General features: G+C 46.4%; 1 protein-coding gene and 1 long non-coding RNA gene across 19 annotated transcripts; one reads left to right on the top strand and one right to left on the bottom strand.

The window, feature by feature from the left end:
* Positions 1–16,450: 16,450 nt before the first annotated feature.
* TPM1 (tropomyosin 1) lies at positions 16,451–41,856 on the bottom strand. 18 transcript variants are annotated; one of them, XM_040970152.1, is made up of 10 exons: positions 41,645–41,845; positions 40,717–40,842; positions 40,394–40,519; positions 30,189–30,322; positions 28,131–28,248; positions 27,072–27,142; positions 26,208–26,283; positions 25,407–25,469; positions 25,079–25,148; positions 16,451–17,272 (listed from the first exon to the last, which is right to left on the bottom strand). In XM_040970152.1, exons 1-10 carry the CDS (start codon positions 41,756–41,758, stop codon positions 17,190–17,192), a joined length of 981 nt encoding a protein of 326 aa, XP_040826086.1. In that variant the 5' UTR covers positions 41,759–41,845; the 3' UTR covers positions 16,451–17,189. The 18 variants fall into 18 exon arrangements, with proteins under 18 accessions (XP_040826086.1, XP_040826093.1, XP_040826089.1 ...); XM_040970157.1 differs by lacking the exons at positions 16,451–17,272; positions 40,717–40,842 and adding exons at positions 21,310–21,507; positions 23,552–23,630 and having other exon boundaries at positions 41,645–41,854; XM_040970153.1 differs by lacking the exons at positions 16,451–17,272; positions 26,208–26,283; positions 40,717–40,842 and adding exons at positions 21,310–21,507; positions 23,552–23,630; positions 26,738–26,813 and having other exon boundaries at positions 41,645–41,853.
* On the top strand, positions 34,072–34,939 carry LOC121149460. The gene is made up of 2 exons (XR_005882659.1): positions 34,072–34,500; positions 34,731–34,939. It is a non-coding gene; the product is annotated as an uncharacterized LOC121149460 (long non-coding RNA).
* Positions 41,857–60,948: the final 19,092 nt, after the last annotated feature.

Below are 60,948 nucleotides of genomic sequence, written 5' to 3'. Positions count from 1 at the left end.
GACACCATTACAGAACCATACAAGTAAATGTTCCCAGCATAGGTATTCCAGAAAAAAAGAGAAGGGGAAAAAAGGCATAGAAGACCTAGTCAATGAAATAATGGTTAAAAAGCTTTCAAATCTTGTGAAAGATATGGACATTCAGGTCCAGACAGTCCAAGGGAACCTTAACACATTCAACCAAAAAAGATGCTCCCCAATGCCTATTTTAAACAAATCATAAAATACAAAACGAAACAACACAACAGATTTTAAAATAGCAAGAGAAAAGCATCAAATCACTTATAGAATAGTTTCAACCAGATTAACAGTAGGTTCTTGCCCAAAACTTTCCAGATCAGGAAAAAATGAGATGCTAGTTAAGAATGCTATACCCAGAAAAGCCATCTTTCAGAAATGAAGGAGAGATCCTTCATTTTTAGTCCCACAGGAATGACTTCCTATAGCACCAACAGCTCATTCCCACCAGACCAGTTCTACAGCAAACGCTAAGGGAGCCCAGCATTAGGAGTGATGTGATAACTCCATGGTGAGAACACACAACAGTACAAATCTCAGCTGCAAGGCAGATCCACAAAGAGAAAAGAGAAGAAAAATAGAATCATTCATATTGTATACTTAATTTTTCTGGGTTTAGTTTGTTACACATTTAAAGTTTTTTTGTAAACTATGCTAATCAGGATTACAATTCAGTGATTGTTTCCTTTATACTTAACAGGTTTTTTTTTTTTTTTTAAGATTTGTTTATTACAAAGTCAGATATACAGAGAGGAGGAGAGAGAGGAAGATCTTCCGTCCATCTGATGATTCACTCCCCAAGTGACTGCAACGGCCGGTGCTGTGCCTGTCCGAAGCCAGGAGCCAGGAACTTCTTCCAGGTCTCCCACATGGGTGCAGGGTCCCAAAGCATCGGGTCGTCCTCGACTGCTTTCCCAGGCCACAGGCAGGGATCTGGATGGGAAGTGGAGCTGCCGGGATTAGAACTGGTGCCCATATGGGATCCCAGTGTGTTCAAGGCGAGGACTTTAGCCGCTAGGCTACTGTGATGGGTCCCATTTATTAGGCTTTAACATGAAGGCTATGTTGTTCTCCTAAATAGCAGTGAACTCACTTTCTGAACTCACACATTCTTGTGTGAGTATTATTTCTTCTTTTAATTTCTAATGGAATTTACCAGTGAGATTACTTTGGCCCTTAGTTATCTCTGCAGGAAAATTCTATAATGCATTTAAGTTTTTAAGTACATATAAGGCTCTTTATAGCTCTTTCCACGTTAACTTTTTTTAATTCACATTTTTGAAGAATTACATGCATTTTACTTAAGCTGTCAAGAACTATCTAGCATTCTTTAAATATTATAAAAACAGAGCTATTTTATAGTGCCTCAGTCTTCTAACTGTGTATATATATATATATATATATATATATATATATGCAAAGGAAATGAAATCTGTCTTGAAGAGACATCTGCACACCCATGTTTATTCTAGCCCTATTCACAATGGTCAAGATATGGAATCAACCTAAGTGTCCCTAGGCAGAAAACTGGAAAAAGGAAATGCAATATACACATACGTAATAAAATACCTTTTAGCCAGAAGAAGGCTGAAATACTGTCATTTGGGACAATGTAAATGAGTCCGGGGGCCTTTTGTTAGGTGAAACAAGCCAGGCACAGAGTGACAAATAATGCATGAGATCATCTTATGTGGATTCTAAAAAAAGGCTGACCTCATAGAGGCTGGGAGTAGAAGAGTGCTTGCCAGGGGTGGGGGATGGAGAGAGGTGAATCAGTAGGTTCATGCTGTTAGTTAGGAGGATTCAATCCTAGTGTTCGATTTTACTGTAAAGTTACCATACTTAATAACAAGTTTAAAAATAGCTGGGGGGTGGAGAGAATTTTTAATGCTTTCACCACAAGGAAATGAGAAATGTTTAAGGTAATGGGGTATACTAATGACTATAATTTGATCATTGTACAATGTATACATGTATCAAAACATATAACCCGTAAATTCATCTGTATAATTATATATCAATAAAAATTTAGATAACCAAAAAATATTTAGGAAAAATGTATAGGAAATACAACTCTATAGATATATTTTTAAAGATACATTTTACTTTATTTAAGAGAGTTAAAGAGGGGAAGAGAATCATCTACCTGCTGGCTCACTTCCCAAATGGCTGCAACTGCCTGGGCTGGGCTGGGCCAGGTGGAATCCAGGAGTCAGGAATGTGGGTGGCAGCTTGGGCCACCTCCCCCTGCTGGGACTGGAACCAAAGCTCATATGAAACGCTGGCACCTAGGTGGCAGCTTAATCCGTTCCACCTCAGTGCCAGCCTCAGCAGTACGTGTTGCCCTCATTCTTCCTGATTCCATGATTCACTGCCTCCCCTGGGACTCATGTCTTTGCTAAAACCCAGTGAGCTCAGGCCTGCAGCTGCCTCTGCTAAGGGCATTTCAGACACACCGTGGCGCTTTGCTAACGGCTGACTCCAAAAGAAAAAAAAAAGTTGGCATTGACTGTGGACAGTCATGATTTCTGAACAACCTTCTCGCCGGAAAAGTTGCCCCATTCAAAGGTTTGGGACGATGAAGGGGCAGGTGGTTCCTCCTAAGGACACCATGGGATGTTGGGGGCTGGTGGCTCCTGTGCAGGAAGGGGACCTGCTCTGCCTTCCTTCCAGATTAGCCCAGGCATTAAGAAGGGGCACATGTTTCCCAAGCTGCAGGCACATCTTATCTCTTAAACACAAACACAAGGGACAGGCTTTGACAGTGCAAGACACTGAAGCTCAGAGAAGTTGAGGACCTGCCTCCAATGCCCTAGGGGCTAACTGGGAAGAACTTGGCATTGACCAGGGTTGCAGAGTCACCTTAGGGTGGTAAACACAGAATCTGAGGCCTCTCTGGCTGGCTGGTGATGGTGAGGAGAGTAGAGATGACAACAGCTCTGCGGGCACATGTGCACAGAGGTATTGGGTGGCAGGTGAGTCTGGAAAGTCTACAGGCAGCCCAGCTCTTCATGGTTGTAAACTGTGGCATTGATGAGCCATGTGTTCAGCTTAAGATACCTTTGGTACCAAGATAAAAATATCTCTAAACAATAAGTGCCAATAAAACTAAGGAAATTCACATTTTCCCCAAAGATGAGTCTATCAGAACTTGTTTTGGAAATAAACGGGGCTGGCACCATGGCACAATGTGTTAAGCCACTGGCTGTGACACAGGCATCCTGTATCCAAATACCAATTTCAAGTCCTGGCTGCTCTGCTTCCAACCCAGCTCCCTGAAAATGCACTTGGGAAAGTAGCTGAAATGACCCAAATGCTTGGACCCCTTCCACTACATGTACTTGGCTGCTGGGTTTGGGTTTGGTCTGGCTCAGTCCCGATCACTATAATTATTTGGGGTATGATCCAATGGATGGAAGATCTTTTCTCTGTCTCTGCCTTTTTCTCTGTCACTCTTCCAATAATATCTTTAATTAATAAGAAATATAAAATGTCTAGAAAAATACAATAATAGAAAGTTTGTTCATTTTTTGGAGTGCCTTTCTGCAGATGCATTCAGGATAAACTCCTGGAGTGATCCAGCTCTGATGAGGGATGAACTCCTCCTGCCTCTATGAGCATCAGATCTGTTCACCAAGCTGACTGGTGGTCCCTTCCCCACCACCTGGAGGGCCATCCTGGTGCACTGCTGGGCCAGCCAGAAGGCTGGAGCATAGCAAGCCCCATTCCTGGGCTCTCAGTCAAGAATGTCATTGAAGCCCCAGGACAATAGAGTGTGAAAGGAAAGACATTCCTGGGTGTCCAATATCCTGGCCAACCAGACCCCGAAGCACAGAGCAGATGCTTGGCTTCTGTTCCTGCTGCTGGCTGTGTCTCCTGCATCCTGTCCTGCTCTTAGAAATCCAACTCAGAAGCTCTCTTCATCACTGCCTCCCCTGGCACATGCAGACCTGCTCCAGCCAGCAGCATGCTCTGTCCTGCCAACATCCTGGTTTAAAGGCTGCAGGCAGGAAGCAGGAGTGGCAAGCTCCCCAGGCAGAGATGCAACATCTGAGCTGCTAATGATGTCAGCAAAGGAGGGTTCATGAAGGCAACTCTCAAGTGCCTAGGTCACTTCTGAGAGTCTGCTCACCTGAGCCTTTTGGTGCCCATGGGAGACTCAGGACCCCGGCCTCGGGGTGCCACCGCTGGAGGGTCAGTCATTCGGAGCCTTACTTCCACCCACACTGGTTTTTGGTCCTGTCACAGGATGGTGTTTTACTTTCCTCAAAGTGATTCTAGGGCCAAGACCCAACTAGGCAACAAAGCTAAATGCCCCCGCCCCCTACTCCTTTCTATAACTCCATCCTGATGAGTTGAACACCAGAGGCAAAGCTGAAGGAGAAAATACAGTTCAATGTGAGTGGGAAAGAGGCCATAGCAGGCTCCTTTCAGAGGGCAGAATGCAGGCCAAGCTGCATCAGCAGCAGGCAGCAGAGCGGTCCGTGGCAGAGCCGGCTGCGTCTGGCCCTGTACTAAAATGTCACACACAGTGCCCAACTGGATCACAGCCTGAGTTTTGAGATGCATTACTGTTCTCATCCTGCAGATAGGGAAACCACCACAGAGAAGTGAAGTGGCTCACTTCACACAAGCAGGAAGTGTCAGCAGTAGTTTTCAAATTCTGGTATTATTTAAAAGCCTGGAATTTTACCTGTGTCTCAGCTGCCCCCCTCCTCTATTACTGCTTCCAAGAGCTGGCTCTTCTAAGGGTCTTTTCAAAACAGCCCACACAATGATGAGTCACTCCCCAGACAAAGGGCACAGAGAAGAACTGGGGAACACAAATCTTACAATCCAAGTTTGTGTGTTTTTGTTCAGGTGTAGGGGTGTGTGTGTGTGTGTGTGTGTGTGTGGTGGGGGGTTAAAGGGGAAGTTAGGGAGAAGCAAAGATGATAGATTTCTTTTTTTTTTTAAGATGATAGATTTCTAATAATTATTTAAGAGATAGAGTTAATTCTAGTGTGCTGAATGCTCCCTAAATTCCCACAATAGCCCCAGCTGATGCCAGGATTCAATTCAAATGTACTTGAGCCATTACCACTGCCGCCCAAGGTCTGCATTAGCAGGAATCTAGCCAGGAGTCACAGCAGGCTGTGTGGGAAATTCACCATGGTTCAATGTCTGCCCCAGGGTTAGATTTCTGAAATGCCTCTACCTCAGCTGATTTAGGAAGTGTTTGTTTATTTATTTATTTTTAAGAACTCAGAACATGCAAATAAAAATGGTCTTTCCAGCACAGGCCAAATCACTATGTGGTTAAAAAATAGTTGGTTGCAGGTTTTTGTGGCATAGCAGGTAAGGCCACTACCTATATCCACCAAGGCACCAGTTTGTGCCCAAGCTGCTCCACTGTGGATCCCAATCCCTGACAGTGGCATGGGAAAAGCAGCAGCAGATGGCCCTGCCACCCATGCAGGAGACCTGGAAGAAAGCCCTACATTGCCTGGCAGAGCTCTGCCCACTGTGACCACCAGGGAATAAATCAGTGGGTGGAGGATCCCTCTCTCTCTCTCTCTCTGACAAATGAATAAACAAATCTTTTAAAAAGAAAAACAACTACAAAATCTTGGGGATATCTACCCTTAAAAGAAAGAGCTATAAAGAAAAAATACTTCTATTTCCAATGAATCAGAAGATATCTACTTTACAAAGCATCTCCTATCTTAGTCACAAGAACAAAAAATAACCTAAAAATTAAAAAGAATCTACAGCACATTAATCAAATAGAATATCATACAGTATTGGGAAGACTAGGTTAGCAATACAGGAAGGTGTCTGTGAAACATACCTTGAACAAAAAATAATTTTGAATAAAAGTCTTACATAATGGGAACTTTTTTTTTTTTTTTTTGATGGTGGTAAGACTATGGGTGCCCTCTCCTTACAGATTTGTTTTTATATGCTTTGTGACAAATGTGAAACTTACAATGCATGCAATTACATAGCAGTTTTTATTTTCTATACACATTTTGACTTACTTTTGAACCCTCTATTCAACTGTGACAGCTTTTCATAAATTGAACTTGCAAACTGCTACATGTCATTTACCTATTCCATTGAATACATTACACTCCTCTGCTGTTATACAAATTTAACTTTCCACATTGATCAGCAACGCTTCGTCTTAGGTGGGAATGAAAACTAGATAGCAAAAGGGAATGGCCCTAATCCTTGTCCAACGCCCACAGCAGTTCACATTAAATACAGCAGTGACATTCAATTCTCTCACCTTACTTTTTATGTTTCCTACAAGAGTGCATTATTTGGAGATGCCCAAGCATCATAACCCATTAGGGAGGCTCTGAACTTGGCTGAGGCCTCTGACCAGACAGCCTAGGTCACTCTCTTCACTAACAATTACAGGAAGCAGCTTCTCCCTTTCTTTTTCCTTCCAAGGAGGAGCCACTCTTTGGAAGCATTCAATTAAAGTGGTGAGTCTCAGCCATTTGATTTTCCAGAAACCCCAAGCATCTTCCAGATCTTCAGAGTGCTGCCAAAAGCTGGTTTTACAGTTTTGCCAGGCCCTAACCTCTAACAACCTTGTAGGCTTTTTTCAGGCCTCTGGTTTTCTTCCTTAATTTGTCTTCCTCTGTAAACATAAACTCATTAAGGTAGGAGAGTGACAGACACCGGAGGAAAGCCCGCACCAAGACCGAGAATCATAAAGATTGCAAGATCAGTGAGCACCTCAAGGCAAGTGTTTATTCTGAGAACTCTGCAGGAATTCACAGGCCAGGATTAAACAAAGTCGTTTCCAGCCCAGCCTGGGACCCAGACAGCCTGGAGTCCCACCTTTTGTCATATTCCAAAGGAAGCACCCTGGCCACTATCACTGATCACTCAAAAGCACTGCGGACCAAACAGTGGCCCACACAGAAGCTGCTCACCCCATTGGGGGTCTGGGAATTCAATATTAGCTATCTGATTCTGCACATTGCAAATAGACTCCCCACCTCCGCACCCCCAGTCAATAACCAGCTTGTACTGGAATGGGTTAGCAAACCTAGTCTGGGGGCTCTATACCAACTTATTCAATCAGTTTTGGGGGTGTTCTATGGTAATCTCTTAGAGTTTATGCAATTATTTATATATCGCTCTTGGCTCTAAAAATTAAGAAATGCCCTAGGATAAAATCAAAGGTAATGGAAAAACAACAAAAAATTTAAAAAAAATTAAATGGCATAAGCCAAGAAAGTGGGTAAGAGGAAGTTTTCAGCCACACTGAATATAGAAGGCCACAATAATGAACAAAAAACTTAGGTGGCCAGAGTGAATAGAGTAAAAGCAAAGTATGTCAGGCCCAGCGTGGTAGCCTAGTGGCTAAATTCTTGCCTGTACATGTTGGGATCCCACATGGGTGCTGGTTTGTGTCCTGGCTGCTCCACTTCCCATCCAACTCCCTGCTTGTGACCTGGGAAAGCAGGAGAGAATGGTCCAAAGCCTTAGAACCCTGCACCCAGGTGGGAGACCTGGAAGAAGTTCCTGGCTCCTGATCAGCTCAGCTCCAGCTGTTGTAGCCACTTGGGGAGTGAACCAGCAGATGGAAGATCTTTCTACATCTCCTTCTCTCTGTAAATCTAACTTTCCAATAAAAAAAAATCACGAATAGCTAGAACCATCCTGAAAAATAAGAAGTTAGCAGGGGGAATCACAATCCCGGACCTTTGGACATACTATAGAGCAGTGGTTATCAAAACAGCCTGGTACTGGCACAAAGACAGAAAGGAAGATCAATGGAATAGAATAGAAGCACCAAAAGGGAACCCACACAAATACAGCCAATTAATCTTTGACAAAAAGACCAATAACAGTTCAAGCAAGTGGGAAGGCCTCTTTAGTAAATGTTGTTGGGACAACTGGCTGATAGCCTGTAGAAACAAAAAGATAGACCCACATCTATCACCATACACTAAGATCCAATCTACATGGATAAAAGACCTAAACCTACATCCAGAAACCTTCAAACTCTTGCAAGAAAATGTAGGAAATACCCTGCAAGACCTAGGAGTAGGTCCCGACTTTCTAAGAAGGACACCAAAAGCAATAGCAGTTGAGAACAGAATAAACAAATGGGACCTCATCAAACTAAGAAGCTTCTGTACAGCAAGGGAAACAATCAACAAAGTAAAAAAGCAACCCACAGAGTGGGAGAAGATCTTTGCACACGATATAGGCGATAGGGGGCTAATTTCCAGGATATACAAAGAACTTCACAACAACCAAAAAACCAAAACAAACAAGCCACTCAAGAAATGGGCACGGGAAATGGGCAAACATTTCACAAAGGAACAAGTCCAAATGGCAAGCAAACATATGAAAAAATGTTCCAGCTCCCTAGCAATAAGGGAAATCCAAATTAAAACATCGATGAGGTACCACCTAACACCAGTAAGATTGGCCCACATAAACAAGAACACCAACGACGCTTGCTGGCGAGGATGCGGGGAAAAGGGAACCCTACTCCACTGCTGGTGGAGCTGCAAATTGGTACAGCCTTTATGGAAATCAGTCTGGAGAACACTCAAACAACTCAAAATCTGCATACCATATGACCCAGCAATAGCACTCCTACGAATATATCCAAAACACCTGTTTTACGACAAACCAACATGCATCCCTATGTTCATTGCAGCACAATCAGTAATTGCAAAAACATGGAAGCAACCGAAATGCCCATCAGCAGAAGATTGGATAAGAAAGCTTTGGTTCATCTACTCCATGGAATACTACCCAACTATTAAAAAAAACAAAATGCAGTTCTTTGTGGCTAAATGGGCCCAACTGGAAACTATAATGCTAAGGGAAATGAGCGAATCCCAAAAGGTTAGATACATGTTTGCCTTGATTTAACCTGTAATTTTTTTTTTGTTTGGTTGTTTGTTATTTTTTGAACCTGTCATTGATACTGTCTCAACCCAGATGTTTCGAAGAAGGGAACTTGCATTATTTTTAACATATTGTTTACCCAATACTATGTCAATTAATTCCATAATGTTGTATATTGATACTGAGGCCTTGTTGGGGCTTTTAACTGACCGGATCTTTACTCTGTTAGACCTATCTTCAGACCAGAGAAGGTCTCCCCAAGAGGCCACTGAACTTATCTGGACAATAAGATGCTGAACTTTATGCTAGGCATGTGTTTGCAAGGAATGAATTTCAACTGAACTTGAACTATGGTTATGCAACAAGGTGGAGGAATCCACCATGGGGGGAGGGGTATGGGAGGGGAGGGGGGAATCCCCAGCGCCTATAAAACATAATACAATGTAAGCAACAATAAAAAAAAAAAATCGATCTTAAAAAAAAAAAAGCAAAGCATGTCTACACTAGTGGAGTTGTTGTGTCCAAGATGTGAGAGGTAAGGGTAAGATGCAACCTGCCTGTGGCTGGAGAACACTTGAGAAAATTGAAGAGCAGGACCCAGAGAGCCTCCTCTATTGGTTTTTGTGGCTAGAAATCTCCCAGGGAGGAACATGAGATCTGTTCTTTACATACTTCTGTATCATTTCCTCTCAATTTGCCATGTGACCATGTTCCATGATCACTTTTTAATATGGGTACACATATTCAACTGCTGCCTCCAGGGCAAGAGCTCTGTTTTACATGTTTTCTGTATTGCCACACAAACATCTAACCTACAGTCCTAAAAAATAATACTTCTCACTCTCAAAGGGAAACAGAATTTTATTCTTAGGATTGTAGGTCAAATTATGCATCTTCAGTTCCATATATTCTCTAGCTAAGAGAAGCCCTTTCTTTGCCTGCAAGTGGGCAGAAAAGTAATTAGAGTTGTCAAAAATCGTAGGGAAAAAGGAACTGAAGTTTCAGATAGTTATCAAGGTAGGGGAAGAGAGAGGAGCAGTTTTTCCAGGGTTTGAGGAGACAAACAAACGTTTTGCCGTGGCACACTCTTTTGATTTATCACATTTCTATTTTTAGCCAAACTGTCCTGCCTTTGTTCCTGTTTTGTTTCTTGGGAAGGTGCTAGGCAGACAGTCCTGGTGTGTTCTGGAAGAGTGTTTTGTGTAGGGACGCAGCTTGAAAACACATCATGGCAATGGCAGTCTTCAAGCTGAGCTACCCAGTAAGTACTGACTTCTGGTTGGCCACGTGCCCAGAGGGTAGACAGGCTAGCCACGCCCACGAAGCCAGTACAGCCCTTTGGCTTCATCCTTAGGGGAGTGTGAGGGAGGCCTATTTCAGATAATAGTGGTGTTGGTCACAGTGTGATTCAATTAGTTTCATGAAGATTGCTTTATTGGCAACTGTAGTTTTCCCAGAGGCAGCAGATTTGGGATGGGGTAGGGGAGCAGGGGTGCCAGTCCTATATTCTCCCAGGGCAGGTACCTTAGTTAAATACTCAATTTGTGAGTTGAGAGTTCCACTGGAAAGGCTGCATTCCAAATGCTCTTCCAAGTGTATCCTGAGTTGAAAACACACAGGACTCACCATCAAAGTTGTGCTGGCCCCTTTAGCTCATCTTCTATGTTGCACCTGCCAAGGGGAGCCAACTCTTCTGATCCCTTGGCCCATCACATGGCCAGGCAGCATCCTGGGAGACAATCTGAGCTGCTCCTCTTTGACTTAGCCTGTCATTAGCTTTCTCCAGGTGACAGTGGCTTCCACAGCAGTCTTGCCTGTTAACTCCTCTAGAATGAAGGCTGAGGCAGTATTGAGGCACAGCAGGTTAAGCTGCCACTTGGGATGGTCATATCCAATGTTAGAGTGCTTGGGATTGAGTCCTGCCTCTGATTCAGCCTCCTGTTAATGTGCCTGGGATGTAGCAGACAGATGGACCAAGTACTGAGTCCCTATTGCCCACCAGGAGACCCAGATGGAGATCCTAGCTCCTGGCTTTGGCCTGACCCAGCCCTGGCTTTGTGGGTAATAGATGGAAGATCACTCTCAGTCTCTCAGTTGCTCTGTCTTCCAAATTAATACAAATGAAGGAATAAAAATAAAAGGGGGTCCCGCATGATAGGCTAGTGTCTGAAGTCCTCGCCTTGCACGAACTCTGATCCCACATGGGTGCCAGTTTTAAACCTGCAGCTCCGCTTCCCATTCAGCTCCCAGCTTGTGGCTTGGGAAAGCAGTCAAGGATGGCCAAAAGCCTTCGGAAACCTAGAAGAGGCTCTGGATAAGTGTACTCACATAGAAGACCCAGAAAAGGATCTGGATCAGCGCAGCTTTGGCCGTTGCAGCCACTTGGGGAGTGAATCATTGAACAGGAACATCCTTCTGTTTGTCCTTCTCTCTGTATATCTGACTTTCCAATAAAAATAAACCTTTAAAAAAATAAATAAACTTTAAAAAGAATGAGTGAGGGTGGAACTGCCTTTTTAAGAAAAATATTTATTTTTATTACAAAGGCAGATATACAGAGAGGAGGAGACACAGAAAGATCTTCCATCCAATGGTTCACTCCCCAAGTGGTTGCAACGACTGGAGATAAGCCAGTCTGAAGCCAGGAGTCAGGAGCTCCCACATGGGTGCAGGGTCCCAAGGCTTTGGACTGTTCTCGACTTCTTTCTCAGGCCACAAGCAGGGAGAGCTGGATGGGAAGTGGAGCAGCCAGGATTAGAACCGGTGACCATAGGGGATCCTGGTGCATTCAAGGCAAGGACTTCAACCACTACACTATCGTGCCAGGCCCTGGAACTGCCTTTCTTTAAATCAGGAACCAGGCTTAGCACTAGCAGCCTGTGGCATTCATTTTCACAGCAATAAATCCAAGCACAGTTTAAGAATGGAGTAACAGAAGTCGACTTCCGAAGGTCCATATTTTGCTTGAGTGAAATCTGAATCTATTATTTGGAAACACCTTGTACCCTCTGTGCACAGAAGATCAACCAGTGGAGATCTGAAAACTCTCCCTACAGCTTTGCAGAAGCACTGGTCCAATCAACAAACATATTTACCTCGAGTGCCATGGTTACGTAACACCTGACCTTCAGGGTAAAGGAGCCACAGGGCCTCCTTCTTCAATTTCTAGAAGGTCCCAATGCAAGAGAAAGAAAGTCTTAAGGCTGAGCAGCACCCAAGGGGCTGGGATGGGTGGCACGTATCATACGTTATTCATGGGGTTTGAAGCCGTGGGGAGGTGCACCAAGTAAAGAAAATGCATCTCCTTTGAAGAGGAAGAAATTACAGTTCAAATTGTGATGTCACCTCAGGGTCATGCAGGAAGCCTGGAACAGGCTGTAAAGCTCCTTCTTCAGTCTCAGCCTCAGCTTTCAGCGCCTCCTCTGTGGTAGGCAGCTGAACAGCCTTGAGCCAGCCACAGGATGCTTTCAGGTTGCACTGGCCTCTGGTCTCAAAGGCCATAAGCGCCTGCATTTTGTAGAACTGGTGTCTGTATGTAGGGCACCAGCCATGGTGGGGATATGACTTGATGCTTTGTTCCCATGGCCTTAGTAACAAATGAAAACAGAACTCTCACAGGCAGCAGGAACCAGCCTTATCCTCTGGGTCATGCCCATTTGTCAAAAAGCTGGCAAGAGTTACCTTCCTTTTAGTGAACTTTCAACATAGCTTCATTCATTGTTTGACAAACAAAATTTATGACATCTGTGGGAGGAATGTAGCTCTGAAACTTCTCAATGTCAGAAAGTATCATGGAAAGAACATTTCTTGCACTGCTTGACATTTCCAGTTTCTTTCCAAATCTTTGCCTCCAGTTCAGGAAATGATGGCTCCCTCAACACCTCGTGCTTTTTGTTTTGGTTGAAGGCTTTTTTCCTTTCCCTGTGTGCTCATCTGACTGTACCTTTTGTAAAAAGTGGTATCTGCAAGTAACACTGACATAAAAGTGGTTAACACACACTGAAATGTTCAAGATTAAAATGATTTTTTTCTTGGAGAAAATTAGTCCTCAAGTTGTGACCTCTGGAGGATACACACTAGCACACACAAAGAATAGATTTTGGTTTTTTGCTAATGGCATCTCTAGAAGTAGGAAGAATGTTCTCTTCGATGCCAGCTTCAGAGTTCAGAATGTATTCACAAGTGCTTTTTTCCCTCTTAACAGACTGTAGAATTCTTTTCACAAGTGTATTTTTTTTCCTGCAGTATATATTTTTCTATACATGTTCATATTCTTACCATGTCCTGGTCTTTAGGGAGTCCTGCAACATTTTAGATAGGACAACTCTAATGGTTCATTCCACAAAGTGGGTCTGCTAAGTTCCAGCAATGGAATTTGGAATGTGACTCTTGCATTCTCTCTTGTGCTTTTTGGCCTCTAACCTTGGCCTTTCCATGCTGAAGTCCTAATCTCTTTCCTCTGACCTCACAGGGCGGCACGTTCAGAGGTTATCACACTGGGTCAGATGCAAGGCGTGTACCACATGGAGACAGGGTTGCTCTCCCTTTTAATCAGAATGATTCTTTGAATTGGCATGATGCTTCATAATTGATGGACCACTTCTAATCCCTGGAACCCAGCAAGCGAGTTCAGTGCTAGGACTCGTACTGTTGACCCCGTTGGCTGGTGATCCTGCATCTTCTTAGCCTGTTCCTCTCCTAATGCCACCTGTTGCTTCAGCTAGTTCCACCCATGTCAAAGTGTTGCTTTTTTTCTGCTGCAAAATCTCCCAAAACATTGGAAGAATCAAAACAGAGCTTTAGAGTGATATAGGCCAGAGTTCGAAGCTTGAGCCCATTACTTGTAAAATATGGAACTATTTCCTTGGCTTTTCTGAACTTGTTAGTAAACACACGGCTGGAGCCTACACAATACTTCAGGGCACAGTCTTCAGCGAATGTATTTCTCCAGATCAATAACCACTGCCAAAGACAGTTTTATTATCATTTTGAGAGCTCAGATAGGCTGAGGCATCAGAGTATTTAATTTTTATCTGAAAAATTAGACAAGTAACTCCCATCTGCCATCTCACTTCAAGTGTCCACACTAGCTGGGCTAGACCAGGCCAACGTTTGGAGCTGGAAACTCAATCCAGGTTTCCCAGATGGGTATCAGGGATTAATTACTCGAGCCATCATTGTTGCCTCCCAAGAGTGTACATCGGCAGGAAGCTGCAGTCAGAAGTAGAGGTGGGGTTCAGGCAATTCTGACATGTGGGCATCTCACGTGGTACACAGAATATGTATTAAAAACTTCCAGGCTTGGAAGCACACGGGAACAGACTGGAGATGGCAGCAGGTAATGATGAAGATGCCCTATATGCTGGGTGGGCACCATGCTAGACTTCATATGGGTTCCTCATCGATGACCGTAACCAGCTATGAGCCAGGTGTGGACCTCAGCTCCAGTCTATAGATGGAGCAACTCAGGCTGAGGGATTTGACAGATTAGGCAGCTAGTAGTGGAGCTGTGGCATGAAGGCCAGAACAGGCTGCCAGAGTAAAAGTCCCCTGGATCACAGGAGTGCTGAGAGCTTTCTTCCCAGCTGCTGGCCAGCAGGGCTGGTAGATTTGTGGGGAAGGTACGACCAAGCACACAGGTGTCCTGAGCAAAAACACAGCTTTCTTACAACCTAGAATCCAGGCCTGCAATTTTCTTTGTGGAGATTACAGTGTCGTGGCACCGTGAGTTAAGCCACTAATTGAGATACCAGCACCACATATTGGAGTACAGCTTTGGATCTCAGCTGCTTTGCATCTGATCCAGCTTCCCACTAACGTGACGGAGAAAGAAGATGGTGTAAGTACCTGGGCCCCTGCCATCCCTGTAGGAGACACTGGTGGAATTTCAGTCTTCAGCCTTTGTATTGATCTAAAGAACAAATATCTCAGTTTTTCTCTCTCCCTACCACTCAGCCTTTGAAATAAATAAATCTTTTTAAAAAGGAGATGCTGGGACAGTAACATTATTTTAAATTTGAAAGTCAGAGGGGGGTAAAGACAGAATAGTGCAACCAATGGTTCACTCCCCACAAGGCTGTGATGGCCAGGGCTCCCATGTAGGTGGCAGCAGCTCAAGCACCTGGGTCACCTTCGGTTTCTTTCCCACAAACATTAGCAGGGAGCTGGATCAGAAGCGGAGTGGCTGGGACACTAACTGGCACTCGTTTGTGATGCTGGTGTTAAACAGGTGGCAGCTTAACCTTTCCTATGCCACAATGCCATTTAATACTTTTGAATGAAATTATTGTCCCTGAATCCAAAGGAGTTTACCTTGATTTCCATTTTACTTTTTACTATTTACTTTAAGAAAAGATTTATCCTTACTGGAAAGGGAGATATACAGAGAGGAGGAGACAGAGAGGAACATCTTCTGTCCAATGGTTCACTCCCCGGGTGGCCGCAATGGCTGGAGCTGAGCCTATCAGAAGCCAGGAGCCTCTCCCAGGTCTCCCACATGGGTGCAGGGTCCCAAAGCTTCGGGCCATCCTCGACTGCTTTCCCAGGCCACAAACAGGGAGCTGGATGGGAAGCAGGGCCGCCGGGATTCGAACCGGCGCCCATATGGGATCCCGGTGTGCTCAAGGCAAGGACTTTAACCACTACACTATCGTGCCGGGCCCGATTTATTTATTTTTATTGGAAAGTCAGATATACAAAGAGAAGGCGAGGCAGAGAGGAAGATCTTCTGTCCATTGATTCACTCCCCAAGTGATTCCAACTGCTGAAGCCGAGTCAATCCAAAGCCAAGAGCTCGGAGCTTCTTCCGAGTCTCCCACGTGGGTGCAGGATCCTACAGCTTTGGGCAGTCTTCAACTGCTTTTCCAGGCCACAAGCAGGGAACTGAATGGAAAGTGGGGCTGCTGGGATTAGAATCAGTGCCCATGTGGGATCCTAGCGTGTACAAGGCAAGGAGTTTAGCCACTAGGTTAGTGTGCTGAGCCCCTCACTATTTACTTTCAATGAGAACATATCCTTCCCGCCCCCACCCACTTACTTGGTTAAGTTAAGGTTAACCAAGGAACAACTGTGATCTCTGTGCCTGCTTAAAATCCTCAAAATCTAGAATGGTACTTGTTTTTTCTGTTTCCAAAGTCTAAGAAAACAAAAGATGTATTGGAATTTTGAACTCATACGAGTTAGAAAACAGAAAATCAATGAAGACTCCTTAAAACAGAATTCCCTGTTGGTAGCAACAGATTTGGTACATTAATTCCCCATCTAGTGGCATGTGGATGTGACTCTGCTACAGACCTGGCTAATGTTTGAGAGGAAAATATGTCCCCAAGCTAATAAAACACTGCAAAATGTATACAAGGATGTTCGGAATATACTAGTAATATTAACAATGGATTTTGGAAAGGGCTGTATTCAGTGTTTCTGAGGTTACAAATGGAAGAGTCTTCCCCTGAACTCTGGGATATGGTTTTAAGAAAGTTTTGTGAGGGAAGTAAGGTCAAGTTCCATGATTTCAAGTTCACAAAGTTTAAAACATACAAATGACAGGACAACCAGCTTTAGAAAATGTCCTTCAATGTGCATTTTATTTCATATCATTATACAATGTTTACATACAGTTACAGCTCTTAAGAAAATGTCTTTTCTTTACCCATTGTATGTAGTGCCTAAATCTTTCACTTTAACATGGAGAACGGCAGGGAGGGAATCCATGCGGAATGCTACCTACAGAGCAGTAGTGGGAGTCATGCAAGTGTGCCGATCAGAAGGGAATGAGGTGCTGAAGAGCAGTGAGGCTCACAGAACCTTGGCTTTGGTGAGTTGAGGCATACGGGTCCATATCTCACTTGGTAGTAAAACTCAAGGGAAAATAAATTAGTGTTGGACAGAATCATGAATTGTACAATAATGAACAAAAGACGGCAGGGGTGTCTTTTGTCTCAAGTAGCACCGGTACACACCTGACTGATCTCCTGTGGATTCTGTCCTTGGCACTTGGAGCGGAACTGCTCTGTTTGGTGAGGAGTCCTATGCTGACTAGACCTACTGTGTCGCTGAACTCTACAGAGTGTGGCAACGTCTACTGGAACATGGCACGTTTAAACCCTTACTGCCCTGCCAGGGGCTCTGCCCGTCTGTGTGTGTTGTTCCCACCCCTGGACCCGGCTGGTAGTCTGCAGATGTCTTTGTGACCGTGGTGAAAGTAAATAAAAATGCATGTAAGGGGTTTTAGGGTAAAGCATGTGTTTAAAAACAGAACAAAATGAAAACAAACGGAAAAGAATGTGGCCGCGGTTAGGGAGGTTTCACATGTTGTTTAACTCCAGTAAAGTCTGATCCAGCATCTGATGCATACTAAGGTTTTCTTCTTTGGCATGAGCCACTTTCTCTGTGGTGGGATTAGAAAATTCAGTCATGAATAGCTGCACTTTGGGCACCATGGTGCTTCGTACATTCAGGCAGGCAAACATCAATCACAAACACAGGCTGAGATGATTAGGACTAGGCATGCTTGGAAGACATCACTCATTTCCAGACAGGGACCTAGGAGGGGAGGGTGTCTCCACCCCAACGGCGCCTTGGGCACAGTAGAATGTCTTAAGAGGGGTAGGTGCACCTTTACCAGCGATCCACACCCAGCACAAAATGCAGGTGGGGTTTGGTGAAGGTTCATCGACTAGGGGTCGTGGGAACAGGGAGAGGTTAAAAAAAAATACAAACTCAGCTTGCAGCACGGTTACACAGATGGCAGAAATTAATGATAGCAGAGCTACAGGCAGTTAAAGGTCTGGAGTTGTGCTAGGGCACAAGCTCACAGAAACTGATGATGACATCTATAGGTTTTTTGATAACTTCTTAAGGAATGCATTTCTTGTAGGAAAACGACCAATATGTTTCATGCACACTTCATTAGGACAGTCTCGGTATTTTCTATGGTGTCCTATTTATTAGCAATGACATTCCCATCAGACTCCAACACCATTAGACTGGATATAGCATACCTTTCATGTAACCAGCTTCTGACATTGAGCTCCTGTTTTCAAAAGCAATTTTGCCCAAGCATAGGTATGTTTAATTGTATTTCAAATATGATACCAGAGGGAGTTATGAATATGAATATGTAATGTCTATAATCACATATTTGTAATAGAAGCATATACTTTAAGCAGGACTCATAGTTGTCTGTGGAAAACATTTTTTTTTTCATCCTCATTATATATCAGTTCAGACAAAAGGACCTGCTATTGTATGGAGAGAGCTGGACTGTTAGACATGTTTACTCATAAACATCATACATGTATTGTATCACAAAAGCTGCTTGGGGATTTAAGAGAACTTAATTATTCCGGACACATACAGGAAATTGCAGGCCAGGTTGGCCTTCAGCCGATTCTTTTCATTTGCATTTCTGCAGAAAGCAACTGTTTAAGCCAATTCGTGGAAAGCAGACTTAAGAGTTCTGCACATGGGTTGCATTCCTAGAATTCAACCCATGTGTTTTCACCCTGAGGGTTCTAATCCTCATTCAGAGCCAGCTTTAGTTCGTTAGTTAGACGGCGGTTTTGTTCAAGTTGCTGGTAGAGTTGATCTGTACAGGTCAGCAAGCAGTTAGCAGGAAGAGAGGAGGCAGAAGAAGAGAGATTAGCCAGATGTGGGAGAGGTAGTTAACAGAGAACATAGAGATACTTCCGGCAGGCAGCCACTGGTTGTGTTCTGAGCCGCTGACCCTAACCCTGCAGTCCTCTGTTCAGGGCCTGGAAGGGGGTGGGGAGAAGCAAAAGGTTTGGCTCACTTAAGAAAGCCAGACTTGCTTTCTGGAGGAGAGTGAATGTTCCTCTAGGATCTCATTGAACTCTCCTGTGAGTGGAGCCACAGCGTGAGAACTGGGGCAATGCTAGAGGGTGGCCCTGCACAGCATGCTCCCCTTGCGAGGGTATAGTGTAGACCCCAATTGAAACCTCTCCTTGCCTCTTTCAGACCCGTTTCCTGCTTGCTCACAAGGTGGGCTTCCTCCTGGGTTCCTGATTCGGTCCCATTCTGAAATGCAGAACTGAGCTCCCTGTCGTTCCCAGTCACCTTGACCCTGGGCAGCTCCTCAACTTTCACCCAACATTGAGTGTGTGCCCTCCTCAAAGCGCAAGAGGGCAGAGCCCTACTCAGAAGGTCTGTTTACTTCTTGAAGGGGGTGGCATTCTTGCTAGGTGCCCATAGATGTGCATGGAAGGGAGCCTCAGTTGTCCCCAGGTAGGCTGGTGTGACAGCAGTGCTGCACATGGGCAGGCAATCTGATTGCCAAGGGCGAGGTGCCCCCCCAGGAAAAGCTGGGGCATGCCTGACTGTTCTCAACGACAGACCTAGGAATTCTACCACTGGATCTTAAAAAAGGCTGCCAGTTCCGCCCCTGTGGGAAATGTGCCACCTACAGCCCCAGGTCTGTTGGGAGACAGACTTGGAAGTTCTCGTGTTAACTTTCTGCCCTATATGGCAGGCAATGGGGCCAGATACTAGCGCGGGATGCTCAGGGATTCCAAACCCTGCTCCATGTCACTTCTTCCAGGCAGTGCCCCCACTTCTCCGTAATTTTCTCTTCCTTGTTGGCAGAACGAAGGAGTTTAGTTTCATTCATCTCCCTTTCTCCCTACAAGATGGCCAAGCCCCTCATGGTCAACATTTCTGGCTCACCTCTTCACCACACCCCTAGAACCTCCCAGGTGGTCCCAGATGCTTGTGGAAGTTGCAGAAAGTAAACCCCTTATAACCATATTCATCTTATGTCACAGGCAACTGCTGCCAGGAGCAGGCAGGATGCCTCAGCTGGCTGAAGCCCAGGTAATAAGGGAAGAACTTTGAGGAAACCTTAGAGAATTGAGGGTGCCAATGTGGCTTCAGCTTAAATGACAGAGGTCTCTAGGCCTGACAGGTCCCTGAGCCTGCTTACGTGGCCCAAGGGCAGGGACCTGATAGGTTCCTATGCTTGCATGTGTTCCTCCTCCTGCTCTACCTAGTTTCCTAGGTGACCAAGGTCTCTAGGCCCAGACTGAGAAAAGCCATGGTTTGGTTTAACAGAGGCTCTCGCAGGGGACTGGCACTCTGAGCCAGAGCCCTGGGCTCCAAGGGCTCCAACAGTGTCATGGTCAGCCCACTGTGCCATCTATCCTGTGCTGCACCCACCTTCTCTGGCTGCTCCAGGCCTGCCTCCCAGCATAGTGTGAGAGTCTCTGGAAAGGCCTCCCCAAACCGCAAGTGCTTCCAGAATTAACTGAATATTCGCCCAGACTTGTTTTTCACTGTCCAGATTCCACAGTTTAAATGATTTGTGACACTAAATTATTTTAATTCATACCCCTCTTTTTTTTTTTTTTCTCTCCGTGAAGTCTCTGTATAGTGGGTACACTATTTTCAGGGTTTATCTCAAATTCTTTGAGCGCAACGATATTATCAGCCCTCTTGGGCTAACACAAGCTGTACACAAAGGAGGATCACCAGCACCCAAAACCCGGGATAAACACAGTTGAGGAAGGGGAAGCGTGGGGGCTGAAGAAACATTAAAACTCCACTATTTTAAAGTTATCATTGTTTGTAAAGTAAAATGCTGAAGCCCAAATACAGAACACAACAATATTCTAAGCAATTTCTATCAGCTTCTTTGGTGGTAGAGGAAATCAATGTTTAATGGCTCTATTTTAAATATATTCAGTAGGGAAAGTACAGCCATTAAACACAAGGATGATGTCTGCCAAACCCCTAAAGAATACATGATGTGCTGAAGAGTACATAAATAAATCACAACTTGAGCAGCATTTAAGAAAGCTCAAGATTGTCATTTTCCCCATAAAGAGGAAGGGGTCAAGTAAAAAACTTATTTTGAGAAAGTCTGAACTCTTTACAGAATGATGGGTAGCAGTGCTCATCCCTTAGCCTGTGTGTGTGTATCTGAGATCTTTCTGGCCTAAGAGCAGTGTGTGGTATTCCTATTATTGCTTAGCCATTCCCTCTCATGCAGGCCACATGAGTGGCAACCCAGCTGGGGTGTCACCGGCACTCCCAGGTGAAGGAAGCCCTGGTGAAACACGGCACTACTCAAGCCAGTTCTTCCGACTCACTAGACACCACCCTCTTTCCAAACCATACTGTGTACCACAGCCACCACTGCGCCCAAGCAACCCACAGGTGTCCAGGCCCCACCCTCATGTTTGCAATCCAAAACTATGGAGAGGCAAGCATAGGCTGCTGTTTTTTTTAACTCCCACAAGAAACTACTGCTTTAGAAATTCCTGACATTAACATACAATGTCCAGAATGAAGAAAAAAAAAAAAAAGCAGGCAAAAATTAACCTTCATATGCGTGAAGCAGATTTGTGGTTTTATTCAGTGTTGAAATGAAAATGTCAATAAATAAGAAGTAAAAGGAAGAGCAAACAGGAACAGGTTCCACAGTGTTTATTTTACACTGAAATGAAGAGCTTCTGTACAATAGAGTGCACAGGGTGTGCCTGGGCCTAGGGCAGGTGCTAGAGAGAAAACCACAGGGGCAGCTGGAGGACAGACAAGCGCAGAGCTCAGAGAGGTGGGACACCCAGCTTGCCGCACGAGTCTCGGGAGGAGTGAAGCTAAGAAACTTATCTGCGTGAAGACAAAAGGTGGGAAAGAAAAAAAACAGTGGCACAATGGAAACATGGGAAATCAAACTGCCAGATGAGAGTAGCACTTGACACACAAGCAAGCAGCAGACATGCACACCTCACTGCCAGCTGCACCCTCGGGAGGATGGCCCACCTCTGTCTACTTACACCCAGACCTACCACAGACCCTCTTAAGGCAAGGGGCCTGGGATGGAATTTCAAAGTAAGCTAAGCGCACTTCTGAGAATATTTAATTATATTTGCTATGAAGACTTTGCCCCACATAATCACCCTGTGTTAGCACTGACATACACCTTAGAGACAGATGCTGGGATTCACCCCCTTCTATAAGTAGGGGAAGAGAGGATGGAGCAGTCTCATTTCCATGATTATGGTCATGTGTCTCAGGGCTTTATTTTTGGGGGAAGTTGGGATAGGGGGTGCAGATTTTATAACCTCTAAGGCAGCAGGTACACATTACACTCTTCAAGCTATCCGTTTTTATAAGGGGAAAAGCAAATGGCATTTCTAGCTTTCATAGGGTTCTGTACAGTATTAGTGTGAGGAACCTTCTGTGACACAGGGTCTACTGGACGGCATAAGTGCATGTTCACACCTGGTTAGTGAGGGTGATCAGCCAATCATGCACAAGGCACTGCTCCTGGGAACAAGGCTACTCCAACTCTTGCTGCTGACAGAACGAAAACTTCAGCCAGACTCCCTCATGCAGACTGTACCATCTGTGTTTTATGATTCTAATTTAAAAGTTGTGATAAATGTTTACGTGTGTGTGGGGGGGGGGGGCTTTACAATAATGGGGGAAAGCTTTCTCATTTCTTGTAGTAAATATAAAGTTTCGGTTCCTTAGCAAAGAGTTCATTTTGCCCTAAAATTCGTCAAAGTGAGGAAGATATGCCCTTTTCCAGCGCCATTCTTTAGGTGGCCTGGATCATGCTAGCATCCCTAGCATCCCTTTCCTGGCACCATCAGTGTGTGATACTGTAGGCTTTCTCTGTATCAACATTTTCTTTTAAATAGTCAAATCCTGTTACAACTTAAAAAGGACTTTCCAAAGTCTTTAGTGGCAGTGGGGATTTGTACTGAACATCACTGAAATAAATGGTCCACTGGGTTGGGTCTTTGGACTTTTTGGTTATATGGCCTCTGCTGTAAGGTGTTTTGCTATAAATGGATTTGATGAAGATCTAAACTTTAAATGTAAAGTGGTTTTTTTTTTGCTAGGTTCTTCATGGCCGTTTGCACTGCTCAACTTACTCTCTTCCTTCTTGTAGGGAGCCTCAAGCATGGCTTCAATATCATCTGCCATTTTCTCTAAACAGCTGTTTGGGTTTTCGGGCGCCTGTGCTGCTCCTATGTGAGAAGGGGCTATGGATGCTAAGGCTGCTTCCGATGCTGCCGCCGCTGCCACTACTAGTTAAGCCCCTAGGCCCAGGCCGCGGTACCACCCAGCCCGAATATCTGGCTTCGAGGGCAGCTAGGCCTGAGCGAATCTAGAAGAAACAACGGGATTAGAGGGGCCTGTGCAGGAGAGCAGGATAGCGGCCTCCGCAGCTCAGGATCCACCCCTGCGGCAGCGTTGACAAGCTCCCTGAAATGGCGGCTATTACTTATTTAAGAAAGAAAAGAAATATGGTACGTCACTGAATCTCAGGAGGCCAACTTTTGAGATTTCAAGAGCTTCCTGTACAACGACAGAGCCTTCCAGTTGAGCTGGAATCTAGTTTCTAGTTTGATTTCCTAAAAGGATAGTATTCAAGGTCATTCACTCCTGGGGGTGGAGGAGTGACAGCCTACTTCAGTGTTTACAAAATAAAGGGGTTCTGAAAGAAGGGTCTGCACAGATGGATTTGGTGTATTTGGCCTTTGCATTAGAACGTGAAAGTCAAACATGGATTTTTCTAGGTTATGCAAGAGCAAACGGAAGGGTGCAGAGACAGAGGTCATGGGTGAGGAAGCAGTAGCTGTGAGTTGATCACATAAGCATGAGGGCTTGGGGCGAGCAGGCAGGGTGCATGAACATTTACATGGAAGTCATATCGTTGAGAGCGTGGTCCAGCTCCTCGCTGATGGCTTTGTACTTCAGTTTCTGAGCGTACAGCTCGTCTATGACCAGGAAGTGGAAGGCAGAGGTGCAAGGACATGGAGAGTGACCAAGAGATGGAGGGTGAGCGAGGGTGGCGCAGGAGCCATCCCCACACAGCAGCAAGAAAAGGGCAATGCATGGAGGGGTTGGTGCCGCGGCAGGTGGCCAATGCAGGAGGCGTGCGTTTGATTTTTAAATGAATTGGAACAAAAAACAAAGAGAACAAAACCCATTAGAAAATAAAAATGAGAAAGACTGCATATGAAAATCATAACAAATATGGCGGGTACATCAGCAAACTATGCTCAATCCTGAACAAAACCACAGAAGAATGGAACATCTCTCTTTCAGAGCTATATTTTAATCACATCAGAGTAGATAGCCACCTGCAGCTATAAACAATGAAAAAAAAACCACCCACAGCAGTGTTTTGGAAGGAGGATTTGTGATCAGTCTATAACCCTTATCTGGCATCAATGCCAGCCTTGAGGCACTGACTTCCTGGCTGAGCTGGACAACGGGGACATAAATTTCTTAGTGGCGTTTCTGTGAATCCTGTGCCCTCCTAGCATGAGCTGCCTGACAGAGGAGAGCCTGTAACTGAGGCAGTCAGACTGTTGAGCACCTCTCGTCCCCTCTTACCTACTACCTGTTGCTTTTTATCTGTACTAACCCCCAGGTTCTTCCCCAGCTCCTTCTGCCAGCAATGTAGGCACATTTTTTTTTCTCGTGCTTTCTAGCTAATCCTGCACAAACCTCAGAATTCAAAATTCAGGGTTTCTATAAGCCAGAGTGGGCCTTATCAAAATAAAACTTAAGGGTGAGGGGGAAGGACCTTGGAGAAGGGCATGGGCAACCCCAGAATCTATGAAACTATATAATAAAACAAAATGTCAAAAAAGCTTACATTATCACTTAAATAGGCTACAGTCTGAAAAAAAAAAAACAACTAAAAACAAATAACCTTAAAATACAAAGTCCTATTGATTTTTTTCAAGATACAAATGATTTTAAGAAAACAAGTAATCTTTAAAAAAAGCTCAAATCCTTACACTGAGTTCATACTTGAAAAATGATGGGCTGTGAGTAATAAAAACCAATCAAATCCTGTTATTCTATAATGAGGAGCTATCATTAAAGATACAAAACATACTGGAGTCACTTTCACATGCTCCTCATAGTGACAAATAAACCTGTTCCACATCTGACGAGCATGAGGGGAAGCTGGTGGCAGCTGCCATTATAGAAGGGGACATGCCCTGTCCGGTGGCTGAAGAGTCACCTCATGAGCAGTGCGCGCAGGTCTGAGAGTGAAAGAGCCATAGGTGAAAACCCAGAGGACAGACAGGGAGAATGTGCAAGAGCAAAGAAGTATACCAAGGGGGGCACATTTGGACTGCAAAACCGTTCTGTTGGGTCAGTATTCAACTCTAAGGATCAAGGTAAAAGACACCGCTGCACATCTTACCTTCTAAGTCGTCAATGCTCTTCTCCAACTTGGTTACTGACCTCTCTGCAAACTCAGCCCGAGTCTCAGCCTGCAATGATTTAACGTACTGTGGTCAACGCAGGGACATTTTACGTTACCTGTAGCTACAAATATGGGTACAATGAGGGGATGGTCTTCAGGCATCCTCCGCCATACAAGGGGTCTGAAGGTACTCATCACTGTGAGACACAGAGGTCAGCATGGCACAGGAACTCCAAGACTGCCTTGGGTCACTAACTTCAGTCCCCCCACCCCCACTAGCTCCAGGAAAACAAACTCATGGAAATCCCAAACTCTAGAATATTACCTCCTTCAGCTTGTCAGAAAGCACCTTGATCTCTTCTTCATACTTGTCTTCCTTCTGTGAGTACTGTAATTAGAAAGAGCGTTCCAGATGTCAGGCTCTGGATCACTACCTGATCCCTTCGTGTATAGAGGATGTGTCAGTCCCAGCCAACAGATGTTACAGATCTCTCGGGAGGTAACGGAACCTCCGGAATCAAATGGCACGCGACAATACATCCTCTGCCTTCCTGCCTATTGCTTTGCACGGGATAAGACCATGATAACTTATCTGTTTGGCACTTGGTTTAAATTAAATGGAGAGGGGCCAGGATTTTAGCGTAGCAGATTATGCTGCTGCCTGCTATGGGCATGTTAGTTTGAGACTTGGCTACTTCACTCTCAATCCAGCTCTCTGGTAATGCACCTGGGATAGCAGTGGAAGGCAGCTAAATGCTTGGGCCCCTGCACCCACATGTGAGACCTGGAAGAAGCTTCGGGCCCCTGTCTTTGCCCTTGCCCAGCCTTTGCTGTTGTGGCCATTTGAGTAGTAGACCAGCAAACTGAAGATCTAACTCTCTCCCTCCCTCTGCAACTCTGCTTTTCAAATAAATAAGAAAATAAATCTTAAGAAAGAAAAATTAACTGGATGATTCACATTCCCCCATGAAATATACTCTTAAAAACCAAAAGGACTCTTAGCCAGTAAGCATCAGGGGATCACAAAACACTGCCATTTAGAACATGTCCACTTTGATGTCCGTCAGCAGGGCCTCAGGGAGGACAACATCAGAGGCCCAGGCCCCACGGCGTGCTCCTGGCCTACCTTCTCAGCCTGAGCCTCCAGTGACTTCAAGTTGTTGGTCACGGTTTTCAATTCTTCTTCAAGCTCGGCACATTTGCTAATGTTTTCGTTCAGAGGCAGAAAAGGTGGGAGCCAAGCCCAAGGGAGAAGGAGAGAAAAAGGAGAGGGATGGGAAAACATGAAAATGGAGTCCCAGAGATTAAGGGCTGCCTTAAAGTAGCCAAACCATCTGGTACCAAAGCGCTTGGTGCGGCCGTGGACACTGCCCTTTGACCTCATAACAGGGTGTTAAGGCAGGGTGACAAAATCCAAAATCCGAGTGATAAGTGTGATCATTTGGCTGCCCTTTTTTTTGGCTGCCCCAAGGAGCATTTATGAAGGGAAAAACAAAGGAGCATAAAGGACCAAGAGAAAGCACTTAAAGCGAGATATAAACAGCAGAGGGCTGGGTGGAGGCACAGTCGTTACACCCAACAAACCAGTAGGCATGGGAAGCTGAAAGATGTCTGGGTTGCGGTTAAACCTAAAAACCATACATGAGCCATCAGTACCTTATCCTCTGCAGCCATTAATGCTTTCAAGGTCTGATCCATTATTCTTAATTGTTCTTCCAGCTGTCGAACTTGGCTGTTAGTGGACACAGGAAATGCACAAGGCCATTCACAAAATCAGTGTGCAGGTAAGGCATGCAGTGCCACACGCATTCACACACAGACACCCCATGAGAGTCCTCCATGTTCCTTTATCATGGCTCATCCCCATCCGGTGAGCACTGGAGGAGCCCGGAGCCGAAACAGGTCAATGCGCAGCTGCCAGACGGTCATGCTGTTTAGTCACTGCTCTGCAGCACCCCACACACGGCCTCCTGGTGCTGGTCCTGCTTACCCTTCGGAGAGCTCGGCCCGCTCCTCTGCACGTTCCAGGTCACTCTCAATGATGACCAGTTTGCGGGCTACCTGCAGCAGGACAAACACAGCATACATATACACCATGGGGCTGGCACGCTTTGTGGGGTTGGGGATCAGATCGCGGTGGACTAGTTCTCCATCAGGAATGCAGCAGAGGGGCAGCAGAGGTCCCAGAGGGTCAGTTCTCACTGGGTGGTCGTGACAGGATGCCCGACTCAGATGGAGTCTGAGTAATTATATAGCAGTGAGCACTGAACATGGGAAGAGGGAGAAACAGGAAATTCACCATCTCAAAAACAGCAGTAAGAGGAGATGTGATGTATTTTATACTGGAGGCTGCCAAGAAGACACTGAAAATAACCCCAAGAGCTCCATCAATTTAGCGCTCTGTGAATCAGCTTTATTTTCTGTGGGAGTTAAGAAGGCAGGAGAAGACAAGAGGAGATGAGCTGGTGAGACAACCCACAAAGCCCTATCCGTACTCAGGGTAAGAGAGAAGAGAAGGGATCCTCTGAAGCAGTCCACAATCAGTGGGCACAGCACAATCTGGAGATATTAATAGCATCCTGCTTCAGGACAGCTAAGCCGGGACACAATAAGGAAAAATCAAAACCTCGGTGGGCAGGTTGGCTCTGTTCTCACGGGGACAGGACCAGGAGCAGGTTCACCAGTGTGGTTCTACTCTCAGAGGAACAGGGCCCCTGGTCCCTAAGCTGTTTCAACCAAATGGCTTAGGTCAACCAGACCTTCCCTTCCTAACAGGCCCAACTCCTGCTTCTCCTTGCTGAAGATTTTTTGTGTCCTGCTCTCTGGGTGGGCAAGGTGAGGGGAGTTTTGATTCTTCCTAGTGTTCCTGGTTGGCTTCATGATTGAGCCTGGGATCCCCTAGCAGGATCAAAGTAAGAACCATTTACTAGAGGTAACAGAATTTCACTGCTTAAAATTGCCTGATTACGCCTATGCTCGGAATCAGATCACACACTGGCTCCCTCAGGACACACTGGGCATCTGTGTGCCTCAGGCTTCAGGCTCTGACCTCCTCATACTTGCGGTCCGCATCCTCAGCAATGTGCTTGGCCTCTTTCAGTTGGATCTCCTGGATTTCCATCTTCTCCTCATCCTTCTGGGCTCGGCTTTCAATGACTTTCATGCCTCTGAAAAGAAAGGCAAGTGAGAAAACCCAAGATTTGCAGCAGACTTCTCGGTTCACACTGTGGTCTGGGAGGCCTGGTACACATGGCAGTCCAAAACATGAGCACAGAGGCACTTTTATTTCCCAAACACGAAGTAAGACTTTCCAGAGCTAAAAGCAGAAAAAAAGACACATCTCTGTCCATTGTTAAGTGAAATGTCAGCATGATACTAATGAAATTGTCCAGGCATCATCTGACAGTACATGAAAGGTACTGTATGTCAAGATCTTGTTCCCATGTGGGAGGCATGGAAACAGGAAGAGCCAACACTCTTCCCTGCTTAAATGTGTAATGGGGTTTCACCCCCTTATTATGGGAAGCTTAGCCTGAAAGCAGACCAAAGCTAGAACAAAAGTAAATTCACCTTCAGGCACTTCTCATTATAAGGCAAATTCTTACCCCAGCTACTGCAGATGAAAATATTAGACTAGTGCAATTAAACTACTGCTATCCGAATATCTCATATCTATAAAAGTGGCAATTCACATGGTTTTAATGACAAGACCAAGTTAGTCTCTGAGCTCTTGTGTTCTCAGGTGTAAAGTCAGCGGGCTGCAGTCAGTGACCTTCAAGTTCCTTTCACTCTGAAATCTAACATTACCAGACTGCATGTGGAGCTATGGACTGGTCTACTTCAAAATGTTGGAGCTGGTGAATGGCGTACCACACTAATCCTCTGCCTGCAGCACCTTCATCCCATATGGGCGCCAGTTCATGTTCCAGCTGCTCCATTTTTGATCCAGCTCCCTGTTTATGGCCTGGGAAAGAAGTAGAGGATGCCTCAAGTCCTTGGGCCCCTGCATTCATATAGCAGACCTGGAAGAAGTTTCTGGTTCTGGTTTGGGTCAGCCCTGATTGCTTGCAGCCATCTGGGGAATGAATCGTGGATGAAAGATTCCCCTTTTTGCTCGTCCTTTTCTCTATAAATCTGCCTTTCAAGTAAGGCAGACATTAGAAAAGATCATGAGGCAACCTAAAGAACTCTCTTAGTTACCAAACAAATATTAAACAATGGTGAGTAAAGAGCTGGAAACTAGGACAAAATTTCTTAGCCAAAGTCTAAATACACTGTGTTATTCACAGGCCCACTTCAAAGATGGAGAAACGAGCAAGATGACCAAGAACGCCGAGCTGCCCAGGTCACAGCAGAGATGCACCTGCAGCCTTCTGATCCCGACTCCCATGCTAACTCCTCAGACAGTACCATGCAGTCTCACAGGGTCTCTCTATGCAACGTGATAGACACATTAATTGGAAAGGCAGAGTAGATGAGAACATGCCTTCCAGAAGGCACCAGGCATGCTGATCCACGTGTACCCGTGCTCTCCCTTACTACAAGGTTGAAATCTCAGAGAGATAAGTCGGCGGGGGGAGGCGGGCTCACAAATGGCGAGTTTCTGTGTGTGCGCGCGTGTGTGTGTGTATGGATCTTAAATGTTTTGAGTCCATGCCTAAAATAACTAACTTCTGCAGAAATTTGTTTTATCTGTGCTTTTTCTTTGACCTATTTTGCACTGAAATTCCACAGTTCCTTTAACTAGGCCTCCTTGATGAACTTTAAAATACAGTTATACATACTTAAAACCACATGGTACTTAGAGGTTGCTACAAATTAAGAAACCAGCAGCTATCTGTCTTCCTGGATGGGTGGTGAGCTCTCTGAAGTGGTGAATATCTCCCTTTTCTTTGTGACCAGGCCACTGATAACAGCACCCTGTCCACAGTAGAGGTTCCACTAACGTCAAATGAAAAACAAAGTCAACCAAATTCATCTGGGCTCATCTGGGCACAGGACCTGCCAAGTGACTGTACCATCTATAAACCTCAGAAGTCAGAGAAGCCCTGTGGCTCACTCCACCAAGTGAAAGGCTGTGCCACAAGGCTGGCTGTGGCGTCCTCACCTCTCACTCTCATCTGCCGCTTTCTCGGCCTCCTCCAGCTTCTGCAAAGCTGTGGCCAAACGCTCCTGGGCCCGATCCAGCTCCTCCTCAACCAGCTGGATGCGTCTGTTCAGAGATGCTACATCGGCTTCAGCCTAGGCAGAGAAACAAAGGTGGGGAGAAAGTGAGGGCGGTGCCTGCAGGAAGCGGCTAGGACTGAAAAGCTGTTTCACTGTTTCAGACAGGAAGTCTGGCCTGTGGTGAGCTCACTATAAGTGCATGCCTGGCCCTGGTCAATGCTGGAATTCTCAGACACTTTCCTATCTTGGTGCTTGCAGTGAGCATTTATATGTATGCATACATAAATCCACCTGCGTGCGTCTCTGCTAGCCCAGCTCTTCCTTAGATTCCAATACCTTAGTTTTACTTGCCTGTTTACGGAGAGCCTGTTACTCCTACCTCATGCCCCAGATCCTGAACTGGGGCAGAGACAAGGAAATTCTTGGGTCTCAATCATTCAAAGGACACCCACAGTACAATGGCTGTCACAGTCCGGAGTCCTCCTTCTGTCTCCCAGCCACTTTCCTAAAAGGAGACTTATATGGGGACTAAAATATTTTAAAATGCAGTGGGATACACTATCCAGAGATCCCATACAACCCATTAATTCCACTTCTCCCCAGCACCCTTTTCAGTTAACCCTTTTAGAGTAACTGGTCACACTGAGAAAGGACCAAGACACATTTTCCAACATTTTCTGACCCAAGCCTTCTGAACCTTCTGTTAGAAGTCAAGGCTGCTCTAAGAAAGTATCAGCTGCTTCAGAGACAAGCAGACACTAGTGTAACATAATATTTATCTCTGAAATAAAATGTTTCCTTTTTGAGGATGCAATGGCTATCTGCTGTTCCACAGAACACTTCTGGGACTGACCATCCATTTTATCACTTGCCAGCTCCACATTGCCAAGGAAATCATGGTTCTCTGTATTGGATGGGCTCAATAAATATCTGATGAACAAGTGAAACCAACCTAATTTAAACAGAAGCAATGTTCCTTAGTTCATGGACTCATGATACACAGAACTTGAAATACACACGTGATTATGAGAGGCTACACGCCCAGTTTTATCTGGTCAAAGATAGTGAATAGGTCATTATCAGCCACGGTGAAAGGTTCTGAAGACATTTAAATACACTTTTACTGCAACAAAGCAGAGCAAATGGGAGAAGAATCCAGGGAGGCACAGTGACAACCTCAGTGGCTCGCAAACTCAGTCATTACTAGTGTGCAACTAGAATCTGGCCCAGCGAGGGTGGACAGTAGCAACGACACATTTTTTAAGTACAGGAAATTGCTTTTTAAAGAACTTAAAAAAAAAAAAAGGTTTTTTTTGGGAAGGATGGGAACACATAGGAGCATACTTTTATGTTATATTTCCTTACCTTTTGTAGTTTCAATTTCCAGTAAAATTCTACTCTTTTTTATGAACAGGGGAATAAACAAGCAACATAAAAATGAATAGCAAAAATAAATAACAAACAAGAAAAAAACCAACCAGCAAGCCTCACAACAATGACAAAACTTCTGAAGAGCATCTAGGCTGCACACTCCAAATTAGTCTCTTTTTGTCCTTTCTTCTCTTGCTCTTTAATACAAAGATAAATACCCTTAGTATACACGTTGCAGCCTATCAGAAAGGGCAACAAGCCTTTGGACATGTTTTTGTAGCCAGTATGTTCTCAGTTCTCTGATCTGCCTTAGACTTGGCCCAAACCTTGAAGATTTTGTGCTTGTGACAAGAAAATGCTTATGTTCTGAGGCAAGAGCTGACCCTGCGTCCTCAGTGTCCTACCCAGATGGACACCAAAGATGTGCTTATTCCTGCCTCTGAGGGGTCCCCTTACTCTATTCTGTCTCTTCCCTCTTACTGCTACCCTCCCTCTATTCTTTCCCATGCCTCTTGACGCTGTGTTCAGCAGGATGCTGTTTTGAAAACATCACTCCTGCTCACCTCAGGAACATTTTGTAAATTTTGTTTCTGTGACCAGGGGATGAGTCCCATAGGAACAGCAGCCCGCAGGGGCTCATAGAGTACCTGCTGACAGGGAATGGAGACCTGTCTGCAGGAAGCATTCAGAAAGGAGCCCTACTGGCTGGTTGGCCTTCCCTAGGAGCCCCTCTAAGTTAGTAAAATGGAGCCTATACTTCTCAGCTTAGCGGTTCCCTGAACGTGGCCAAGGTCAGCAGTTCCCATAACCCGTGGGGTGTCAGAATCAACTTAGGAGATGTGTATTAAAAACACAAACTTCCAGACCATCTCCCTAGAGATCCTGGTTCAGAAGGCCATAGGGGAGGGGAGGGATCTGCACTGGAAATAAGCATTCCCTTCCTCCACCACCCAAAGCAGCAGGCAAGCCCCACTGGAACTGCTCATCTAGTGCTGTACTAACAGGGAGGAAGCATCCCCGGATGTTTTGGTATACTGGGCAGACACAGCATTAGTGTTGTCCAGACCATCAGGTGAGCCTTGGAACCAGCAATTCTCCCCTGGATTCTCTTCAGGCACCCTACTGCTGCTCTCAACAGTGCATGCACAGAGTCCAGTCAGGATTAGATCAGCTACTGCCATGGGCAGCATCCACTTCATGAAGCATCTCAATTTGCTCTAAAAAATGGCTGGACACAGAATGGAAAACTCCAACACCAGGAATGGGTAACATGCAAATGCTGACAAGCCCACTGCTGCAAGGTGCTGGAGCAGGAGGGCAGAGGCACTTGCTTACGCGAGCAGCTGAGGTGCATCTGTCCTTACACAGCTTCCCCTGAGAAAATCTCAATTCCAACCGGTCCCTCAGGATCTGTTGTACTGGTTCAGCTAAAATTCTGTTTGGGTGCTTGGAATTTTGGATACTGCTCACTCTGTCATTTCTTCCTGGGCAATTCCTTCTTTTGCATCTTGTCTTTCCATGATGTTCTATTTTTTAAAAGCCCACACCTCTCACCAGCTTTTACTTCTTTCTGGTATGTTTTCCATTTCCTAAGGTTCTTTGCATCACAGCACCTGGGCAGTGTCTGGAACCTGTTGCTGCCTTGGTCAAGGCAAGCCCACAAACACATGACTGTCTATTTAAAAGCAGAGAGGAGTAACAAGGAGTTTGGGGAGGGTCAAGAGCTCAGATGCAAATGGTCTGTGAGCATGCAAATGACTCTTAGCAAAATGCCTTAGTTTTCTCCCAACAAGGCAGTCAAAAAGCGGTACTTAGAAGTGACACTGTTGTATTGTTGTTAATAACTACCTGCGGGCTGGCATCAGACCACTGTCAGCATTCCACACTGGTGAGGCAACTTAGAGCTCCTTAATTCCAACAGGTGGGGGGGGTGGTTACCTACACAGAAATCCAGGACATGCCCACCTCAACTTGGCAGATATTATTACAAACCAGATTTTTGGAGGAGAAAAAAAACCCTTTGCAAGGTCTAGATTCTCATGAATTCCGGATGTTAGAGCTAACATAAGAACTAAAAAGAAAACATTACCTTAAAGTATTTCAGTTAAGGCTAATAAGAAGAGATGATGGTACATGAATAGTATTATGGCCTAAAAATTAACCCTCTGCAATATACTTCCAAAGTTCTAACCTGAACCAGAGGGAAACATCAGATGGTCAAAGGTCAGATTTCTTTAGTTCACACAAACCGCAGTTATACAGAGAAAAAGGTTCACTCAACTTGCTGTGTAAGACCAAGTGGCCACAGCCCAAGCTAAACTTCTGACCTTATATGGCAAGGAGAGGGGGAAAAAATACTGATGACATTAAGGGGCACTCCCATGCATAACAGATAAACACAGCCTCCTCTATCTGTGCCAAAGCCTGTAATTTACAGGGCATGCTTGTATAACGAGGGAGACCAGACACCAACCAGGCACTTGTCTTGCCTCGGTAACCAAGCGGAAATGGAGAGCACAGCACGCAGTGCACCCACAGACACCCTGGAGTGCCAATACCAGTGCCAAAGCCTGTTTCCTGCTCCCAGAAAGACCAGTTCTAAGAGGGAAAAGGGCTGGCAGACTTTGAAAACTGGTTCTTTCCCAGGGTTTATGAACGCTGCGAGTGACAAACCTGCCAACTGCAAAGGAAAGTTCTTGTTTGCTGGGCAACTACCAGAAAGAAGGAAAAAAATGATGAAAACCAAACAGAACCCTAGGGGATTGTAAGACCTGGAGTCAACCACCACACCAGGAAAGTAGCCTCACTGCAGTATTGTAATGGGCCCACACACCCTGAAAACACGGAGGAGGAAGAAGTAAGTGAAGGCTACTTTTCCCAAGGTGAGTGCTGGTTTAACAGGACCAAAGAATAATGCCAGTCTGTCTGAACCTTGGAGTATCTGAATTTAGGCCTTTAGGCCAACACTCCAAATCTTACATGTATGTCTGTTTAACAGCGGCTTTTCACTAAACCTTTATCTTTGTTGCCAAGTGGAATTGTTACTGCTAGCTGAACTCAAACTCAAGCTATGTCTAACAACTACCTAAAGCAGCTATGTTTAAAACGCCAGTTGCAGAAGTCAGCAAGGACTCTGAAGCACTCTCTTCAGTAGTCTGACCCAGCCTTCAAGTTCTGGTTCCGATCACGGAGACAAACCTCTTTCCAAAAATTACTTTGAAAATACTTGGAACTACGACATAAAGGCTTGAAAGAAGAAAAGCATTGTGTCTTCAGCAAACTGGCACCTACACAGTCCTGCAATAAACACGATGGAACAGATGGGCAGTGTAAAAGCAACATGTTCCCTCTATAAAATGCTCCTTCCGGGTGCAGCAGCCACAGCGCCGGGGTCAAGGCAAGGCTGGCCTGGGGGGAGGTCACACTCGCCCTTTCCTTATAGGGTGGGGTGGGAATACCACTCCAACCCACCAAACATTCCTTCCACTCTGCCCACTTCCTCTCTCCACGTTCCACAGAGGAAAACGCCCCAGCTGCTGGGGAGAAGCATAAACGTAGTGCCTGACCCTGCAGGGAAGCCAGCTTGCCAGGCTGTGAGCTGAAGGCACTCCCAGTACCAGCCCTGTCACACCAAGCACCACCATCATTTTTTCACATACCCAATTCCTGGAGTATCCAGAGATGTGCTGTTACTATCCCCATCTTACACTCGGGGAACCCAGGCTGTGAGAAGGTAAGCAGCGGCTCTGGTGGGACCAAGACCCCAATCCTGCCGCCCTGGGTCCAGAGTTCTTCCACTTAGTTCTCACCCTCCATGCGTTCAAGGCCAGCAGCTGGCCAGTCAGAGCCAGAGCGGCAATGAATCAATCACCCAGTGACTTGCCCTCTAGAGCAAATGCGGATGATTATCTTTTGCCTATTGATTTTTCCAGTCCCTGGCTTTGTATTTTCACCTGCAACGTTCCCTGAGAAAGCGCACGTCTCTGCTTCTCTGTACTTTGTGTGAAAAAAGGTCTTTAAGTTTTCTGCTCCCAGTCATGAAAAACAGTTAACCAGTTGGGCTGACTCAACCCAAAAGAGCGCTGTGCATTAACCCAGCTGGACACCATAGTAGCGCTGCTCATAAAATGCCCAGGTGTTTGAGAAGCTTGATTTAAAACACCTATTCATCCTCCTTCCCCAATCAACAAACAGCAAATCCCTCAACCACCTCCGAAAACCCATTTCTGTTGGTTCCATTCGCTTCGGGGGAAGAAATAAGCCAGGTACCCCACACCCCAGGCCTGCTGATACCGGGGCCCACTGCCCCCACACCCCCAAGCCTCGGCAACAAAAGATTATGTTTTGAGAGGAGGGGTGGCATCCCACACAAGTCTTCTCTGTCGGAACGAACGAACGGGGCGCGCTGGCAGCGCCCCAGCCACCCCCGACAAAAACGCCTGCAGGCGGGAGACCTCCGACCCGGCCTCGCCCTTTCCCCGCATTCCCAGGGTTCCAGAATGCCAAAGACGCGCTGTGCACATCCCCGGGACCCGGCTGGCTGCCGCCGAACGCCATCACCCTAGAAACGGGCCCCTTCCTGAGCTACTAGCGCTGCTTCCAGAACCTTCTCCACACCACTCCTGCTGCCCGCTCCCCCTCAACCCTCGCCCCGGCATCTTTTCCTTCAGCCTAGGGCCGCACGTCAGCTGGCCCAGGTGCGCCAGGTGCGCCCCGGGGATGGGGAGGATGGACGGGGTGGGTTCCTTACGGTCTCCCTCAGCTTCCTCTCGTAGTCCAGCTCGCGCTGCAGGCTGCCCGCGCGCTCCTCCGCGGCGTCCGCCTGCTCCTGCAGGCTCCGGATCTTCCTGCGCACCGCCTCCAGCGAGCTGCTCCCCGCCATCGCGCGGGGCGGTCGGGGATAGGGGGTTGGGGGGGGAGACGCCGGCTTGCGGTGCACCGGCCGCTGCTGCCACTGAAAGCCGCTGTGCGCGCCCCGCCCAGGCCGCGGTGTGCGACGCCGGCGCCTCCCTGCGGCCCCAGCGGCAGCCCGGAAGTCTCGGTTCGGCCGCGGGGCTGAGGAGAACCGCGGGGGCGGAGCGCTCGCCACCCGCCGACCCCGGGAAAATATGCAGCCCGCCCGAGGCAGTGCGCATGCTCGGCGCGCGCCGCGGCGGGGGCCACCTGGCGGACTGCGGAGGCGCCGGGCTCCCTCGGCCCTGCGCCCCTGCCTGCAGCCGCGGACACGGCCCCTGCCGGCCGCCCCAGGGCTGCGCTCCGGAGCCCGCGGGCGTCCGGCTCCCGGCTTCGTGCTGGGAAACCGCCTGCAAGAATGCCAAGTCCTGACCAAAACCCCCAAACTTCCTCGCTCACGTACGGAGCACAGCGGCCACACCTGTTGGAAGCACAGTCCCTTCTTGGGTTGGCTCTTAATTCGTTCCCTAGTCTGCTGTGTGATTTAAGGCAAATAAATGCAAAGCTATGGGCTTCAGCTGATAAATAAATAAATAAATAAATAAATAAATAAATAAATAAATAAATAAATAAATAAATAAATAAATAAATAAATAAAATAGAGGGAACTCTGCTCGTACGTTCCCTGTTGGCTGTTGTATTATAAATGCGAATCTAGCGCTCAGCACAACACCTCACACACCCTTAGGACACAATCGCTAATGAGTAGTCAAAACGCAGGCACTGTCCTGATGAGCAAGCTGGGGGACCTCCCCTTGCTTTTTCACAAAAACTATCATCTCAAGAGTTCTTGTCTAGGTACTTCATTTTGTGGTCACAGCTTTTGCGATCCCTTGGAATCTGACCAATTCTGAGCAAGGTTGGGGTGAATATTTGGTAGCTAGGACACCTCAAGTCCTACAGGAAAAGGCCTGGATTCCATCCTTGGCTCGCCATTCTGGCATCAGGCTAGGATGGACCCTTGGGGTTGGTTGAAGTAACTGGGTCCCTGCCAACCCCGTGGGGGACTGGACAGAAGACTGGCCGCGGGGCATCTGAGGGGTGAGGGCTCTGTGTGGCTTCTTAAAATCGGATGGAGGGAGGAGACAATAAAGGGGCTTCCCTTAAAAGGTGCCCCAAGTCACGCCCCAGAATCCCTTGAGAGAGTTTCCGGCCACAGCTGTGTCACCTTGGCCAGTCAAGTTCCTTCAAGGTAATGTGCTGAAATGTGGGATCACCTCCAAAAACAAATAAAAAGGCTAAATGCTAGCGTGCGGCCTCAAATCCTGGGAGTGGGGTGACCCTGCTTGCCTTGCTGTCCTGCCTCATTCTCTCAGACACGTCGGCCACCAGCCTGTAGGTGGAGCCACCAGCCTGTAGGTGAAACCGCACTCCCTTTGGTCCGGCCCAGGCAGACAGATGACACAGCCCTTGTAGAAAGGGAGCATCTGGGAACCTTCAGGAGCCAACACGGAAACTTCTGGACACTGGCAAACGTCCCAGGCAGCCAACCAGTGACTTAATGTCCAGCTTTGCAAACACCTGGAGGGTGCTGGGGTTGGGGGGGGGGTGAGTTTCAGGTGACTTCATTTTCAAGCTGATGTCATTCCCCAAGAGTCTAGGAGGAAGGTTGTTCTCAGCCTTGGCTTACAGGTTGGAATAGCTTTGGGTAGTTATGGATGCCAGGGGAATTAAGACCCTAGGCAAAAATGGGGTATGGGCTAGGAACAGAGAAAACGGGCCCCTCCCTTTCCCCCAGCCCCACTCAGGTGGTAAAACTGTAAAACATCCACAAGGAGCATTTCCCAGGGATAATCTCCCCAGAAGAACACACTTCTGAAAAAGTTTCCTCACCGTTACTCATAGAACATTGTAGAAATGGCTTATACTGATGAATAATGACCCTCAGCGAACAGAACTTCTCTTCCACCTTCCTCCTTTCTCTAATGACATCTGTCTTTCCCTCCTATAAAGCCTGGACTTTTTTGGGGGGGGCGGGGGACTAGTTCAGCTATCACTCTAGAGACCTCTTCAATATCTCTTTAAGGCTCACCATAACCTAAAGGGAAGAGTGCTTCATACCGTCTCCAAAACCAGAAGACCATATTTACAGACTGTTTTTTTTCCAGTAGCAAAAAGGGGAAAGGTCCCGGGCTTCCCAGGAACCCCGCTGGCCCCGCCCCCACAGCTGACTTTAAATAGCCTCTTTTCCATGTTGTCCCACCCCATTCCAAGGCTCCTTTAAACCAGACTTTTCAATAAAGACATGATAGCACCACATAGTTAGACTAATTATGATCTTCCCCCCTTAAGAATTGCAGTAGTATTTTTTGCCCCCTCCTTCTCTTGCCTTCAGCCTTAGTGGGCTATTTTCAAATTCTTTGCATTCTTTTCCTTATAAGGAATATCTCCCCTGGATCTATCAGTGGCTCTTTTGGAAAAAAAAAAAAAAAAAAGAAAGAAATGCCCTCCTGGAAAATTTGGGGGAGACAGGCCTTCATGAAACCATACACGGAGCAGACATCTGATGTGCATTAGGTAAAGCAGGCTCAGTGATTTGTGTTTTTTGGCTCTTTTTCTAAAGCCAGGTAGTCTGAAACTGAAACGTTTGAGCTCAATCAGTGCTTGCCCAAACACTCTTTCCGTTAGCCTTGATTTTCACTGAAAACATCTGTCAGATTCTAAATGTCCTGTGTCTGGATTTCTTACATATAAACCACAACTGGGAGATACAGGTCAAACTCTTTTTTTGCTACAAAACAACAACAACAACAACAAAATGCCTTGACTCATTTCAGAACTGACACTCTCCAATAATTTGCATTCTAATTTTCTAAATAAAAAAAAAATCTGTGTGTGGCCTTTGGTGTTTCCACTTCTGGGCATGGCTTTCCCTGATGCTCTTACATTCTCAGAATTGTTACCAACTTCCCAAGGAATTTTTCTCTAATTGGGTCCCTGGGCTTAATTAGCTGTTAGAAGGGAATCCAATGGTGTGAAAAAGAAGTTGCTCCGCTAGCAGTCTAATGCTTGGCTTGACTTTCCTAAGGCCCGGAAGAGGCAGGCTCTTCAGATCCAAAGATTTCCAAGGGCAGTGCACAAAATGCTAGCAGAGCTGTGAGCCCTGGGTGCTGTTGTCCCTGAAACTATGCAGTGCCTGTCATCCCTCTGACAGGTGGGGGTAGGGCGGGGGGCAGTTAACTCACTATACCATATAAAGCACTGAGCTATATATAACTCCTGGGTCTGGTGCCCTGGGACTGCAGACCCAAGCAGTATCACCTTCCCAGGCAGATCTTCAGGGCTGGATTACGATTTTCTTGGGAGTATGAAGGCTCAGAGTACCTCTGTGCCCCACGGGAACCTCGCTATCCCTGTGGCCAGGTGCTTTGTACCTTAACTATGCTCACCACCATGACCCCAACAATGGCAAAAGAAAGACAATGCAGGGAACTGGGCGTTCTCTGCTTGCACAGACCTTGTTGGTGATACTGGCCTTTTCTGCCACAGCAGATGCCAAGTTCACCTCCAGACTCAATAGTTCAGGAGCTCCATTTTCTCAGTTTCTCATCCCACCCACCTCCACTTGCAGGAGGGAAAAGGAGAGGAGAAACAGAAAGAGAGCAGTAGGTGAAATATTTTGTGTGTGCAGCAACAGCCGAAAGGCATCAAGTGCTCTGGGCCATGGCAGGATCCGAGTGCAGGTGTCTGGCACCAGCAGGTACCCCTCCTCCACTGGCTCTCAAGCCTCTGTGGGGTCTTTCCTTTCCACCCCCGTCCCCTGACCAGAGTGGCCGCTGCGGGCAGGAGGTGAGAGCGCAATCAGTGTGAGCGTGCACTTACGTCCGTGGCCTTTTTCTCCGCCAGCTCCAGCTTCTCCTGGGCATCTTTGAGAGCCTCAGAGTATTTGTCCAGTTCATCTTCGGTGCCCTTGAGTTTCTTTTGGAGCGACACCAGCTCATCTTCCAGCTGGGAGTTGGCCGTGGGGTATGGGGTGGCGTGGGGGGGTGGTGCAGCAGGCAGCGTGATCCCGCAGGGGCGGGGTGTGGGTGCACAGAACCAGAAGGACAGGGACAGCAGGAGCGCGAGAGGGAAGGACAGGGAGGGAGAGAGAAAGAGACAGAGTTAGCCAGTGGTGCTCGGCGCCGCGCCGCGCGCCCGGGTACCTTGGCGGCGGCTTCGTCGGCGGCCAGGAGGCTGTCCTCCGCCTTGTGCAGCTCCTCCAGCACCCGGTCCCGCTCGTCCTCCGACGCCCGCAGCAGCTTCTCCTTGGCCGCGATGTCTTCCTCCAGCTGGGGCGGCGGCGGCGGGCGTAAGCGGGCGGCCGGCACGGAGCGAATGTTAGACACACACACACACACACACACACACACACACACACACACACACACACACACGGGCATGCGTTGAAAGAGCACCCTTGGCTAGGGGTGCCCCAGTCGAAACTGCGCCCTCCGGCTAGAGGTGCCCCAGAGTTGGGGTTCCAGGGACCCGAGGTTCAGCTCACAACCCTCACCCCAACCCAATCTTCTCCCGGGACGAGACTCGGGCCGGGGTCTGAACCTTGCCAAGTCTACCACCTTGGCGGCCGGGGGCGGGTGACACACCAGCGCCCCTGTGTGTGCCTGGCTTTCGGGCTCCGGGATCCCATTCTTCTGAAACAACTCCAGGACTCCCTTCTGTTGCCCCAGAGTCCCTTAACCTGGGACGGTTTTCTCCGGTAATAAGTTTAAAGACCCCGACTCACTCTCCTGTCCCCCACAGCCCTCCTTATGCCGACCCCCCACCTCCAGGTGACTCCCCGTTCTGAGAATCAAACGTCTCCAGGATCTCAACAGTCTTCGCGGGCTGTGGGAACCCCAGCAGGGACATCAATATCCCCAGACGGGATGGAAAAGTTAGAATGAGACCCAGCCTCATGCGTCTCCTCCCACTTCCCCTCGCAGATACGCGCCCCGGCTGGGGTTGTGGGGGTGGGCGCCCCGTGGTCTCAGGCTAGGGGATCAGGACGGGAGCCCCAGCTCCCGGCGGCCCGGGGCTGAGGGCACCGGGGGACTGGCGGAGCACGGTTGCCAGGGTCGGGGCGGCGCAGACCTGCTTGCTCCTGTCTTCGGCTGCCTTTTTATCGGCCTCCGCCTGCTCGGCTCGATCCAAGGCGTTCTCCTTGTCGAGCTTCAGCATTTGCATCTTCTTCTTGATGGCGTCCATGGTGGCAGCGGCGAGGGGCCCTGGGGCAGCGACCGGAGCGGCGGAGAGAGGCGAGCACGCTGGGGCTGCCGAGCGGGAGTGCGAGCGCCGAGCCGCCTGCTGCTCCCAGATATGTACTTTCCCAAGGGGGCGACCGCATTCCTCAAGACAGCCAATACTTTTTTGGAAAAGCTTTTTCCTCCTGCCCCCTTCCCCCTCCTCCCTCCGCCCGGGCCCCCTCCTCGCTCCTCCCGCGGGGGCCGCTCGCCCATTCGCTGCCGCCCGTCGGCCTCCGGCTTGACGGTGGATATGACTATATATGGGGCCCCCGAGTCGGCGAGGCGGCGGCCGGGCGAGGCCGCCCAGTTTCCAAACCTGAGAGCCAGGGAGCAGGCGCCGGGGCCTCGTCCGGCCAGAAGCACCAATTGCTGCCCTCTGTCCCCTCCGCCCAGAGCCGGAGGAGGATTTAGGGTCCCCAAGGTCAGCGGCGCACCCACAACCGGGAGAGGTGGTAGATGTGCCCTGAACCCTCAGGCCCGCCGGACCCCAGCCCGCTCAGCCCCAGACTGAGGTGCAGGGTGGGGGTCCCCAATAGCCGGAGCCACCTCTCCTCCCAGCCTCGCAAATTTGGTGCTCTGGAAAGCTGCGCTGGGTCCGCCAGGTGTCATTCAGAGCGCCCTAGAGTTGAGATATCCTGCAGAGCAGATAATGGGAGGACTGAGTGTCACGGGGGGGGGGGGGGGGGTTGGGAGGGCAGGGGGGGGCTTCGCCGGCTTGGATCTTGGATCGGAAATGCAGGGTGCAGCGCAGGCCCTGTGTCTTGTGTATGCCCTTCCACGCTTCCCTCCCCCCAGGGACAATCAATCACTTAGGGAACACAGGAGCTTGTTGATTTAGTTCTGCGTGGGTGCGTGTGTACACGCAGCAAGCATGTGTGTGTGTGTGCGCGGGGGGGGGGGGTGCACCCTTGCCCACACAAGAACAGTGGATGCCTGGGGGCCTTATGGGGAGATAGCACCAAGTTCAGATTCAGGCAGTTGGGTCTTTGGTCTACTGAGACCTTCACAAATTAATTAAGGCTTTAGTGCTATAGCTTTTTCATCTTTCAATTCGTGGGGTGGATGACCCCTGAGTCCCCCCAGACCTAACTTGTTTTGATCAGTTTTGTTGCACTGATTGTGGGAAGGCTTCCCCTTTCCTTGGTAGGTGCTCAGATGCTAGGTGGCCAGAAGCGTGGTCTGTGGCTAAGCCACTGTATCCGCAGCTGTCCAGGGAAAAGGCCCAGCACTGTCAGCCCGCCTGGAGGGAGCAGGGTTTACCCCCACCTCTGATTTTGAATCCTCCCAGTCCCCAAAAGGTGGAAGGAGGGAGGAGAACCTGTTCATTGAAGAACTTCAGTGAGAGGGGAGGGGACCACCTCCAGCTCAACCTGAACCTAGGATAGGCAGAATCGGTGAAGGTCTTGTTAACAGTCCCAACAGAATAAGCCACACACTGTACTGCGTACACACTGAATATTCCCCAGACAGTATCTGTGTAGACTATGCAGGCCAAACAACTTGTAAGATCTGCAGAGACAGATCAAGTTCCCCTCTTGAATTTTATCTGGTTTCCCCACTTGAGCCCACTGCCCAGTAGGGAAACAATGTTCCAACAGGAGACCTGTGGGCAAAGGGGGCGGCATGGCCCTGGCATTTACCATGTGTCCTCTGGGCCCCTGGAACACTGGCAAAATGCCAGGTCTGAGGGCAGCACACACAGACCATGTGTGTATTACATGGAGCTACTCAAGGAAAGGGTGAGAATAGGCAGTTAGATGTTAGACCCCGAGCGTCACACTGAGCCAAGTCATTTCCTTACAGTGTGGCCTTAGCTGCGTTCATCATCGCCTTGTTTTCTTGTCTAAAATGATGGAACAGGGGAAATTCCTTGAGCAACCACAAAAAAGAGGCCTTCCCAAAAAAGTGCACAAGAAAATACATATTGTGGAAAAACTATACCCGAGTTTCAAAGTAAGCTTTGCACCAAATAAGCTTCTCATTCAATTTAGATTTTTCCAAAACTTGTTGAAGTGCCTTTGCTTTAACTTTCTCATTGTGTCCTAAAAATGCAGCTGGGCAGCTCACTGAAGTTTCCTTAAATGGCCTAGGATTATAAGACATATTATTTCTTATTCAATAACTTATTGAGAACCTTCTGTGGAATCAGGCAAGTACTAGAATCAGCAGGTATGACTAGTGTAGTAAATCCGACACTGATTCACACATCTTCAGGGTGTAGACATGTCCTCCAGGTGTTCAGCATGAGCAGAACTTTGAGAATTCGTTGAGTGGGAGGCAGGAAGGGAGAGGAAAGAAAACAATCAGGTCAGAGCAGATAAGAAAAAACAAAAACAAAATACAAAAGCCTTTTCTAAAAAGGTTTTGGCTTTTAAGCTGATTTTGTGGAAAAGCAGGTAGAGAGGATGGCCAAGGATGGACAAGAGAGGAAACATGAATGTTTGGGCCAGGCACAATGGCTCAACTGGCTAATTCTCTCCCTGCAAGTGTCAGGATCCCATATGGGCACCAGTACTTGTTCTAGCTGTTACAGTTGGCAACTTCATTGGCTATGCCGCAACACTGACTCTCAAGAGTTAACTTTCCAAAATTCTTGTTACTGTCTCATTGATTCCCTAGATTGATCTCAAGGTTAACATGTCAGGGCCTTGAATCCAATCATTTCCATTTCTCCTCTATTGGGATTCTGTGGTAGTCATCAAGGCCCAACACAGCATCCTGCACTTGTCCTGTCATCGAGGACAAGGAAAGTGATCTACCATGGCTCAACACACACAACTCCTTCTTCTGCCTGGACAGGTCCCCGATCCCTGTAGAGGACAGCCATGTGCCTCTTCCCCTGCTGGCTGGCCAGGACTCAAGGATGGATCCAGAGGCCAACTGGGACTTGCACTGGGACATTTATTATCTCTTGAATGCAGTCCAAAATAAGGCACATGGAAAATATTAATTTACTGCTGTCATTGCTGAAATGAAGAGGGGTTTCAGTGATGGGCTAAAAATGCCATGTGTGAGGGTGATTAAGTTTATTGAGAAATATTTGGGCTTTCTCTGCAGTCAGGGTCTCGGTAGGCTTGCACATCCCTATCCTGTTAACCGAGGCATGGCCATCTGACTTGCTTTGAATGAGGAAATGTAAGCAGGGTTGACCTGTGGCAAACAATTTAAGAGTGAGTGCATGCCTTACCATGCTCATATTTTAAGATTCTGCCTATTCTGCTGTTTTGGTTGCCCAAGTGGCTTCCAGCTAACTCTTGCTGGGTATACAGCAAGAGCAGGATATATACCTTTATTACTTAGGCCGTTGAACTCTGGGGCTTGTTTGTTACTGAAGCATAACTAACTCCTCCTGACTCACAATAATAGGCCAAGCATCAGCTCTGGTATGAAAAAGCAGACAAATCTGACTAGCGATAAAGGAGAAAGGGGCAGACTTCTGGAGATAAACAAAAGCAGCACTCACAGAAACAAATAAGGAGTGTGTGACCAAATTGCAGCTCCACGGATTCCCAGGATAACACCCTTCATTTACTCAAGTTACGCGAGTCTGCATGCCTTGAAAAGAAGCATACTGACAGCTGATATAGTGGCATGGGGCAGGGGTTAAGTTGCTGATTACAATACTGGCATCCCATGAGCACTGGTTCAAGTCTCAGCGGCTCCACTTCCAACCGAACTGCCTGCTATTATACCTGGGGAAGCAGCAGAAAGCTCAAGCACTTAGGCCCTTGCCACCTATGTGGGACACCTATATGGAGTTCCAGGTTCCTGGCTTCATTCAGCCTGGTCCATACTCCATCATTATGGCCATTTGGGGAGTGAACCAGCACATGGATCTCTTTCTAGTCTCTCCATCTCTCTGTAACTCTGACTTTCAAACAAATAAGTACATTTTTTTTTTTTTGCAAGAAACTGACCTAGTTATGATGGTACAGGAGCCTGCACAATATTTTCATCTCAGAGCTTTTGTGTAAACCCAAGACACAGGCCAGGAATTTCCAGATTTATCTGGTGCTTGGAGTTATTTACTCCGCATAAGTGCTTATTGAATGGTTTTTTAAATTGACTGTTAGTTACATTAGAGCATGAAAGTAGTAGTGTAGTGTAGGGCAGGCGGGGTGACAAAACTAGGTAAAAAGATCTTGTTTACCTTCAAAATATGGACACTCTTGTTTTCTGAAGGATGAATATAAATTGTGATATGGCAGGGAAAAGCCACACAAATGTTTACTGAACATCTTTTGTGTACATGGCGTTTAACATGCTGTAATTAAGGTCTACACATGATGCATGTAAAACTCTCTTTGGAAAACAGAAAAAGAGTGACAGAGAGAGAGAGAACACTTCATCTATTTTCCATCAACTGGTTTACTTTCCAAATGGCTGGAAATAGTCAGGCCTGGGTCAGGCCAAAACCAGGAGCCAGGAAATGCATCCTTTTCTTTTCCCTAAGTGACAGAGGCAGAGGTCCAGGCACATCAGCAGGAAGTTGGATCCAAAGCCAGGACTTGAATCAGTGCTCATGGATGGGATGCTTATTCTATAAACTGAGGCTTAGCAGGCTGTGTCATAATGGTAACGCTTTGAGGTCTCTTAATGCATATTTCTGAATGTATTACTATTGTGCCAAATAGCTGCCTTGGGGTTCCCCAGAGTTGTGAGGGTTGCATAGCTGAGGTTCTTTCTCTTTTCTTTCTTTTTTTTTTTAAAGATTTATTTTATTTTTATCACAAAGTCAGATATACAGAGAGGAGGAAAGACAGAGAGGAAGATTTTCCATCTGATGATTCACTCTCCAAGTGACCACAATGACTGGAGCTGCGCCGATCCCAAGTCAGGATCCAGGAACTTCTTCCAGGTCTCCCACGCGGGTTCAGGGTCTCAAGGCACGCTTGGCTGTTTTTGCATGCCATAAGCAGGGAGCTGGATGGGAAGCAGGGCTGCCGGGATTAGAACTGGCGCCCACATGAGATCCTGGTGCTCTTAAGGTAAGGATTTTAGCCACTAGGCTACTGCGTCAGGCCCTAGCTGAGTTTCTTAAAGGAAGTGTTAATGGGTAATATACTGTCTCCTTAGCACATATACTTGTCTTACTGCATGTTCCAATATTTGTTCACAAGAGAGTCAACATTAGCAGATGTTACCCCTTTTACAGCAATACTCATCTGAGTGTGTGCTTTGGGATTGTGTTTAAAAAGACAAAACCCAAATCCTCATTCCCTGATAGTCACACCATGTTTAGCAGCAATAACTCAACCTGTGTACTGTGACTCCTCCAGAGCCCACAGTGATGACTCAAGCAGTTAAGGGAGAGAAAAGAATCTGAAACTACACTGAAAGACAATTGTTTCTTCCACTGCATTTGGGAATGCAGTGTGCTATGCTCATGGTTCACTGTAGCGTGGAAAAAGATACAGCATGCTCTCTCATATGCCGCTGAGTTCTGTTTCCCAAAGTTTCCATGGAAAATATGCTCTGCCCCCGGGGGGCTTTGAGGCATTAAGAAATGCTCTTAGGCCCCTGTGGATGAGACCCCCACTTCTTGAGGAAGACACAGCTTCTCTTGATCTTGCAAAGAGGCTCTTGAGTACTCTTGCTACTTGCAGAGTTTGACTGCGCAAAACGGTCCTTCCAAGGAAAACAAAAACATAGGCATTTTCCTTCTGTCTTTTAATAATAGCTGTTATCTTTGGGTAGTCTGGTTGGGTAGTGATGGATATTGGCTGTCTCAAGAACAGCAATATGCTCTCATATATGTAAAGCTGAACAAGCATGTTTATTACTTTCTTCTTGCCATCTCTGATGAAGACATTAGAATTAGGCTTCTCATTTCTGGTCTGTCTACTGGAAAACCAACAATGGGGGGTGGCATGTTTGGCACAGCCATCATGATGCTGTCTAGAACACCAGCATCCCATGGTAAAGTGCCTAGGTTTGATTCCCAGCTCTGCTCTTGTTTCCAACATCTGCTAACATGTGTAACATGGAGGCAGTGTTAATGCCTCAAGTGGTTGGGTCTCTGTCACCCACGTGTGAAACCTGAATTGAATCCCTGACTCCAGACCTCCACCTGACCCAGTCCTGATTGTTTTGGACATTTGGGGAATGAACCAGAAGATGGAAGATCTCTGGCTCTTTGCCCTGTAGATAAGTAATGCTTAAAAAAAAAAGTGGGCTTGGTGCGGTGGTCTAGCAGCCAAAAGTCCTCACGTTGAACACACCAGGATCCCATATGGATGCCGGTTCTAATCCCGCCAGCTCCACTTCCCATTCAGCTCCCTGCTTGTGGCCCGGGAAAGCAGTCGAGCATGGCCCAAAGCCTTGGGAGCCTGCACCCGTGTGGGAGACCTGGAGGATGTTCCTGGATCCTGGCTTCGGATCAGTGCTGCACCAGCTGTTGCGCTCACTTGGGGAGTGAATCATTGGATGGAAGATCTTCCTCTCCGTCTTTCCTCCTGTCTGTATATCTGACTTTGCAATAAAAAATAAATAAAGCTTAACAAAAAATATAACAGAAAACCAAGGGCAATCACTAATGCAAGACCATCAGCTGGAAGTGACAGTGTAGGGACAAATATGCAGATGCTGCCGCTGCCAGCAATAGTTTTTTTTTTTTAAGATTTAAAAAAACTTTTTTATTTGGAAGTCAGATATACAAAGAGGAAGAGAGACAGAAAGGAAGATCTTCCATCCGATGAGTCACTCCCCCACGTGGTCACATTGTCCGGAGCTGAGTCAATCCAAAGCCAGGAGCTAGGAGCCTCTTCCAGGTCTCCCACATCGGTGTAGGAACCCAAGGCTTTGGGCCGCCCTTGACTGCTTTCCCATGTCACAAGCAGGGAGGTGGATGGGAAGTGGGGCTGCTGGGATTAGAACTGGCACCCATATGGAATCCTGGTATTTTCTAGGTAAGGATTTTAGCCGCTAGGCTACCAAGGTGTGCCCAGCAATAGGTTTTTTTTTTTAATAGGTTTTTGTTATTCATTCATTGTCCAGCCTTTTTTCCCCCTAAATATTCATTCATGATTTCTTACTTAGAAGCAATACATTACAAGGTAAAGATAAAGAGTGAGACCAGCAGGGTGTATTCTACACTCAGAGCATAGTTAAAACGTGATACTGACTAGGCAAGACTGCAGGGTGAGATCTTCTTCCACATGAGCCAGCTCAGATCCACAGCCAAGCCACAAAACCCACCCTCCCCGCCATTCCAAGTGCATGGGAGAATCTGGTGAGAAGATGTGGTTCAACCAATGAAACCTTTTTTCCAACCTCATGTTTATGGCCTAAGATAGGATCATACAGATATCATAATGAGAATGGAAAGACAGATGCATTCATGTTATTCCTAGGAGCTTCCAGAGAGCATATGAGGTTAATTATTACAAATCTCTACCTGCAGGGGGCCAGCATGGTGGCTCAACAGGCTAATCCTCCATCTTAAGCACTGGCATCCCATATGGGCACTGGTTTGTGTCTTGGTTATTCCATTTCTCATTCAGCTCCCTGCTTATGGCCTGGGAAAGTGCTGGAGGATGGCACAATTCATCCTTTGGACCCTGCACCCACTTGGGAGACCTGGAAGAATTCCTGGCTCCTGGCTTTGGATTGATTCAACTCAATTGTGGCCATTTGGGGAGTGAACCAGGAAGATTTTCTCTTCTCAGTCTCTCTTTTTTTTCTCTGTAAATCTGCCTTTCAAATAAAAATAAATCCTAAAAAAGAAAAAAAGAAATCTGTACTTGCTCCCCTCAAGACCCTAGGGTGGGCAAAGGAAGGCGCTGTTAATTAATCTAGGCAGTGTATTTCAAAGAAAATGAAGACAGGAACCATAGTCAGGGCAGTACCTAGTGCAGAGTGCAAAACATAGCCAAATATCTGCAGATTTTATACTCCTGAGCCAGCCCCAGAGTGTTGGGATGGTTTTAATCATTACTTACCAGAAAACCCCAAATTCTTTTCATATTGGACACCACCTGTTAATCTTTTACATTTTTATACTTGGTTCTCAAGTTTCTGCTGATGTCCTTAGCAGGAGCATATGTGGAAGTGAACTCTGCAGTCTCCGCTCTTGCATTGCAGACTGTGAGAGCAATGGAACAGTATCCTTGGAGGGGGCAGTTTGGGGCCTCTTGCTCTGTTTTATGTGCAGCTGCAGCTCAGGAAGGCTTCTGGAGGCTGCTGTGCTAGGTAAACAAAAAGCTGGGGGTTTCTAACAACTTGTTTCTGTGCCTTTGCCAGACCCATTATACCAACTAAGCTTGAGTGGAGATGGTTTAGTGCAGAGTTGTATGGGCAGGACCGGGTTACAGAAAGTGAGTGGGTTTGCTTTTGTTGTCTACAGATCCTTCCTTAGCTAACTGACAAAATCTTTTCCACTCCAATACTTCCTACTGGGACTCTGGGTTCACCTGAAGAAAGACCATTTTCTTGTGCCAGTGGAAATTACTATTCCGCAGGAGAAAAGCTTCCTTTCCATCTGGGTAATGAGAATGGAAGGTGTCAGACTGTTCTCCCTGCTCCAGGCCAGGGAAACACTTCACCCTCTTCCGGGGATCCTCTTCCTGTGGAGGGAGCTTGGTCAGGGCCAGCCGGCAAAGATTCAGAAGAGGTGGTATTTTTAGCATGGCCTTCTTCACGTCCCAGCACCTGCCCTGATCTGTAACCCAAGGGGCTCCTTAAATGCCAGTGACATGACTGAGGACAAGGCAACCTGAGTCATGTCCTAAAATAACATCCAAGGGAGGTGCATCTTGTGGAAGTCATCTTATCTCTCTTTCTTCTGTTTTTCTTATTTCTTCCACATGACGGGTTACAAGAATGACAGTAATCCTGGAGTTAGGCATCAGCCCACACAGTTCCTGGTATACTGTCAAGTGTATAATGCTGGGCTGCTGAGTTCCAGAGTGGAGCTTCCTAGGTGCCTCCTTAGGATTTCTCTGGAATGACAAGGAAGGCCTGTTAGGAAGTCAAGATGCTATTTTAAAAGGAAGTGAAGCAGAATGTAAACATTAAAGTGGGCTTTATTCCGGAAAATGGTCAGTTTACATTTAGTTGGGTGAAAAAGGTAAGCAGTAAATTATACAACTGGTGACACAATTTAGTTCAGAATAATGCATATCATCCTGAAAAAGCTCTGGATGGTTGTTCATCATTCTGGTTACTGAATTAACTTCTGCTACATAGGTAGAAGAGGTTCTGGGGTCAGATATGGTCATCCAAGTGAGTGCAACCATGTTTTAAGAATACTTAGCCATTTGTTTGAAAGGCATAGAAAGTGATAGAGGAAGAAAAATTGACAGAGATCTCTCAGTTGTAAATGCCTGTAACAGCTGGGGCTGTGTAGGATGATGCTGAGAGCCATGAATGCAGTGTGGGTTTCCTACACAGATGTCAGGGACTCAAGTACTCAAGCCATCACTTCCTGCCTCCCAAGGTGTGCATTCATTAGCAGCAAACTGGAATGAGAGCAGCACCAGGACCTGAGCCCAGACACTCTGTTATGTGATGTGGACTTATGTGCCAAATGCCTGGTCCAATGCTTAATTTACAGGTAGAATATATTTATGAATCATATACTTAAGCTATCAAAAAATCTCTTATTTTCTATCAGTATTTAAAAATACATTGTTAAGTGTATTACAGAAAATTTTAGAGGGTTTATCATTGCTTGGAGTTTCTTGAGAGATTAAAACAATTCCACTTCTATATGTATACTAATCATAGTCACATAAAATTTGAAACTTCATTTAACAATAAAGTGTTCAATTTCCTTTGGGGAACCTGATTGTTTTCAAGTCCCCATTATTTGCAGGCATAAAATTAAGTCCCAGACATTTAAAGGGGAGGACCGCAGTATCTGGCCTCCTGTGAAGTCCTTTATTTCCAGGTCACTGCTGGTGATGAACTCAGATTTCAAGCTAACTTCTGGAGCAGTTGTTGGTGTTCTCTTATTGCCCAGTAAAATTAGTCTTATGGCTTCACCATCCTGCATTTGGACCAAAGCAGCATGCCCCCAGCTTGATCATATTCCAAATTTGCCACACATGGTTCCTGACGCATTCCTTCAGGACAGGAGAATCCGCCTCACTCGGCAAAGCCAGAAGAGCACACTACAGACTCCGAAAGCTCAGAGACTCCAAAACTCTCTTGGAGTGCTTTAAACAAAAACCAAAGTAAATTGTTGACTGTAGTTTGTTTTTTTTTTCTTTCTAAGCTTATTTATATTTTTCAAAGGCAGAATGACAGAAAGAAACAGAAAGAGAGAGATCATTCATCCCTTGGTTTACTACCCAAATGGCCACAAAGGGCTGGGACAGGGCCGGGCCAAAGCCAGGAGACCAAAACCCCATCTGAGTTTCCCATGAGGGTGGTAGGGACCCAAGCACCTGTGCCATCTTCCACTACTTTCCCAGGCACATTAATGGGGAGCTGAAAGAGAAGTGCAGCAGCCGGGACTTGAACCAGCATTCTGATAAGAGATACTGGTTTTACAGGCAGTCACTTAACCAAATGTGCCACAATGTCAATCCCCAGTTATTTTAATGATGGAATTATGAGTATTTGGACAAATATTTTCTACATTTTACCAAGTTTAAAAAGCATATTTTAGTTATATAAAAATCACAAGCAAATATAAACATTTAAAAATTATTTTAACCATCTTTAACAATGTTTTATATGTAAATATGGGGGGCAGTTTTGAAAGGGACAGAGTTTCTCACTCCAAGTGTCCTGTTAGGTTGCATGTCATTTTCTGCCCGTTTCCTATTTCATAAGCATAGGCTATTTGTGTGCTTATCTGATGTCTCGCCTGGGAATGACACTCCTAAGTACCATGTATTCTTAGTAGCCACTAAGACTTGCATTGAGTGCTAACACAGAAGATCTGGTTGGGACAAGCCAGGACTCAAACCACATTCAGACAGGCATTTACCTACCTTTCTTTTTTAATGTTAATTTGTCTGATGGTCAGACTGGGGAAGAGGGAGAGAGATAGAGATAGAGAGAGAAAGAGAGAGATGAGAGGGAGAGAAAGGATTGATCTTCTAGTTGTTTACTCTCTAAATGCTGCAATGGCCACAGTTAAGGCAAGCCAAAGTCAGGAACTGGATTCAATCCAGGTCTCCCATGTGGTGTCAGGGATACAAGTACTTGAGCTGCCATTGCTACTTCTTAGGGTCTGTGTTAGCAAAAGCTGGAATTAGGGCTGGAGCTGGGAATCCAACTCAGGCACTTCCATTTGGGATTGGGGATGGGGCTGGAGGATGAGGTGGGAGTAGTGGGGGGAGGTGGGAGTGATAGCAAGGAACATCCCAACCAGGACCGTAAGTGCTAAGCCAGCCATCTGTCTCCAGACTTCACATTCCTAACCACTAAGTTATACTGTCCTTTTAAATGCCTGATGGGAGTGGGGGACATTTTGTCCCTTCAAATGCCCTCAGCACATGTGTACCAAGTGAACAAGTACACACGAAGATAAAGAAGCCATGAGGGCATGGTGTGCCAGGTTACTCACAACAAGGGAAATGCCAGCAGTCTGTATCTTCTCAGCCACAGGGAAGGAAAGGCAGAGGTCATGTGACCCTGCTTCCACCAATGTTCCCATTTTGTTGGGCAAAAGTGTAAGGATGGTGAGCTCATGGCTGTATGTGCTTCCGCTAGGTGTGTGGTCAGCAGGGCAGCTGTGACTCATGTTCTTCCCTCTTCCAGGAGATCTGGTTGGGCTGGAGACTTCTCAGTTGCCAACTTCTTCCCAGGCATCAAGCAACAAGTGCTGGTGTTTCCTCCTTCCCAGGGAACCCAAGGCAGGACCTTCTCCCATGGGAGCTTCTCTCCTTGGTGCTGGCTAGGCTGGGGGCTCCGGACACCTTGCTGTTGCTGGAGACCAACAAAAGCTCTGGGAAGTAGCAGTCCAGTCACTCAGCACACCTGACCAAATGTAAGTGAGGTCATCCATGAGCTCACCTGCCCAACCCAGCAGTAAACCGGGCCAGTGCAGAGGTTAGCCCAAGATTAGAGGCTGAATTCTTGAGCCTTGTGAGTAACTCAGTAAGAGTTGGCCCTGAGACAGCCCCAGCCTCAGTTTCTGCTGTAAACCAGAGATGAGAATACTGACCTCATTAAAGTGTTAGGATGAAATATGGGTGACCAAACTGTCCTTTCTGCCACTTCTCCTTGGTCATTTACATATGGGAAAGTGGCTAGTGAATTAATTCTCTCCTATGCACCTCTTGATTAAAAAAATCTTACATATCTTGCTATCTGATGTGTGGGGTAACCATGGATGAATGAAACTGAATATTGTTTATCTTACAATTATCTGTTTCTTTAGGTTTACTTACTTATTTGAAAGTCAGAGTTAAGAGTTAGAGAGCAAGGCAGCACCAGAGAGAGAGATTGATCTTTCTTTCTTTTTTTTTTTTTAAGAGACTGATCTTTCATCTGGGGATTCATTCCCCAGATGGCTGCAATGGCCAGAGCTGAGTAAGGCCAAAGCCAGCAGCCAGGAACTTCATCTGGGTCTCCCACATGGGTTGCGGGCACCAAAACATTTGGGCCATTTTCTACTACCTTTTTTCAAGCTAATAGCAGGAAGCTGGATCAGAAACAACAGCTGGGACAAAAATCGGTGCCCAGATGGGATTCTGGTGTTGGCTTACCAGCTGTCCACAATGCTGGCCTCATATCTATTTTACAAAAAAAGATTTTCATTTGTTTGAGTGAATCTCCACTGATTCACTCCCCAAATTCCTTTAACAACCAGAAGCCCTCAGCATAAGATCTGATTCCTTTGTTTTACTTTGAAACTTCAATGACTCATATCATACATCCAGAGATGTGCATCTATCACACCCATATAGTTCAGTGAGCTTTTTCTTTCCTTCCTTCCTTCATTTCTTTTTCTTCTTTTCTTTTCTTCTTTCTTTCTTTCTTTCTTTCTTTCTTTCTTTCTTTCTTTCTTTCTTTCTTTCTTTCTTTCTTTCTTTCTTTCTTTCTTTCTTTCTTTCTTTCTTTCTCTTTCTTCCTTCCTTCCTTCCTTCCTTCCTTCCTTCCTTCCTTCCTTCCTTCCTTCCTTCCTTCCTTCCTTCCTTCCTTCCTTTCTTTCAAGACAGATAAACATAAAGAAGGAGTTACAGAGAGAAAGATTTTCTGCCCCTGGTTCATTCTGCAAGTGGCTGCAATGGCCGAAGTTGAGCTGATCAGAAGTGAAGACCCAGGAATTAGGAGCATCTATTGGATCTCCCACGCAGGTGCATGGTCCCAAGCCTTTGGATCATCCTCTACTGCTTTCCCAGGCTACTAGGGAGCTGGATGAGAAGTAGAGCAGTCGGGACACGAAGCTGCACCCATATGGGATCCTGGTGCATGCAAGGCTAGGGCCCATTGTGTGGGCCCTTACAGAGTTTTCAAAACACTCAACCAGCACCAAGATTGGGAACCAGAACATTCCAGAAGCCCCTGTGTCACTTGTCATGCGCTATCTCCCCCAGTGACCTGTTCAGATTTTTTCCCCATTTTCAGCTTCATATAAATCTGGTTCCTGATATTGAATAGCTCAGTGGTGATTTGTTTCTTCTCTGAATCTACATTGTCATGAATTTGCTGCCTTTTTTTGTGATTAATTCAAGCATCAATGAATTTTAGCAGTCATGTGAAAATTCATTTATTAATGAACTAAAGGCAAAAGAAGTTCAGTGTTTTTTTGTTTGTTTTGCCATACTATCCCCTTGAGTCCCTTCTCTCTTGAATGAGTCACAAGTTTCCCATATTCTTCCTCATGTATGGTTCTGATCCACATTCTGTCCACAAGAGTGGGTACAGATTGAAGCAGCAGCTGGCCAGTGCAGTTGAGTCATAGTTCTATATTTTTGGCACAGAGACATTGCCCTGTATTGGTCCACTTTTAGTCATGTCAACTGTAGCTGGAGGGATTAGGGACCCAAGCAGCTTCTTCCCCCAGGAAAGAAGGAAAGCAATGATGAGGAAGAAAGCAGAGGTGTGGCTTGGAGATGTGCAGTGAAGCCATTGGTCCCAACTGGTTCCTTGTTTCTCTGCTAGTCTAGAATGTCCTTCTCAATTACAGATCCTTGGGCCAAAATCTATGCTGACTTGTTGTTACCAGCTGCACCAAAATGGAGCTAAAGCAACTGGATGGCGTGCCATATGGAGGACTAGCGCCGATTTTCCCCAAATGCCTTCGTGGGGTATTTCAGGCTCACACGTGCTGGCTGGTCATTCAGAACAGCAGCCCTTTCATCTGGCTCAGAGCATTGGCTGTAGTTTTATAGACACACATGCTGTGTTCCATCACAGCACAGACTTGGCCCCTGAAAGCCAATTTCCTGCATGCAGGGACCACCTGTTTATGATGATAATGATGACTGTTGCAGAGAATTGGAATTTCTGCCAGGATTCCAAGTTACTTCCATAGAGCAGTGTTTGCAACAGCATCCTGGCTCCTGAACAGTATTTGGTCAGATGAAAAAACCTAAGATTGGGTCTACAGCACAAGCTCTGCTCATGACTTGTGTGGGGCCAGAGACGGCGGCAGGGCACTGTGTACAATTTGCTTTACATTTAACCCTCACTGCATACTCAAGAGGGAGATACTATTTCTACTCTTATTTTTATGGCAGTATACACTGAGGCAGAAAGAAGTTCAATGTAACACAAGTAAAGCCCAGCCAAAAATTCTAACAAAGGGCTTTCTTCATTATCTCATTTCATTCTCACTACAATTTGCAGGTGTTTCGGTTTCCCAATGTTGCATGGATTCTAGGTGTCATGGCTTGAACAAAAGGCTCAGCATCTGAATCCCGCCCCGCTTCCAAGATACACTTGCCAATAAGAGGTAGTGATCTGTATCAGTAGATAATCAAGATGGAATTCCACACTATTCCAGAAAAAGATGACTTCATGTACACATGAAGAGAACTTGAAAAGGACTGGAAAAGGAAGAGTTTCTATTTAGACCTAGTTTTGTAGTCTTGTAGTAATCAGAAAGGCATAATTTGAGGGCTAGAGCTGTGGTGTAGTAGGTTAAGCCATTAGCTGTGGTGCTGGCATCCCATATGGATGTCAGTTAAAGTCCCAGCTGCTCCACTTCCAATTTAGTTCCCTATTAATGTGCCTGAGAAATCAGTGGAAGATGGCCCAAGTTCTTGAGCCTCTGTACTTACATAGGAGACCCAGAAGAAGCTCTGGGCTGCTGGCTTTGGACCAGCCCAGCTCTGGCCATTGTGACTATTTGAAGAATGAAGAAGCAGACAGAAAAACTCCCTCTTTGTGAATCTCCCTTACAAATAATCAATAAACCAATCTTTAAAAAAGCACAGTTCAAGAGAAGGGCAATCTAGGAGGCAGAATGGACACGGTGCAAACCGTGGGTAGGGGGTTATGGGAAATCAGGAAGGCATCTTATGCCTTGAGGAGATTGATGGGCACAGTGGGAGATGCGGCTGGATGTGTCTCTCACACAGGTTTTGATAGTTGTCTTATAGCGCATGGACGAGGGATGAACAGTGTGTGGTCTCATGGCAAAAGAATCCCACACTGTGACCCAGCTCCAGTCCCAGCTGCTTCACTTCTAATCTGGCTCCCTGATAGTGCACCTGGAAAAGCAGCAGCAGGTGGCCCATGTCCTTGGGCCTCTGCCACCCACGTGTGGGAGACCCAAGTGGAGTTCCTGCCTCCTGGCTTTGACTTGGCTCAGCCCTGGCTGCTGTGGCCATTTGAGGAGTGAACCAGTGCATAGAAGATTATCTATCTATCTATCTATCTATCTATCTATCTACCTAATTTCTTTCTCTCATTCTGCCTTTCAAATAAGTAAATATAATTTAAAATTTATGTTTTAAAGATTTATTACTTTTCATTTGAAAGGTAGGTTTTTATAGAGAGAGAAGCAGAGACAGAAAGGTCTTCCATCCACTGGTTCACTTCCCATATGGCTACAACAGCCAAAGTTGAACTGATCTGAAGCCAGAAGCTAGAAGCTAGGAGCCAGGAGCTTCTTCTGGGTCTCCCATCTAGGTGCAGGGACCCAATGTCTTGGGCCATCTTGTACTGCTTTCCCAGGCCATAAGCAGAGAGCTAGATTGGAACTGGAGCAGCCAGGACACAAACTGGTGCTCATAATAGGATGTTGGTGTTTGTAGGTGGAGGATTAGCTTGATATGTCACCACACCAGCCCTAATTGGTATTAAATAATTCCCCTGCCAAAATTTCTGCAGTTTCGACTTTTGATTTGTGTGACTGACATTTATGTGTAAAGTATAATGCAATAAGAATGCATAATGCAATAAGAAAAAGATTACTTTGAATGTTCTATATTATTTGTGAGAGCTTTGATTTTAAGCGTTATATTTGTTGTATAAGTAATCTAAACCAACTGATGTTCCACATTAAAATTGCAAATTAGAATTTAAAAAAAATTCTGCAGTTTCACTGGTAGGTGCGGTTAGAGATGAGGTGGAGACCGGTGTTGGAGCACAACATTTACAAATGCTAGGGAGATCCAGCAACTTTCTAAAAGAAGGTACAATAAAACTTTTATAGTCCATTGCAGAGTCAGATGCTGTGCTAAGGTAGGGTAAGATGTGTGTGTGCACGTGTGTGTGCACGTGTGTGTGTGTGTGTGTGTGTGTGTGTGTGTGTGTGTGTGTTGTGAAGTAAGGAGGAAAAGGAGCAAGCCAGCCAGGAGTATCAGCTGGGCACAGAACTCCTCTGGTCCAACCCTTGTTTGTGCACCTGGGAATGCAGAGGAAGATGGCTCAGGTGCTTGTTCCTTTGTCACCCATGTGGGAGATATATATGGAGTTTCAAGTTCCTGGATTCAGTCTAACCCATCCCTGGTTATTGGGACTATTTGGCAAGTGAACCAGAAATGGAAGATTTCTCTCTCCCCTCTTTCTCTTTGTTTCTTTTTGTTTGTCTTTCTCTCTGTCATTTTGCCTTTCAAATAAATAAATTTTTAAAAATTGAAGCAAGTTCTGAAAGATGGTAATGGTTGTTTAACATTTTAAAATTCCTTTTTAAAAATATTTATTTATTTTTATTGCAAAATCAGATATACAGGGAGGAGGAAGGACAGAGAGGAAGATCTTCTGTCCAACGAATCACTCCCCAAGTGACAGCAACGGCAGGAGCTGTGCTGATCTGAAGCCAGGAGCCTAGAATTTCTTCCAGGTGTCCCACATGGGTGCAGGATCCCAACTTTCTCAGGCCACAAGCAGGAAGCTGGATGGGAAACACGGTTGCTGAGATTAGAATCGGCGCCCATATAGGATCCTGGCACATGCGAGGTGAGGACTTTTAGCTGCTAGGCCACTGCACTGGGCCCTATAATTCTTTTTTTTTTTTTTTTTTGATGTTGTTTACATAGTTGAGGAAGTTCTATTTTTTAATATTTAAAAAAATACTTATTTTAATTGGAAAGTCAGATATATAGACAGGCGGAGAGACAGAAAGGAAGATATAATGTCTGATGATTCATTCCCCAAGTGGCTGCAACAGCTAGAGCTGCGTGCATCTGAAGCCAGGAGCCCGGAGCCACTTCCAGGTCCCCCAGACGGGTGCCGGGTCCCAAGGCTTTGGGCTGTCTTCATCTGCTTTCCCAGGCCACAAGCAGGGAGCTGGGTGGAAAGCGGGGCCACCAGAACTAGAATCGGCGTCTATGTGGGATCCCAGTGCATGCAAGGCTAGGAGTTTAGCTGCTAGGCTACCGTGCTGGGCCCTGTATTTTTCATTTTAACTTTGAAATCTGTTTGTAAGGCAGGGTGGGTGAGAGAGAGAGAGAGAAACATATCTTTTCTGTTGGCTTACTTCTCAAATGCCTATACTAGCTAGGGCTGGGCCAAACCCAAGCTAGCAGTCTGGAATTCAATCTGGGTGTTCCACATAGGTGGCAGGCACTCAACTACTTGAGCCATCATTGCTGCCTCCCAGAGTACACACCATTAGGATGTGGGAATTGGGAGTAAAGCCAAAATTAAAAACTAGCCACTTTGATATGGGATGTCCCACGCAGGATCTTAACTGCCATACCCCAGATGGTATCTTAATTGCTGCATCATATGCCTATTTCAGAAAGACTATTTTAAACATCGATACAAATTTGGATTTATCTTTATCTAAACAACCAAGCAAAGGAAAATTCAGATAAAACACTAAGTTATGAAACTGGTGAAATAACAGACATTATTTCAATAGTAGGAAACAAATTGCAACAAGAGAAATTTTGGTGCCCAAGGCCGTAATGCATTAAGTAAAAGGGCATTCTGAACATCAGTAACAAACAGCGTCCTGGGTAGCTGGTGACTTCCACTCTGGGGAGGGGCACCTTTGTGTGGAAGGAGGCTTCCACTAGAAGATCTATCTCCCTTCCACCTGAGAGTTTGTGGGGCGCAGCTTCTAACAGCCTTGGCCAGACAAGGAAGGGATGCCGAGGGTGGGGGCTTCTCCTGCAGGCTCCTGACCACCCAGGTCCTTGTGACCCTGCTTCCCTCTACTGAGCTGGTTAGGCCTTCTTAAGCATGGGAAAACAGAAAGAAACCCAGAGGAAACATTCTGTGTTTACTTAAAGGGAATGTTTGCTTCCCCCCACCACTCTACCCTTCTTCAGTTTCAGGAGAACCTTTGTCTTCGGGTGAGTCCAGCTGAAGTTATTTTTCTTAGCATGTGCATGGGGAATTTCCCCAGTTTTTTCCCCCAAGAAGAAAATAACCCTGGGGCCCAAGGAACTGTGAAAATGTTTAGTCTCCAGAAAGGCATGCAGATGGCCAGGGTGGCAGAAGCCCTGCAACTCAGCGCCGGAGAGTGCCGCTGATGAAAGCAACCCTCTTGACTTTCTTTTGCATCCCTAGCATTCCCAGAGTGCAGCTTGTAGCCCTTGCAACTCACAGAAATTGCCCTTAAGTGACAAGGGTGTTTGTGAGGAAGTTGGAGGGGAGGGGGAGATGGGGAGGATCAACCACAGGGAAGCTACAGGGATGCCAAGCAGTCATCTGACTAGGTGAAGACCCACAGAGCAGATGCTGTGCTGGGAGAGTTTGTCCAAGTCATTTGCTCCCCTTGAGCCTCACTGTCCCCCAGCTGTAAAAATGAACTGAGCTCTTTCTATTGTGGATTTAATAATTTATACAGGTTAT

The sequence above is a fragment of the Ochotona curzoniae genome, unplaced genomic scaffold (assembly GCF_017591425.1).
Source record: "Ochotona curzoniae isolate NIBS_2020 unplaced genomic scaffold, NIBS_Ocur_1.0 scaffold_4701, whole genome shotgun sequence".
NCBI lineage: Eukaryota > Metazoa > Chordata > Mammalia > Lagomorpha > Ochotonidae > Ochotona > Ochotona curzoniae.
This window is presented reverse-complemented; position numbering and strand designations above follow the sequence as displayed.

Coding starts and splice junctions, on each gene's coding strand:
- TPM1 (XM_040970151.1), bottom strand. CDS start 41,758: ATGGACGCCATCAAGAAGAAGATGCAAATGCTGAAGCTCGACAAGGAG. Junction 27,143..28,130: donor CGGACCGCAAGTATGAGGAG/GTCAGAGCCTGA, acceptor GTCCTGCTGCAG/GTAGCCCGCAAACTGGTCAT. Junction 25,470..26,207: donor TGGAGGCTCAGGCTGAGAAG/GTAGGCCAGGAG, acceptor TTCTAATTACAG/TACTCACAGAAGGAAGACAA.